Source organism: Camellia sinensis, chromosome 1 (genome assembly GCF_055761805.1).
Source record: "Camellia sinensis isolate YWXY chromosome 1, ASM5576180v1, whole genome shotgun sequence".
Lineage (NCBI taxonomy): Eukaryota > Viridiplantae > Streptophyta > Magnoliopsida > Ericales > Theaceae > Camellia > Camellia sinensis.
Window position 1 is genome coordinate 228,644,774 of NC_138961.1, and position 71,838 is coordinate 228,716,611.

Sequence of the window (71,838 nt, forward strand, 5' to 3'; positions counted from 1 at the left end):
TGATCATGCATGTATGAATGGACTCTCAAATCAACACTTTAAGCTAATTCTTGACTCTAATCATCAATTTTTCCATGAACCATACATGAAACAACTTAAATTCATAATTGAAGGAATGAATTTCCTACCTTAAGTCTAGAATTCCAAGCGTAGAAGCCTAATCTCTCAAGTCTTCTTCAATTTATTCTAAGTTTCAAGCCAATCTCTTGTTGAATCAATTTTTCTTCCAATTCTCTCTATTTCTCACGTTTGTCAAGAAGATGGATGAAGAGTGGTGTGTCAAACATATAAATTAAGCCCCAAACAATGTTTTTGAAGGTGGCCCACTAAATGGCAAAAATGTAATAAACTTAAGTTAATGTGATTTAACATTATTTATTCCAATTTAATTATTCCAAATTGAATTTTAATTAAACCTATCATAAAATCCTATAAATCCTAATTAGCATACAACACTAATCAATTTCTGAATCGGTCGCCGGTAAGGCTTTCAATTTGCAATTCGAAATTAAAACACGAATAGATCATTCAGTAACAAACAGATATAAATGCATTTAAAACAACACACTCATGTAATCAATTTAGGATTTCATCTTAATCAATTACTGATCATGCTTAATCACAATTTAACACTAATCAGAGGTGAGGGTTGTCACAGTGGCTATACCAGACCGTCAGATGTCGTTCGGGCACGACAAACACCAAAGGTATTACATCTTTAGAGGATTTAAAGTCTCCTAGACATAAATAAAGCACATAAAGAATAAAGAAAAATATAATAGAATAGAAGGGAAAGAAAAGAGAACAAGACATCAATCTCTCAATCATAGTAAAAAGGGTCTATCAAAGCAATGGACTCAATCATATCCCTGTTTCCAATCCCCTCTATATATGGCTTCAGTCTTTGGCCATTCACTTTGAAAGTATGACATTCTTTGGATCTTGCACCTCAACGGCGCAATGAATAAATGCCTCTACAACCACAAAAGGACCATCACATCTTGATCTAAGCTTACTCGGAAAGAGTCTCAAATTTTGAGTTAAAAAGCCACACTTTTTGGCCGGGTTCAAAGGATTTTCTATTAATATGCTTGTCATGGAATTCTTTAGTCCGAGCTTTAAAAACTCTTGAACTCTCATATGTATCATTCCGAATTTCCTCCAACTCATTGAGTTGCAATTTATGGTTGAGCCTAGCCGCGGCCATATCGAAGTTAAACTTCTTTATGGCCCACAATGCTCGATGCTAAAGTTCAACCGAGAGACGACAAGCTTTGCCAAACACCGCCCTATATGGTGACATCCCAATGGGTGTCTTATAAGTAGTGCGGTAGGCCCATAATGCATCAATCAGACGTTGTGACCAATCTTTCCTATCTGGCCTCACCGTTTTCTCTATTATGTGCTTTACCTCCCTATTTGAGACTTCCACTTGGCCACTAGTTTGAGGGTGATATGGAGTACCAACTTTATGAGTGATAGAGTATTTCTTAACTACCAACTCAAAGAACCGGTTACAAAAATGTGTACCTTGATCACTTATTATGGCTCTAGGAAACCCAAAACGACTAAAGATGTTTTCATGCAAAAATTTGATTACTACTTTATGATCGTTTGTTCAGGTAGCTATCACCTCCACCCACTTAGACACATAATCCACTACTAAGAGAATATACTCAAATCTGAATGATGACGGGAAAGGTCCTATAAAATCAATCCCCCAAACATCAAAGATCTCGACTACAAGAATAGGGGACATTAGCATCATGTCACACCGAAATATCGAACCCATTTGCTGACAGCGCAAACAAGTTCTACAAAATTAATGGGCATCTTTACAAATTGTGGGCCAATAAAACCCGCATTGTAAAATCTTGGCAGTCGTTTTATTCCCACTAAAATGACCGCCACGTGCAGAAGAATGACAAAAAGTAAGAATGTTATGCACCTCACTCTCCGACACACACCGTCGGATCACTTGGTCGGAGCAATATTTAAACAACTCCGGATCCTCCCAATAATAATACCTGACTTACAAAAAGAATTGGTCTTTGTCTTGCTTAGACCAATTTTGAGGAATTTTTCCAATGGCCAAGTAATTCACAATATGTGCAAACCACGGGGCGCTCGCTTGTGACACCACAAAGAGTTGTTCGTCAGGAAACGAATCATGCAAAATTAGAGGGTCACTAGTATACTCAACAAGGATTCGGGAGGGGTGATCCGCCACTACATTCTCAGATCCTTTCTTATCTCGGATCTCTAGGTCAAATTCCTGAAGCAATAAAATCCATCTAATTAACCTAGGTTTGGTTTATTTATTTGATAGTAAATATCGCAAAGCGGCATGATCAGTGAAGACTATGACCTTGGAGCCTATGAGGTAGGACTGGAATTTATCTAAGTCAAAGACCACAGCTAGCAACTCTTTCTCGGTAGTAGTATAATTCAATTATGCATTCGAGAGAGTGCGACTAGCATAGTATATAGCATAAGGTGCCCTATTGACTTTTTGACCCAACACAGCCCCAACAGTATAATATGAGGCATCACACATGATTTCAAAGGGAAGCGACCAATCCGGTGATTTCATGATTGGGGCGGTGGTGAGGGTCATTCTCAGTGTTTCAAAAGCCTTTAAGCATGCCTCATTAAAGATAAAAGGCGCGTCCTTAACAAGTAAATTACACAAAGGACGTGATATTTTACTAAAGTCTTTGATGAACCTACGGTAAAAACCTGCATGCCCTAGGAAAGACCTAATTTGACGCACGTAATTGGGTAGATGAAGGCCTGCAAAGAGGTCAACCTTAGCCTTGTCTACCTATATACCTCGAGGGGACACAATGTGTCCCAACACTATACCCTCATGAACCATAAAATGGCTCTTTTCCCAATTCAAAATTAGGTTTGCCTCAGTGCATCATTCCAACACTCTAGTCAAGTTCCTAAGGCATTCCTCAAAAAACGGTCCAAACACCAAAAAATCATCCATGAAAACCTCTAAGAATTTCTCCACTATATCGGAGAAAATGGCCATCATACACCGTTTAAAAGTCGCTGGTGCATTATATAGCCCAAAGGGCATGCGCCTGCAAGAAAAAATGCCAAAATGGCAAGTGAATGTGGTCTTTTCCTGGTCAGTGGGGTATACCGGGACTTGATTATACCCCGAGTAGCCATCAAGAAAACAATAGAAACCCTGCCCCGTTAACCGCTCTAGGATTTGGACAATAAAAGGTAAGGGAAAATGATCCTTCCTAGTCGTGAAATTCAGTCTCCTATAATCAATGTACACTCGCCACCCAGTAGTGGTTCGTATGGGGACTAACTCTCCTCTCTCATTCTCAACAACAGTGATGCCCGATTGCTTGGACACCACTTGTGTGGGACTCACCCACTTGCTATCCGAGATGGGGTATATAATACCCGTATCCAATAATTTTAATACCTCATTTTTCACCACCTCTTTCATATTGAGATTAAGCCTCCGTTGCATTTCACGAGAAGGTTTGGTGTCCTCTACTAGGTGTATATAATGCATGCACATGGAGGGATCTATCCCTTTCAAATCGGCTACCGACCACCCTATATCACTCCAATGTGCCACAAGAAAACTCATTAATTGACTTTCCTGCTCTGCAGTTAAGTCAAATGCAATGATGACTGGTAAAGTATCCTGAGGCCCTAAAAATGCATACTTGAGTGTGGTCGGGAGTGGCTTCAACTTACGTGTAGGTGGTGTGACTAAAGATGGTATGGCGGGCTCCCTCGACAGAGGAGGAAATGACTTAAATCGAGCTTTCCACAGAGGAAAATCAGGTGTAAAAAAAGCATTAAGCAGGGCATTCACCTCCTCAACCGACCCGTCAATATCAAAATTTTCAAACCCAAAATGAGCTAGACAAGCCTCTAGAAAGTCCTCTACAAGAATGGAGGGCAAAGCTTCCTCCACAATATCCACAAATAAGCACTCCTCTCTCTCATGGGGTTGTTGGGATGCTTGGAAAACATTAAGTTTCATTTGCATGTTACCAAATGAAACTTTCGTAACCTCGGTACGACAATTTATGCATGCATTGGCCGTAGTAAAGAAATGTCGACCTAAGATCACTGGGATTTGTTTCCTAGAACTAGCTACCGGTTCCATATCTAACACCAAAAAGTCAACAGGAAAGTAAAACCTATCAACCTTTACTAACACATCCTCAATCATGCCACGTGACATTTTGAGGGACCGATCAGCCAACTGGAGAGTAACAGTAGTGGGCTTCAACTCGCCAAGCCCAAATTCCTCGTATACAGAGTACGACAACAAATTGACATTAGCCCCTAAATCTAATAAGGCCCTATCAATAAAATGGTCTCCTATAATGCATGCAATGGTTGGGGCACCCGGGTCTTTAAGCTTAGGGGGTGTGTCATTCAACAAGACAGAGCTTACTTACTTTGTGAGTATGACCTTTTGGGACACGTGTGTCCTAGATTTACGCTTTTGTGTACATAGGTCCTTCAGAAATTTAGCATAGGAGGGTACTTGTTTAATCGCCTTCAATAGGGGGAGGTTGATTTTCACTTGTTTAAAAACCTCCATCATTGCTTCCATGGATGCCGCCTTTTTATTAAAAGAGGACGGTGTATCAAGCCATTGGAGAAAGGGTGTCTTAGGCAAATATGGTGCCTTAGGCTCATGTAAAGTGCTAGAGACGAAGTTATCCCTCCTAGTTGTTTCTCCCTCACCCTTTCTCTCATTGGGTATAACACCGTGGTCACCATTTTTAGCTCTAGTTGCATCAGACGCAACTGGCTGAGACTCTAACTCTCTCCCACTTCTCAAAGTAATCACCGCTTGCACCTGCTCATGGTGCTTTCCGTTCCTACCTGACCCCTCTGCGGCGTATTGACCCTTAGGGTTGGCTACAGTTTGACTCGATAATTTTCCCGCCTCCCTCTTATTCATGTTGTTAGCCATTTGACCTAATTGGGCCTCTAGCTTGGCAATAGAGTGAGTGTGAGAGTAAACTACCGGTGCTAACCCCCTAAGTTCTGAGAGAACTTCCAACACTTGAGTCTCGAAGGCAGAGTTGCCCTAAGGAACAGGCGAGGGTTGTGGTTGCTAGTAAGGTTGTGGTGGTCGGTAGGAAGATTAGTTGGCAAAATTATTAAAATTCTGCCTTGGTGGTGGGGGGTTATAAGAAGTGCCTTGTGAATGAGGTCTCTATGAAAAATTAGGGTGATTTCTCCATCCCAGATTGTATGTATTAGAGTATGGGTCATTACCCGGGTTGGAGAATCCTTGAGCCGCATTCACATGCTCTTGGACTAACTCCGGAAATTGTGATGCCGAAGGGCACTCACTCAAGTCATGTGCAGGGCTCACACAAATAACACATGTCTCGTGAAATTAAGGCTGATCTTGCTGGGTAAGGGCATGTCCCGCAGCTAATAATTGGTTCATTTTGTAGGACAATGCCTCTACTTGTTAGGCTAACTCTAGGTTTTGCCCGATCTCATAAATGCCCCTCTTTTCAGGGCTCCAACTACTGGTTGCCGGACTTGCCGGGCTGCGGAGGCATGGTGAAGGGAATTATCACTTAGGTTATCAAACAATTGCCATGCCTCAGCGTCATTTTTGGACATAAATGTCCCACCACACAAAAAATCCACCATTTGGCGGTGAGGCTCAGTTAAGCCATAGTAAAAAGTCTGAACAAAGTGCCAATCAGGCACTTGGTAGTGGGGACACTGTTGGAGAAGGTCACGAAGTTTCTCCTATGTTTCGTGAAATTGTTTGCCATCAATTTGAGCAAAATTGGTGATGGCTCGCCTAAGTTGGTTAGTTTTACTGATGGGAAAGTACTTCTCCAAGAACCGTTGTTGTAATTGGTCCTAAGTTGTGATTGAATTAGCAGGTAAGGAATTCAGCCAATGTTTGGCTTTGTCTTTTAATGAGAATGGAAACAATCGCAACATTAAAGGCTCATTTGTGAAATTCTGGATCCTCACTGTAGAGCAAATTTCCAGAAATTCATTCAAATATTTATAAGGATCATCATGAGCTAGTCCATGGAATGATGGGAGCATTTGTATGGTGTTGGACTTAATCTCATAATAAGCAACAGTGGTGTCGGGTAATTGGATGCATGATGGTGATGTATGTGCAATGGGTGTGAAATAATCCTTAAAGGTCCAATTGGGCCCATTTGGGACATTTGGATTTTCCATCTCTAATGGTTCAAAGTATGAATATGAATATTCAAGCATAGGAACACTGACAGAGGCTCTAAGTCTCCTAAGAGTCCTTTCTAGTTCAAGGTCCAAACTTCACAATTCAGGGCGACAAGAACGGTGCCCGTGCATACACTACTCACACACACACACACACACACACACATACACACTCTAAGTTCTGACTTTGTGCACTAAGTATGAAAGCTAAATACCAAATGAAGAAATACTCACAGCGATTTAACGAAAACGCTTTACTCGTCTTGCGGGTGCTTGACGTGTAGATGTTGTCTCCAACCTTCAATTGAGCTGTCTTTCTTCTTAGCATTTTGGTGCTTTGCTTGCTAGTATTTGCTTCTATTTTTTTTTAAAGCACTTTGGTGCTACGGTATTTTTGTTTAAAAACTTGGCTGTACTTCGATTGCACTCTAGTGATGGTTCCAATTGCAAATACTCTGCACACTTAGTAGCACGAAAGCATAAATCCTAAACTAAAAATTAAAATAAGAATGTAACTTTAAATTAATTAACTTTGCCAGAAGTCCCCGACAACGACGTCAAAATTTGATGGGTCGTTACACACACCAAAAATAAACACTAAACTAGACCAAATTCTTTTAGAATAATGGGAAGTCTAGGTATCGATCCACAGGAACAATTGTGAAATTAGACTAATTTAATCGCTAAATTCCTAAATTAATTTTGATTAAAAAGATTGAGAGATTTTATGACTAAAAAGGAATTAAATGAAATTAAGAAATTAAATTGACAATTAAAAATTAGGGTTTGAGATATTAATTTTTGGGAAAAATCTTAGGGTAAAGAATTCACCACTAACCATATGAACGAGATTAAACATTGGCTATCAATTGCAATCCGGTTTGAAATACCCAATATTTTACCACTACAAGTTTGAAATATTGATCAAGAGGATTGTTGCATTCAAAGTATAGGCACGAGTCATCCTGAGTAGCACGAGGTGTTTGCTCTAAACTACGGTAGCAACACAACCTGTCTCTCATAGCATCTCATTGAACACAAACACGAAGAAAACTAATGTATGGAAAGCATTTAAACAATCACAGAGAGTAAAATACTTGAAAAGATGAAAAGAATAATTAGTAAAATACTTGAAAAGATGAAAAGAATAATTATTATAAACTTTTAAAACATCCATACATTGATTCAAACCGAATCACAATCAAAGCAAATAAAAAATCCTATTACATGGCTAGAGTTTCATCAAAACCCTAGAAAAGAATAACTTAGCCACTCATGGAGGAGTGGGAAGAGGTGGAGGGAGAAAAGGTGGAGGTGGAAGAGATGAAAGCCCCTATGGAAGTTGTCTTGAAAACTTGAGAATCCTTCTTTTTCTCCTAACCCTAGCCTCTCTCTTCTTGGAATTAATTTCAGAATCCTAATCCAGCCTCCTTCTTGCCTACTTATACTTCTACTGTCTTTCAAACATGTTTAAAACACTGGGCCTGTTTTCCAAGAAAAGTCAACGTACATGCGGAAAAAGTCAACGCACGTATAGGAAGCTGCTTTCTCCCCAAATTCTGTACTTTTGCCCATTTTATGCTCCGACTATGTACAACCTAATTAACATTAAACAGACATAAAATATATAGTTTGACAAGCAAGTAAAGTTAAGAGATCCTAATTAACGGCTTCAATGTTGTACAATTCGGCCTTAACCAAAATCTTAAAAATTTTATTAAAATTTCTATCAAATGTCTCACATAAATATAAGACCCACATGGTATGAATTTTACACTCATAGGAGACATTTATTAAAAATTTTGATAAATTTTTTTGAATTAATTGATCGTCGTATACCTAGTTACTTGCCCAAATGTCAACATGAGTTGCCCATGGTGCTTGGACACTTAATGAGCAATTGAAATTTTCAAACACCATATCACCAAAAGTTGAACCCACATTTTACTTTGGTAAACCATTGTGAATATGCCAAAATCACCAAGTGGTTAATAACTAGAGAGCATAGCACAATGAACCAATCATTTAGAACTTCTAGTCGTCTAACGTGGCCAAAACAGAGTTGAATTGGTGCCAGCTAAACCTGAAAAGCACAATAAAGCAGTCAAATGCATATATATCAGTAAATTACTGAGGTCTGGAAGGAAATTTCCCGAAGTTCAGTAAGTGAATGAAAAGTGTAATTGGCCCACAAAACCACAACATGTGTAGGAAAAAACACAAATGCATCCTGATAATGATTTTTTTAACCTTTTCTGCTGATCCTAGACCCCATAATACTTTGGTACATGACTAGCACATGATCGGAAGTTTCCCCGCATCATCCCCAAAAAGAGACTAGAACCTCAAGACAGAATTTTCATGCAACAAGAAATGCATAATTACTTTCCTATTCTTTAATGACAATCAATGATAATTAGAAATCACTAGAGCATGGTAAGATAATGGATATCAAATTAATAAAAAAAAAATTTTTCTATCGGTAAATGTTAGTTATTAGTTGTTAGATTAGCACTTATAAGATAAAATCTCTCTACCCTTAACAAAAGTACCTAAGTGTTTACACTCTCTTCACTGTCTTTAGAGTTTAGTCCTAAAGAGGTTATGAGTTCAATTTCCGCAAGACATCACTTGAGCCTTATTCCATACTCATGGTAAATGCATTGAGCAATTTTTTAAGTATTTGGTAGAATTATAATTGCTGCTGTGGATCAAAAGTTCACAGTTATGAGTTATTACGTCAGGATTACCGAGTCTATGGCAGCTAAGAATCGCCCTTTTCCTTGTCCAACCAATTCTGAAACCACAGACAATCAGACAACAATTAAGAACCAAAACAACGTCAGAGAGGCAACAAAATGGGAATCTGTTGGAGTAGATAGAAATTAATTTTTGAAACCCACTTTCATATTCATCATGTGATGCAACAAAAAAGTAAACATAACTCCAACAATACTACTATATGTTTGGTTTGGTTTTCAAAATATGTATTCAATTTTTTTTATTTATTTTGAAATATATATATATATATATATAAATTAGTTTGGTATTATGAGAAGAATTTTGTTAATATGTGTTGTCAGTATACAAGTTAACAATCTTAAAAAGATTATACACTCAACATAAAAGTGTGTATAATAAAAAATGTATATAATTTTAAAGTTTGCTTAACATATGCGGCTCTCTATCTGATTCTATTCATCTCATCTCATGAAAATGCGTGTAATAAAAAATGATATTTTCAAATTTTCTTTAACACACACTTTGGTTTCTTTCTATTTCTTCCCTATTCATCCCATTTATTTTATCTTTTCTAATCTAAAAAAGTGACATGTGAACAAAGAAAAAAACGTTTCTTTTTCTTTTCTTTCCATATCAGCCAATCCAAAAGCACTGAAGATACAATTTACGAAATTACGACCATACCTGTCCCCAGTTCAAGAATTGAATAGGACACTAATCTGTCCAAATTGTGTATGAAGCTTCTGGCGAGACATTGGTAATGCTTCCAAACTCCGTCTAACAATCCAAAACCCTAAGCTCTGTAACAACAATTTCCCACACATTCAAAAAAATCACAGCCAAAGTCAACTAAACAGGCATTTAGGTAATTATTAGTCCAATCATTACAATCACATAGTTTAGAACTGACGATCAAAGACCGATTAATCAACTAATGAAATGCTAAATTGGAGGTTAGAAAATTATGTTGGGTGAGGACGAGCTTGAAAACGTAGGGTTCACCATCTAATGCTCTGTCTCGCAAAGCCCTGCAAGTCAATTCCGCCATTGTAAGAGCTTCGACCTGTGATGGCATTCCAACAAAACCCTAGTTCAAAGATGGAGAGTCGGCCAGTTTTTTTTTTTTTTTTTTAACGTGCCCCAAAATTATTGATTATTGCGCAGAAACCACAACTTTTGCCTGTTAGTGGCACCGCCATCCATTCCCTTCTCTCTCTCCCTCCTCGTAATTGTCATTGTTTTGGGCACTAATTTATACACACACACACACACACAATATGTATATATATATATTGCTATCTAAAAAATAATAATTTATATAAAAAAAATTAAAAGTGAATGAAAAAAAAATTTAAAAAAATTGACTTATATTTTGTTTACATTTTTATCATTATATATATATATATATTTTTTTTTTTTTCTAAATATTTACTCAAAAAATTATGATCCAAACACAATCTTAATATTTGAGAATGTTGGGCGAGAAAAATTATGGTTATTTTTTGAAAATGTGAAAAATTGAGGTATTTTTTGTATCTTAAATTTGGTAAGAAAAATAAAAATAAGCAATGAAAATTAGGAGTTTGAAATTAGAAAGTTTTGTATTTTATTTTACCGGATTTTATTTTTTATGTATTTATTTTTTAAAAAAAATTCTTAGTTTAAGAATTTTTTTTATATTAAGGCCTCGTTTGAGGACTAAATATTTTAATCAAAAAATCACTATAAATTGTCATATCACTTTCTCTACTTTTTACATATCTTTTTGTAAAAATCTAAAAATTTAACCACTAATCAAACAAGGCCTAAGACTTCACTTGGGATCTACTAAAAATTTAATTTTTAGTTAAAACTATAAAACTCAATTGTGACATCATTTTTTTCATTCACAAAAAAAAAAAAAAAAAATTACTATTCATTACAACTTTCCAAATACATTAATTTTTTGAATTTTTTTAAGAATTAAAAATCACTAAAAACAGCCAATTTCAAATGAGACTTAATTATACTATATTCTATTTTCATTATAATTATAATTATAATTTGCCCTGCGAAAAATTCAATCCCAAACCAATAAATATGTTTCTTTGCAAAATAAATAACTTCGTATCATTAACAAAGGAACAACTACCAAAATTGAAAATGAAAAATAGTTCAAATAATCTTTCCAAATTCTGAGTTTTAGGTCTAGTTTAGGAAGACTAAATAAGTATATTTTTTGACTTTTTATAAAATATGGATTGGGTTTGGGTTGAGTTTGAAGTGATGTGTTAGAGAGGTGATGTGACTTAAATAAGATGATGTGACTTAAATATGATAGTGACTTTTTGACTTTTTATCTTTTTTCAATGATGCCAAACAAATGATGTTAATGATTGACTTTTGGCTTTCTTGACAGTGCATACATACATGGATTTCACGTGGTTTATTTATTTATTTATTTATTTTTCATTTGCAAGTACTCTCTTCAATTATGCTCTCATTGAATTTTATATGAAATATATAATTGGTTGGTATCATTTCCATTTGTACAATTTTTTATAGATAGAAGAATCTTCAAATTGATTACCATATTTTATTATATTGTATATTAGTAGTATAAATAATAGTACCTAAAAATAATTTTTTATTTGTTTAAGTAGTACCATTTGTTTTTAATGTTCAAGTAGTTGTAGATTGAGTCTCAAATAGCATATCAACAATATTAGAGGCTAAGGAACTAATTATAGAAAAATATATATTTTTTTAAAAATGTATAATTTAAATTTATTGAAAGTCTGAAATCTATTATAAAAATGTCAGATCTAAATTACATAATTTTTTTTGATGGTTTCTATATTTCATTTCTTGGTCTTCAACATTTGTGATAGCATATCATCATGTATTCATGAAATTGCTAGATTTGCCATTATCAAACAAATGGATGATTTCATGGATAAATATAATGCTGAATTTGTTTAATGGGCCCCTTTTATTTTGTAATTCTAGACTACCTTTTGAATTTTTAATTAATATTTAAACGACAATGCCGAAGTCAAAATCATTTATTTATTAATTGAAGCACCTAAAGGGCGATACGTATGCAAATGTCCATCACACAACACGAGAATAAAATGGGCTGCTCAATATCACATATTATAATAGCAGGTGATGGCCTAGTGGACAACACAGAGGTGATTCGGTTTAAATTTTGAGAGTATAAAAAATGATTTAATTTTTTAGTTGGTTCTTTTTGAAATTTTGCATTATACTTTGATTCGATCTTAATTTCTTTTATGATGTGTGATTGAACTCTATTAATACTTTAATAGTGGATTCCTTTTTAAGAATTGGGTTAAATTTAACTAACAACTAATTATCTCGAGGTCAGGATCCACAGATACGGTGACGACACCATAAAACATCTTCTTCTTTTTTTCTATTCAAATATATATATATATATATATATCATATATCATAAATTATTGTGAAAGTTATAAAAAATTTGAGAGTTCAATCATTGTGATAAAATAAAATTTTAATTTTATGAATTTAAATTATAATTTTTGATTTATTTTCATATCTGTTTATTTTTATTATGTAAAGTTGATAAAAAAAATATATTTTTGAATCATTAAACTCAATGTAAATATATATAAAATATCGAAAACATTCATTGTTGTTAAGTTTAATAACTAAAGTAGTATTTTTTTAGTTAATTTTAAAATAAGCAGATGGTTTAAATTAAAAATTTAAGATTTAAATTAATAAAATTAAAATTTTATTTTTTAAAAATGATCAAATTCTAAGATTTTTTTTTTGTATGTAATTACCCTTAAATTCTTTCAAAAATTATGATAAATTCATAAAAAAATATTATGTATTAAATATTTTATTTAAACTGTTTACTTCTTTAAAATAAGTTTTATACAATACACATAAAAATAAAATAAAATAAAAATAAATAATAATTTTCAAAAAATAACCCTCATGTTGTGCATGTGGCAAAAGATTGATGGCGATTGGAGAATGGGCAAACGCCGACCAACGTAATCCAATTGGAGCGGGAGTGGGCCAACTTGTTTGGTTGGGCCCCAAGGAATTGATTCGGGCCCACCCACATTTAACCGCCTTCCGTTAAAAATAGAAAGGCGCACACTCACACACATGGTGGACTCCGACGCAGAGGCCCACTCTCTCTCACTTGGAAATAACCGATGAAGGCGTGGGCGTCATATTGCCGCAACAACGACTCCCCCAAACAAAGCCCCTCTCTCTCTCTCTCTCTCTCTCTACTTTCCCACTCTCAAGTCTCCCACATCTAACGTAACTCCAAATTTCAAACTATTAAATTCACCACCACTCTCTCTCTCCGTCTCTATCAAGTCACTACTATTTTCTCTCTCCACCTTTTTTTTCCTTTCCCTCTCTTCTTTAAATAAATACCGGAGTTTTCTTTGCATGGAGGACGCCCACTCCACTTCTCCAAACAATTCTACTTTGTGTCTCTAGGTTTTTCTTGTATGACGTTGATGGAGGCTAATGGTTCGGCGAGTCAGAGGAGGGTGCAGAGACTGAGATGTTCGATGCAGAACTACGATTGGGGTCGATTCGGCCGCCAATCGCGTGTTGCCAGGCTGTTCTCTCTGAATTCTGGGGTCGACGTCGACGAAGCCAAGCCTTACGCTGAGTTCTGGATGGGCACTCACAACTCTGGACCCTCCTTCGTCCTCCAAAGCTTCAACAATGGGGAGTCGATTGGTACCGAGAGTTTGGGTTTGAGTTTGAACTCGTGGATTGCCAAAGACCCTGGTGTTCTTGGCGATAAGGTTATTCAGAAATGGGGCGTTACTCTTCCTTTCTTGTTCAAGGTAAAAACACTCTGTTTTTTTTGCTTTGATTATAAATTTCATGGTTTGTGTATTAATGTGATTGAATAGATTTTTGATTATTTGGAATGTGTTAGGTACTTTCAGTTTCAAAGGCATTGTCGATACAGGCCCATCCTGATAAGGAATTTGCTGGGTTTCTTCACAAGACTCGGCCTGATGTCTTCAAGGATGATAATCACAAGCCTGAAATGGCTTTGGCACTAACAGAATTCGAGGCCCTCTGTGGGTTTATTAGCCTCGAGGTAACGTTCTTTTCCATTATTTGTAACTTATTTGATTGTGAATCACTATTGATTATTTAATCGAAGTTAAGTTGGAGTTTTGATCTGAATAAATTTTGATTTTTGGTTTAGAGAATTCAAACTAGTTGTTCCAAAATGTTTTGTGATTGGGTTTGCCAGAAATCTGAACAGCTTGTTTAGAAGTATTGGATGCAATTCTTTAGGAATCCGTGATGGATGAATGTAATCTCTTGGTGATTGCTATACTATACTATACATATTACTCTGTTAAATTTGTTTCACTTGGCATCTTCTTGAAATGAATGGGATTTCACCTTTCTTCTCATTGGATACTTGATTCTAAGGTGTGTGTGGTTCACCCAGTCTGTGACTCCGGCGTGGTTATAAGGTTAAGTTATCATTATGATTTGTGTTTTGACTTTTATTTGCACAATTGCTTGTTAGAAATGGGTACTTGTGCATGTTCAAGATATCCTACTGATAGATCACAGAGCAAAGCCCAAAAAAGGCATCACATTGAATTTCTAGCAGATTAGGTATGCTTTATTCCTTTCTTAGACACTTGTTGGACACATCTCATGTCCAATTTTTTATGTATTGCTATGCTATCCGACATGCTATTTCGCATATATTATTTTACATTTATTCAGTATCATTCAATTCTATCCTTGTTTGAATTGATTTCCTGATTTGATAGTTGAGTTCTAACAATGTTGAGATCTGAATCCTGATTGCATTGGTGATCTTGCTTACTATCCTGGTTCTGCTCCTATTTTGTGATCTCTTACATGGGAGTTGTTTGGCATCTAGCTAAAAAGGCCACATATTTTCTCAAATTTGTGTCAATTTTTAAATTTTTTTTTTTTACTTTTCCGGTCCATCTAGTGTAGAAGAATCTAATTGAACCCCCAAAAAAATAAATAAATAAATAAATAAATAAATAAGCCAACTAGTTTTTACTTCTTTTTTTGTTTTGTCTTTAGGGGACATTTTTTTTAAAATTTATTATTATTTTATATATTTTTTACTTTTTTGGTTTGTGTCTACTGAGTAGAACCTAAAAGCCTAAAGTTTTCTGACAATAAAAAAAAAAAAATTACTAAAATAGAAAAAAAGCCACTAAAAAGTCAATCACAAATACCCATTTTCTATTCTGCAAAGCAATATGGCAAACCATGTGCTTGCCACAAAAGAAAGGCAAAGCATCTCTCCTCAATTGCACCACACAAAAAGGCATGTAATAGGATGACACTGATTGTTTTACATAACTCTTCTCATATATCACATATGACAAAGAAAATAGTGACAAGACACTAATAACAACCCCACCTTGTTTAGAGATTGTTACATTAGGTAAGCTTTTTAATGTTTTCATTAACCAAGATAGCCTGTTAATCATTTACAATGGCAACTCATCAGTCGCTCAAATATAAGACAAGTTTGAGAATCAAATTTTCCCTCGTTAGACCAAGATTGCAAAAAGACTAGACCCTGCTACTTATGTATTAACTTATTAAGTCCTACCTTCTCCAGTCAATCATTGCAGCCACGGTTAATGCTAGATATCACGTTTATGCATATAGAAATTACACTAGACAATTAGTGTGACACAATGAGTTTTTCTGAAATGATTCTCTAACCTAATTTTTGTGTGTGTATTCATGTACACCTCGGACACTTGTGAGATCAATGAGATTTACTTGCCATTGATTTCAGGAGCTTAAGGATGTTCTTCAAAATGTTCCTGAGATTGTAGAAGTGGTTGGCAGTGTATATGCAAACCAAGTGTTAACCATCAACCATGAAGATGGGGAGGAAAAAGTAAAATCAGTTCTGCGGTCAATATTCACTCAACTCATGTCTGCTAGCAAGGATGTGATTTCCAAAGCACTATCCAATTTGAAAAGTCGCCTCAACCAGGCAAGTTTGTAATCCTGCCCCTTTTTATATATTCTTAGTTTTTTTGGACAATATATTGTTTTGAATGCTTGATGTTGATGATTTGACTGTTAAGTCTATCTTTTCGAATAGGTCTAACACATTACATTTTTTTTATCTAGGAACGATTTAAGAGATCATGTTCTGACTCATACGAGTGTCAGCATTGGGTTTATATGATACTTGTTTATTCCATTTCTATTGCAACAAATGAGATTATAATAATCAAACCTTTCAGATATTAGAACCAAAATGTCCACTTGTATCATGGGCGGCAAAATGGGCTTTCACTTCACCTTCTCTAAATCCCATTTGCACCAGGCACACCTGGACAAGCTAAGCTCTATGCCCCATACTAAAACTGTGCCAAAACCAAGGTTATGAAAAATTCAACCTAAGCAGCAATCCACATTGATTATTCTTTTCAGTGCATCCTCAGATTCTAGAAAGAATGTCAATTTTATTATTCGCCTCATTGGCTGAAGCCTATAAACTCTGCATATTAGGTTGCTTGACCATGGATCATAATTAACCTAGTGTCCGGAGGCATCTTTCAAGTGTTTAGTAGTTTCTACTCTGATCAGTATTCAATACTTTTGGAAGGGCTTTCCGCATATGAAAGTCACTAAACAGTGTGCTTTCACTTTTTTATTTTTTTAAAATAAAAATAGAAACTTAAACCTTTTCAATTTGCATCAGGTGAGGCAGTTGACAGATAAGGAACAGCTAGTATTGCGCCTAGAAAAGCAATATCCAGCTGATGTCGGTGTCCTAGCAGCTTTCCTCTTTAACTATGTGAAGCTTAAACCAGGTGAAGCATTGTATCTAGGGGCAAATGAACTCCATGCCTACTTACATGGTGAATGTATTGAATGCATGGCAACTTCAGACAATGTTGTGCGTGCTGGCCTAACTCCAAAGAGCCGGGATGTCCAAATTCTTTGTTCCATGCTCACGTACAAACAGGTGAGGATATTTTTCATTGAAAAATGTTCCGTTTGATTGGTGGTTCTTGCTCCTTCTATTTTTACTTTTTCCTTTTTTAATATTAAACACCTAACTAATCCATGAGGCCTATAGTTCATAAAACCTTGTAATATCCAAGTATGCTTTCCTTTATAATATAAGATGCCAGAAATTAGATGCCCTGCCAAATTGACTGTATGGGTGGGCAAAACGATTTTCTTGTTAATAAATTAGAGAATAACTCAAAAGCATAAAGAAGGACAATCTACATCCAAAATAGCTACTTTCATGCCTGCTTATATTCCCCACTTTCCATTCTTTTTGTCGACATGCATTTTGGCATATTCCAATATTGTTGTCCATTTTTAAAAGAAAGGTATTTTATGTTGCATTTTACAATATCATTATTTTTGGATGAGTATGAATGCATTTACCAAACTGAAACAAATTAAGCCTTGTGTCTCAATCAAGTGGGGTTGGCTACATAAATATTTTCTTTTTGTCATTTAGCTCTATCAAAGTTTGTATGTTTTGTTAAATTAAATAAATTCATATTTTTTTTCACTGTGGCGAGTATGCATCACATGTCAGCTCTAGTCTTCCATGTTAAGTTGTTCTCTCTCAACTTATTTTCAATAAATGCTATTCCTACCATTTCATGAATATATTCATTTGTAATCTATCTTTTTTAGTTTTGCCACACATCCATCCAAAGCATTCTCATCTCAGTTGCCCAGCACTCACTTCTATAAAGCAGAATTGCTGGCCTTCTATTGAGTATGAATGCATTTAATAGAGTAAAGTAGAGGAATGGTTATGGAAATTCAGACTATATTAGTTGGTTATGAACACAGCCAATGCATATCCCCTTAAAAACTGTATGTAATCAGTGGCTTAATAAATCCAGCCACATCACCCCATGTTTTTGTGTGCACATGTAGATGCCACTTCTTCTTAAACACATTTTTATACTATTCTGGAGAAGTTAACAGAGACTGGTGGATGACTATGAATGTGCATTGCAACAATTGGGTCATTAATCATTACATTGGATTCCAACCTCAAGCATGCAGTTGTTCCTTACTGAAACAGTGAAATGCAGAAATTGCTCTCTTCATTTTTACATTTTCAAAACTAGACTTTGCAAATGTTGTGCCCTCTTTCTATTGGCTTCTTGTGCGTTGCTAATGTTGTGACTTTTTGGCAATTTACTAGTTTTAAGTTTCACTTCACCAGTGTGAAAGATACTGTTTAATTGTCTTGGTTTAATCTGTTCTCTATTGTCATTGCATGATTTGGTGTTTTGTTGCAGGGTTTTCCTGAAATTCTACAAGGAGTCCCGTTAAATCCATACACCAGAAGGTACCTCCCTCCTTTCGATGAATTTGAAGTTGATCGCTGCATTCTTCCCCAGGGTGCATCAGTTGTTTTTCCAGCAGTCCCTGGCCCCTCTGTTTTTGTGATCATGGAGGGAGAAGGAACAATGCATGCGTCGTCCTTTGAAGATGTAGTTAGGGAGGGTGATGTTCTATTCACTCCTGCAAATACTGATATAAGCGTGAGAACAGCATCTGAATTACATCTATATAGAGCTGGTGTGAACAGTCGGTTCTTTCAGGCGTCTTGAGTTGGAGCATGGCATGGTATTTTGTGGGGATCCTAATTTGGTTTATTGTAGACGCCATTGGTATTATTGGTTTGTGGAATTGTAATTTATGTAATATTATCTCTTTCCATGTACGTGCATGAATAATGATGCATAGCAAAAGTTACAGAAATAGTGAAATAGCAGTTGGAAAAGAAATATGTAGGCAGGCTTGCCAAGACTATCATGTTACTTACTAGTAAATTACAAATTTAATTTGAAGGCATTGATATTGAAGGTGCAAATCATCCCATGGAAGAGACAGGGATTGGGTGGGTTTCTGCATAAGAGGCAATTGACTCATTTTGAAATTAATTGATAATCATAAAGTAACATTTACCATGTAAATATATTACAATTGACACATTTTGATATTGTATATAGCCATGTTTATTTGTCATTATTAGAATTTCATATACACATAAAACACTCCACTTCTGCAAACAATTCTACTTTCTCTCTCTAGGTTTTTGTCTCTTTCCGCAGTGTGACTTTGATGGAGACTGTGAGTCAGAGGAGGGTGCGGAGACTGAGATGTTCAATGCAGAACTACGATTCTGGGGTCAACGTTGATGAAACCAAGCCTTATGCTGAGTTCTGGATGGGCACTCATGAGTCCAGACCCTCCTTCATCCTCCAAAGCTTCAATAATGGAGTGTCGATTGGTTCAGAGAGTGTTGGTTTGAGTTTGAACTCGTGGATTGCCAAAGACCCTAGTGTTCTTGGCGATAAGGTTATTTAGCAATGGGGCGTTACTCTTCCTTTCTTGTTCAAAGTAAAACACTCGCTCTGGTTTTGATTGGATTATAGATTTTATGGTTTGTGTTGTAAAATATGAGAGAGTGATACTGAAAGAGCAAGTAAGCTCTATAATTCAATGTGTATTAAAAGAGTAAGAAGAGGCTCCATTATATAGGAGCTGCTATACAACGTCATCATGAGATACAAAACATATAAAAAGGAAAAGAGACCGAAAGCAGTCGAAAGCAGAAGAATCCTATTCTAATCCTATATCTAGCTATGATTGCATAACTAGCTGTGATTGCATTAATATATTTAATATATACATTATATATTAACAGCCCCCCTCAAACTCAAGGAGGACAAACATCAACCAACTGGAGTTTGGAGACAAGGTCAACGAAGCGGCCAGGAGAATGAGCTTTGGTGAAGATATTAGCAGGTTGATCAACAGAAGAGATCGGATGGAGATGGACAGTATCACGAGTGACGTGTTAACGAATAAAATGGCAGTCAATCTCAATGTGTTTGGTGCGATCATGAAAAACATCATTGTGAGCAATTTGAAGAGCACTGTGATTGTCACAAAAGAGGTCAGTAGCACCAGAGGGGGTAACATCCATGTCAGCAAGAAGCCAACGAAGCCAGAGAAACTCCTGAGTAGTATCAGCCAGAGCACGGTATTCGGCTTTGTTACTGGAACGAGCGGTAAGAGATTGTTTCTTGCTACGCCAAGAAATAAGAGAATCACCCAGGAAAAAGCAAAACCCAGTAGTAGAGCGGCGGTCAGTAGGATCGCTAGCCCAATCAGCATCGGAGAAAGCACGAAGCTGGAGAGATGAGCGGGCGGAATAATGAAGACCATGAAACAGGTTGCCTTTGAGATACCAAAGGATACGAACTAATGTAGTATAATGAGGGGTACGAGGAGTCGACATAAACTGGCTGACAATATGAACGGCATAGGCAATATCAGGACGAGTAACAGTGAGATAGACAAGACTGTCAACCAGCTGACGATATAGGGTAGCATCAGAGAGAAGAGTGCCATCAAGAGGTGTAAGACGACTCTGAGGCTCCAGGGGAGTAGAGGCAGTCTTGCAATCCGTAAGACCAGCACGTGTGAGAAGATCAGAGGTGTACTTAGCCTGAGAGAGAAAAAAACCCGTAGAATCATGAAAGATTTCAAGACCCAAGAAATAACTGAGAGGACCAAGGTCTTTCATCTCGAAATGATGGCTAAGAAACTGTTTAAGGCGAAGAATACCATCGATATCATCACCGGTGATAATCATATCATCCACATAAAGCAGAAGCAGGGTGGTCCCTTGAGCTGTTTGCCGGATAAAAAGAGCAATATCATAAGAGCGGGAGGTGAAACCACATTCATGAATAATAGAGCTGAACTTGGCAAACCAAGCGCGTGGAGCTTGTTTGAGACCATGTAAAGCACGCTGAAGTTTCCAGACTTTATTAGGGGGATAAGTAGATCCAGGGGAGGTTGCATGTAGACCTCCTCGAGAAGAACACCATTAAGAAAAGCATTTTTCACGTCCAGTTGATAAAGATTCCATTGGCGGGTGGTAGCAACAGCAATCAAGCTGCGAACAGAGGTGAGACGAGCAACAAGAACAAAGGTCTCCTCATAGTCAATACCATATTCTTGGTTGAAGCCTTTGGCAACAAGGCGAGCTTTGTAGCGCTCAATAGATCCATCAGAACAAGTCTTGATTTTGCATACCCATTTACAGCCAATGGCAGTCTTGCCAGGAGGAAGATCAACAATGTCCCAAGTATGAGTTTTGTCTAAAGCTTGTAATTCATCAGTCATAGCATGCTGCCAAAGAGGATTAGAGCGAGCCTCACGATAAGAGGTCGGTTCATAAGTAGAAAAAGCAGTAGAACCAACAATAAAGTCACGAAGACGAGTAAAAGATTAGATTACCCGGTGTGGTTGAGCAGAGAGAGGAGGAGCCAAAGGAAGAGACTCAATAGGAGGGGAGGAGCCCAAGGGAGCAGGAGCAGGCCCATCAGAGCGAGCAGGTGCATGGGACAGACCAGTAGGCAAGGCGATCTCGAGAGAGGCTGGCAGGGGCGGTGGAGTAAGGGTATCAGAAATCTCGAGAGAGGCTGGTAGAGGCGGTGGAGTAAGCTCATTAGAAAACAGATCTGTGGAAGGGTCAGTAAAAAACAGAGAAGGTGAAGGAACGGACAAACGGAAGAGAGAGAGAGAGGAAAATATTTTGTGTTCCCAAAAGACCACATGACGAGAGATACGAAGTCGCTGGGAGAGAGGATCCCAACAACGATACCCCTTATGTTCAATGCCATACCCCAAGAAGCAACAAAGGCGGGAACGGGGTTCAAGTTTGGTACGTTCATGAGGTTGGAGAAGAACAAAACAGGCAGAGCCAAAGACCCTAAGGTTGGTGTAAGGGGTACGGGTGCCATGCAGACGCTCATAAGGAGTGTGATTATGAATGACAGGTGTAGGGATACAGTTGATAGTGTAAGCAGCAGTGAGAGCTGCCTCTCCCCAAAAATGTTCCGGACAAGAGAAAGACAAAAGGAGAGCATAAGTAGTGTCGAGAATATGCCGATGTTTCCGTTCAGCACGTCTATTTTGCTGAGACGTACCGGGACAGGAACGATGAGGGTGAGTACCATGACTCTGAAGGAAGGAAAGAAAGTCAAAATCTTTATATTCCATGGCATTGTCGGAGCGAAAAAGCTTAATAATTTTAGAAAATTGTGTTTTAACCATTGCAGTAAAATTGTAATAAAGTTGTTTGAGCTCAGAGCGATTTTTCATAAGAAATAACCATGTAAAATGGGATGTGCACCGCCCATAGTGGAAGTAGGAGAGGGTCCCCAAATATCAGAATGGATGAGATCAAATGGTGCAAGAGAAACAGAGTCACTTTTATTAAATGACAAAGCAGGTTGTTTGGCAAGTTGACAGGACACACAATCTAAAGCATCAGAACTTACAAGACCTAAATGACCACTAGAAATTAAAGATTTTAAACGACCAACAGAAAGATGGCCTAAACGACAGTGCCAAAGCTGAAAAGGAGATAAAGGAGGAGCAGTGGTAGCAGTGGTAGGAGCGGTGATCTAAGAGGAATCCGGAACATGAAGATGGATGAGTTCGTAGAGACGTCCATGCTTACAGCCTATCCCAAGAGTTTGCCCTGTCCGAGGGTCCTGCACCAAACAACCAGTATGAGAAAAGGTAACAGTTAGACCATGCTCATATAATTGACTAATGGAGATAAGATTTAAAGTAAGAGCAGACATAAGATATACATGGGATAAAGATAAGTGAGAGGTGCAAACAGAACCAACATGACTTACAGACAGAAGAGACCCATCGGCAGTATAGATAGAAGGAACATGAGGAGTAGAAGAGAGAGGAGTAAAAACAGTAGGGTCAAAGGTCATGTGATTACAACAAGCGGAGTCAAAGTACCAGGAAATGTTACCTACGGTGACAGACAAAGCAGTAGATGGAGGAGTACCGGAATTCTGCCAAAAATGTTGAAACATGGCTTCGACATCTGTTTGAGAGAAGACTGGAGTGGAAGGGTCTATAGGGACAGAGGAAGGTAAATCCTCTGAGGCAGCAGCAGCAGTGCGTTGAGCAGGCATTGGTTTAAACGGAGTCCCAGAACGGTGAGAGTTGCTGCGGGAAAAATGCCCGGTGGAAGGACCATTGCGAGAGGCACGGGCGGGATTGCGGAAGCAATCTTGCTAGAGATGACCAGGACCAGTCTTGTTGCAAAATCGACAAAGACAAACTGGACAATTAACCAGAAGATGAGTCGACGGAAGACTGCGGTTTTGACAGTAGTTGCAGAGAGTTGACTTCTGCAGTGAAGGTGGTGAAGGAGAACTCCGAATCTGGGGAGTAGCAAGAACAGAGTCCACAGGGTGCGGATGGAGAGTACCAAACCTGGTTTCCTCGGACAGTAGTTCAGAAATTGCTTGCTCAAGAGTGGGTAAAGGAGTGCGATGAAGGAGAGATGCGCGTACTGACTCAAAACGGGGAGTGAGAGCCATGAGAAACTGAACCAAGCGATGTTGGTCACGGTAAGTAGTAAACAAGGCAGCATCCGTAGTACAATCCCATGGAGGTTCAGAAAGAGCGAGCTGATCCCAAACATAATACATTTGGGAGAGGAAATCATTAATGGTCTGAGTTGTATCTTGGCGCATACGGTGAAGATGACTCAGAAGCTGATATTGGTGAGCAAGGCCAGTAGTTTGATAGCGTTCTTGTAAAAAATCCCAGATGGCCTTGGCTGGAGAGGAAGCAGAGTCAAGTTGGAACCGACCAAACTGAAGGCTGATGGATGTAATAGAAGTATTGCGAAGCCAAGTGATGATCTGATAGTTTTTACTATCCCAATCCTCCAGACGGTCGACATATTTAGCAGCGGATTTCATGGTGGCAGCGGATTCCGTGGTTGCTTGGATGGGTTTGCACGCATCCCCAGTGATGATGTGCCAAAGTTTCTTTCCTTTGAGGAACCCAGACATAGCTTGTGCCCATAAGACATAGTTAGTCCCGTCAAGAACAACGGAAATAGGGTGGTTAGAGGAGTCCAGGCGATCCATGAGGGAAAAGCAGTACTATCGAGGTAGAATCTGAAAAATCCGAGGTTACCAGTGAATTCAGAGGGTCGAAATCAGTGGGAAAGGAGTGAACTGACCAAAAAATATGACCAGAAAGGCACTAAATTGGCCGGTCAAAGGGAGTTGACTGTGCTGGTCAACAATGTTGGTCAAACAAGGTCAAACAGGATGATGTCACGACTGCAGAGGCGCGGCGCACGTTAGCAGAGAAGGGCGCGGCGTACGATAGCAGAGGAGAACAAGTGGTGCACGAAAACAGCCAGGGCTGACGTCGGCTGACGTCAGAAACAAGCGGCTCACGTTAGCAGAGGAGGCTGCGGCGCACAATAGCACGGGACAAGTGTAGGAGGTGCGTAGAGCGCGTCTGAGAACGAGGAAGCGCGTGGTTGAAAGTTCTGGCGGTGCGTGGAGGCGCGTGAAAGGTCGGATGAGGATGAATCTGGTGGAGTTGGATTCGTCGTGAGGAGACGAAGGGTCTAGTGTGGTCCAATCTGTAATTGAGAGAAGGACGAGATAGGACAATCTGCCAAACAGAAAATGTGATTTAGCGGAAGAAGAGACTAGGCAAAATACCTGTGCTCTGATACCATGTAAAATATGAGAGTGATACTGAAAGAGCAAGTAAGTTCTATAATTCAATGTGTATTAAAAGAGTAAGAAGAGGCTCCATTATATAGGAGCTGCTATACAACATCATCATGAGATACAAAACATATAAAAAGGAAAAGAGACCGAAAGCAGCCGAAAGCAGAAGAATCCTATTCTAATCCTATATCTAGCTGTGATTGCATAACTAGCTGTGATTGCATTAATATATTTAATATATACATTATATATTAACATGTGTATTGAAGTAATTGAATAGATTTTTGATTATTTGGTATGTGTTAGGTACTTTCAATTGCAAAGGCAGGGTCGATACAGGCCCATCCTGATAAGGAATTGACTGAGTTTCTGCATAAGACAATGCCTGGTGTGTTCAAGGATGATAATCATAAGCCTGAAATGGCTTTGGCACTAGCAGATCTGGAAGCCCTCTGTGGGTTTATCAGCCTCAAGGTAATGTGCTTTTCTGTTAATTGTAACTTATTTTATTGTGAATGATTATTGATTATTTAATTGGGGTTAAGTTGGAGTTTTGATCTTGTATCTGAGATCGAAGAAATTTTGATTTTTGGTTTAGAGAATTCAAACTAGTTGTTCCCAAATGTTTTGTGAGAAATATGAACTGCTTGCTAGAATAATTGGATGTAATTCTTTGGGAATCCCTGATGTATGTAATCTCTTGGTGATTGCTATACTAAACTATACATATTACTTTGTTAAATTTGTTTCACTTGGCATCTTCTTGAAATCGATGGGGTTACACCTTTCTTCTCATTGGATACTTGATTCTCATGTCTTTACTTCTAAGGTATGTGGTTCACCCAGTCTGTGACTTTGGTTACAACATTAAATTATCAGTATTACCATTTGTTTCTTCATCTCTGATATAGTGTTTGACTTTTATGTGCACAATTGCTTCTCAGAAATGGGTACTTGTGCATGTCCAAGATATCCTACTGATAGATCACATAACAAAGCCCAAAAAAGGCATCACGTGGAACTTCTAGTAGAGTAGGCATGCTTTATTCCTTTCTTAGACACTTGTCGGACACATCTCATGTCCAATTTTATATGTATTGCTATGCTGTCTGACGTGCTATTTCACATATGTTGAGTATTTTACATATATTTGGTGTCATTAAATTCTATTCTATCCTTGTTTGAATTGATTTCTGATTTGATAGTTGAGTTCTAACAATGTGGAGATCTGAATCCTAACTGCATTGGTGATCTTACCTAGGAATTGTTTGGCACCTAGCTAAAAAAGGCACATTTTTCCGAACTTCTTCAGTGATTTTTTTTTTTTGAAATTTATGTCAAAATTTTTTACTTTTCCGCCCCCCCCTCCAAAAAAAAAAAAAAAACTAAAAAAGAAATTTTTTTGTCTTTGGTGTTTTTCAAAATTATTATTATTACTATTATTTACTTTTATTGTTCATTTAGTCGACTAGATTCTGAAAGCCTAAAACTCTTTGTAAGAAAATTCACTAAAGACAAAAAAACAGCAACTAAAGAAGTCAATCCCAAACACCCACTCTTACTATCATTCTTGTTCTGGAAAGCAATATGGCAAACCATGTGCTTGCCACATAAGAAAGGGCAAAGCATCTCTCCTCAATTGTACGTGATAAGGCATGTAACAATATGACACTGATTTTTATTCATAACTCTATCATACGTCACATAGGACAAAGAAAATAGCGACACTAATAACATCCCCATCTTGTTTGGAGATTGTTACATTAGGTAAGCTTTTCAATGTTTTCATAAACCAAGATAGCCTGTTAATTATTTACAATGATAACTCAGTTGCTCAAATATAAGACAAGTATGAGAATCAAATTTTCCCTCAGTAGACCAAGATTACAAAAAGACTAAACCCTGCTACTTATGTATTAAGTCCTACCTTCTCTACTGAATCATTTCAGCCCTGGTTGATGCTAGATATCCTGTTTATGCATGTAGAAATTACACAAGACAATTAATATGAAACAAGATGAGACTTTTTTGGGTGAATAAACAAGATGAGACTTGTCAAAACATATATATATGACACAGGATGAGTTTTTCTGAAATGATGCTCTAACCTAATTTTCGTGTGTGCATTCATGTACACCTTGGAAACTCTTGCTAAATTAATGAGATTTGCTTGCCATTGATTTCAGGAGCTTAAGGATGTTCTTCAAAATTTTCCTGAGATTGCAGAAGTCGTTGGCAGTGTATATGCAAATCAAGTGTTAAACATCAACCATGAAGATGGGGAGGAAAAAGTAAATCAATTCTGCGGTCAATATTCACCCAACTGATGTTTGCTTGCTAGGATAGGATGTGATTTCCAAAGCATTATCCAATATGAAAAGTCGCCTCAACCAGGCAAGTTTGCAATCCTGCCTCTGTTTATATATTGTTAGTTTTTTGGACAATATATTGTTTTAAATGCTTGATTATCCTTTCAAATAGATCCCTTATTCGCCCTCCATCAAATAACCCACACATATTGCATTCTTTTTATCTAAAAACGATTTAAGATATCACTGACTCATACTAGTGTCAACGTTGGGTTTATACTTGTTTATTCCATTTCTTACAGCGACAAAGGGGATTATGATAATCAAGCCTTCATAATATTAGAACCAAATGTCCACTTGTAGCAGCAAAACGTTTTTTTTTTTTTTTTTGGGGGGGGGGGGTTACTGTCAAAATGGGCTTTCACTTCGCCTGCTTTAAATCTCATTTGCACCAGACACACCAGGACAAGCTAAGCTCTATGCCCCATGCTAAAACGGGGGCATAACCAAGGTTAAGAATAATTCATCCTAAGCGGCAATCCATAATGATGAGTCAAATCAGTGCATCCTCCGATTCTAGCAAGAATGTCAATTTTATTAGTTGCCCCATTGGCTGAAGCATATAAACTCTGCGTATTAGGCTGCTTGGTCATGGATCGTAATTAGCCTAGTGGGCTCTTGCGCAAGTCTGTTGCTGTCTCCACTTGGTGAATTCCAGGACATGTGAGATGGATTTGATACAAATAGGTTGGCCAAGCTAGAGGCATCTTTCTAGTTTGTGCTCTGATCAGTATTCAACACTTTTGGAAGGGCTTTCTGCATATGAAAGTCACTAAACAATGTGTTTTCAAATTCTATCATTTCTTTGTCCTTGTCCTATTATCATGATCACATTTTTTTGAAGTAAAAAAATTGTCCTTCTCATTTTGCTTCAGGTGAGGCAGTTGACAGATAAGGAACATCTAGTATTGCACCTAGAAAAGCAGTATCCAGCTGATGTGGGTGTCCTAGCAGCCTTCCTCTTTAATTATGTCAAGCTTAAACCAGGTGAAGCGTTGTATCTAGGGGCAAATGAACTCCATGCCTACTTACATGGTGAGTGTATTGAATGCATGGCAACTTCAGACAATGTTGTGCGTGCTGGCCTAACTTCAAAGAACCGGGATGTCCAAATTCTTTGTTCCATGCTCACATACAAACAGGTGAAGATATTTTTCATTGAAAAATTCTGTTTAGTGGTTCTTGTTCTTTTTATTTTTATTTTTTCCTTTTTTAATATTAAACCTAACTAATCCATGAGGCCTGTAGCTCATAAAACCCTGCAATATCCAAGTATGCTTTTCTTTATAAGATGCCAGAAACTAGATGCCCAGCCAAATTGACTATATGGGTGGGCATAACTTTCTTCTTTTTAATAAATCTGAGGATCAAAAGCATAAAGGACAATCTACCTCCAACATAGCTACCTGCATACCTGCTTATATTCCCCACTTTCCATTCTTTTTGTCCACTAATGCATTTTGGGATGTTCCAAATGGTTGTCCGTTTTGAAAAGTCAGTATTTTATCTTGTTTATCATCTTTGTAGATAGCGTGAATGCATTTAATAGAGTAAAATAGAGGTATGGTTTGGAAATTCAGAATATATTAGTTGCGTACGAACACATTTGTCCCCTTAAAAAGGAATTTTTCTTAGTCAACCAAAAAGAATGGGTTGGATATGACTACTAATCCATCGTCCTCCTTTCTATTTTATTTGGTTATTCATTTTGTGTGGAGGATCTTGTGCATAAATAGTTTTTACTATGATAAGTTTCTTTCTTGTTATTCTTCCATACTATAATATCTTGTTTTTGAGTGAGAAATTGATCATACAGAAATTTCTTGGTTCCAATGGAAATTATCCAGTTTGAAGACAAAGGATGTAGTAAACTTGCTTCCCTCGAATTATTTATCCCTCCTAGCAATCAGTCGTGTAACTCCTAGCAATTGTAATCAGTGGGGTAATAAATCCAGCTACATTACCCGCATGTTTTTGTGTGCACATGTAGGTGCAACTCTTTCTTAAACACACTATTATACTATTCTTGAGAAGTAAACAGACTGGTGGACGACTATGAATGTGCACTGCGGATCCTTAATCACTGAATTGGATTTCGATATCAAACGCAGTTGTTCCTTCACTTACTGATACATTGAATTACAGAAATTGCTCTCTTCGTTCTCACATTTTCAAAACTAGAGTTTTGCAAATATTATACCCTTATTCTATTGGCTTCTTGTGTATTGCTGATGTGACTCTTTAGCTATTTACCAGTGTGGAAGATACTGTTAATAGTTCAGGTCAATCTGTTCTCTATTTTCATTGCATCTAACTCGGTGTTTTGTTGCAGGGCTTTCCTGAAATTCTGCAAGGAGTCCCTTTAAATCGATATACCAGAAGGTACCTCCCTCCTTTTCATGAATGTGAAGTTGATTGCTGCATTCTACCCAAGGGAGCATCAGCTGTTTTTCCAGCAGTCCCTGCCCCCCCAATTTTTGTGGTCATGGAGGGAGAAGGAACAATGTATGCGACGTCCTTTGAAGATGTAGTTAGGGAGGGTGATGCTCTATTTGCACCTGCAAATACTGATATAAGCTTGAGAACATTCTTTCAGGCCTCTTGAGTTGGAGCACGGCACGATCTTTCATGTGGCTCGTAATTTGGTTAATTATAAACACCATTGGTATCGGTTTGTAGTATTGTATTTTATGTAATATTATGTGTTGCATGTATGTGCATGAACAATTATGATACATAGCAAGAGTTAGACAAATAGTGAAATAACAGTTGGAAGGGAAATATGTAGGCAGGTTTGCCAAGACTATGAAGTTGTTGGTAAATTTTACAAATTTTATTGCAAGGGATTGATCTTCAAGGTGAAAACCCATTATCTGTAGTAATGGAGGCCAAAAATCAATGTGGTTGTAGTCTTCCCGAAACTCTTACTTAAATGAGCGGCGCACTCTTGCATAAGAGAAATGTTTTCTGGATGGCAAAAGATAAGAGTTGAGCCAGCCAAGTTCTTTTTACTAGATTAAGAGCCGAACAAGGATACGTCCTCAAATTTATTTCCCATGTAAACATATTTTTAATTATTAGATCATATAATTTTGAGACATGAATCTGAAAACATTATCTAATTGCTAGAAATGACAGATTTGAGAACAGAAAATCTCAATACTCAACAAATCTGAAAACATCGTCCAAATTTTTAGGCTTTGAATTTAACACTCCCAAAAACAGTAGGGCATAAACAAACGAAAAAAAAAAAGGGGCAGAAATCAGATACTTTGGGATATTCCAACCACCAACTAGGGCTGAAAAAATCAGCCACTCTTAAATTCATTCATGTTTAACTCATTAAAAAACCAAGTAAACAAAACTAAATTCAAACACATTGGGAATGTTTGGTGAGACTTTTTTGAGCCAACTTATGACTTCTAGCTTATAAAAAATTATTTTAAACTGTTTAGTTAAACTTATTTCAAATAATTTCTAATTCTAACAATTTCAAAAAAACTGATTATGAGATGCTGCTCACCCCTTACTTCTGATTATTAGTTTCTGCTATAGACATGTTAATTCACGGTTATACTCTTAAAATTTTTTATTTTATTTTTTTTAAAAAATAAAAAAAGGCCCACATAGACTATAAAATATTATTATTATTTTTTATGAGAAAATATAGACAAATCGTGAATAATAAAAAATAAAAGTTCATTGAAAAAGTTACTTCACAACTTATTTAACAAACATTACTCAGCAGCTTAAATCTATAATCCAACAACTATACCAAACAGATTAACAGCTTCTGATTAAAGTCATAATCTATAATCTGTTAAGCTATAATCTATAATTTGTTTTAATAGCTATACCAAACAGCACCATTGTCAAGCACATTATATTCTCAAATCAAACTTAAATAATACATACTTAACTCAATAATGAACTTATATACGTAGTTTGATTAAAATTTGTTTGAAAACAACTCAAAATAAAAACAAATCAATTTTTTTTTTTTTTTGGTACAAAGAAAAATAAATCACATTTTGGGTCAGCTAAACTCATTTACAGTCCTATCTCCAGCCCTGAGACCACATTTTCAGCCATAAGACCACACCCCTATACCAACATCAACTACACTAGCAAAGGATCACAACAACATAGCAGTACTGATTCATAATGGCGACTTAATGCACCTATTTCTCCCTTCCAATTAAAAGCCATCACCCCAACTGAGAATAAAGCAAGAAATCATGAATCATACATCACTTGCTCTACAAGATTTATAAATTAAATGCCCTTAAGGTATATGAGCAAACCAAATCCATTTGTTCCTTGCAACTCACCAACATAATAGACATAGCAAACACAGCAGAAAAATCTCAACAAGTTGGGGAGAGAACAAACTTTACTTCTCATAGAAGCATAGGAGTTCCAAAATCACATAATTTTTCAGAAATTTAAATGAACACATAAAATAAAAGAAACATTTAAACCAAGTTTCCAGCTTCCTAACCAAAAGATTATCAATCCATTCTCGAGTCAAAATTTCAAATACTTTGAACTAAATGCAATAATATAGGTCTTACACCAGAACAGGAAAGCTAGTTTAACAGCAGATCCCTTAAGCCTCGGTCATGGGATATTCAAAGACAACATCTTTTCCAGAAAGCTTCCGGTAAACTCCAGCAAATGTCTCCAGCTTGTACTCGGTGTCGTTGCGTGCCTTGGGATCCAAGAATATCTGTCAAAAGTAACACAAATATTGCATTCATTAGCACTGTAAATAATATTTTTTTAAAAATCTAAAAACTTAACAAAACGAACAATTTTATTTCTCTACCCATTGACCATAATGCTTTTCAATTACCTTGATAATCTTTGACCCATCAATTCTATATCTAACACGCTTTCCAACAATCTCAGCAGGATAAACAACATCCTCGAGCATGGCATCATGCACAGATGTAAGAGTGCGGGAGCGGGGTCTCTGAGCAGCAGAACCTTTCTTTGGTGGCCGCATTATTCTTCGGGTTGCAATAAGAACGACATCCTGATAAACATTCATTAAGAGTAAATGATTAAATAATATGCACACTTGCATCGAAGAAACAATCTACCAAACAGGTTAAAAAAACATATAATTGAAATCAAAAGAAGAAATCCAGCAGAGGATTCAAATCCCTCCAGAACATGTTCTAACTTAATTGGTAAACCATACAAAAGACTGTCCATTTGATTATTTTTAAAATTCCATTTCAAGGAATTATTTAAATGATATTGTTGGTAGAAAATTCTTAAAATCAGAAGTAAATTACTTGGTATACTTTCGGAAAAGCAATTAAAATGGGACCAATCAGAGGACCTAATTTATCCTGATGCTCATCATGCATGATTTTGGAGGGAGTAGAAACAAATGTGCACAAAAGAGCTGAAAAGACAATGAAATCATAAAATAAGGCATCTTCATAGTTGACACTCCATCTGCCCAAAGAGAACATAACAATACTAATTATGGTAATTATTCACACATTCTCTTTGCAAATCAGTTTTGCACATCACTCTATAATGCTTTAGAAATGTATGATTTTCAACCTCAATTTAGCAAGTCAGCCACAAACAAAAATACAATTGGTAACTGTGTGATCATAACAAAATATCTCTATGTTACAAACATTATATACCATTATTTTAGATTTGCACTACACAACAGATTTGAATAAATTTCCAATCAAGAATATGCCCATACAGAAATCAAGAATTGCAAAGGTTACCTTCCCACTGAACTTTTTCTCAAGTTCTCTAACTAGCCTAAGATGAATCTTACGAAAAGCTTTCCTCAATCTATAAGGAACATGGATAACAACAGCTTTGCGGTTTCCAGACACATCAATTTGACTGCAAAGAGAAAACATTTTAACTTTATAACCGAGCACACATCACTTGAAAGGGATCAAACAAAGCAAGCATACGTTGAAACACTTACACTGACGCATTGATGTAAAGGTCTTTCAAATCACTCTTAAGCTCCTGGTTTGTGTTTTCCAAATCAAATAATGCCTGCAAAGAAATCAAGAATTGATGTCTTCATTGTAGCTTTCACATCCCTAAAGATTTGAGGAGCAACAAAGTAACAGATAAATTCAATAAAAGTGAAAATGACCTGTGCAACTGTCTCCTCAAATTCAGTGGGTTCCGCATCCTTATCTTTGTGTATCTTCTTCCTTGAAGTGTACATCTTAACAGATCTTGTATTAACAAGTAAGATATGTCAGGAGTAACATTGGAAATAAAATTAGAGGTCAACCTATGAACAAAATACTTAAGAAACAAACCACAGGCACAAAATTGAATAATAGTACTTTGTGATTAATTTGTTATAGTTTTTACATCTCTACAATAATATCCAAACATTAAAGTAACAAAAATAATAATTAAAATCATTTCAACTTTATTTTAAAACTATTAACTTCAGTTTCTGTAAAAGAAATTAACAGATCAGGAAAAAAAAAAAGAATAGTTTGCCAAATGCAACAGCCCAATCATTTATTATTCTGAGATTCATAATCTTTCATTTTCATAGTAGGAATAATGGAGTATAATCCCTAAGCAGAAAAAATAAAGTCACGAAATGAATCAAGGCATTTTCAATAACTGTTATAATGAGCAAGTGTTAACTACAGCACCTGTGAAACGTTTTTCTCGTTGGTGAACTTCATACTCACAATTTCCCATTAGAAGATCTTGCTGAATTAACAGTGAAAAAAATATCTTTTTGGGTGCCTATTTTTGTGATCAAACAATGCAAAATTTTCTAAAGGTGTAATAAATATAATCTAAGAATGTACAATAATCTATAAACCTTTTTTTTTCTTTAAATATTAAACAAAAATGATACAAAAATCAAGTTAATAAGTTGTGGCATAATTCGCAATGAAGATGATACAAAAACATCATAAAGGGTTCCCATCTACACCATGTGGAAGAGTAAATTGTGACTATCTAAGCTTTGACACAAAACAATGTTTACAACCCAAAAACAACCAGGGGATATGTTTGGTACATGTACATTCAATCTAAATTGCATATCAATTTGGAACAGAATACATCTCATTTAATCAAATTGTGCCATAATAACAAGGAACAACAAATACAAAAGAAGAAAAATCATTTACACCCGATCAACTGACCTCAAACACAAAAACCAGAAACATCCATATTAATGCTCATTTTCCACATCATTCAAGAAAATAATCCCATATCCATCCACAATATGAAACAATTCCACAAATTAGACCCATGAAATTCATTTGTTATGACCAAGAACAAAATAAGATCCACTTATGCATACAACATGCAAACACACACACATATATATACACACACACAGAGCATAAACAGCTTAATCTCCAATTGATACAACACAATATTGAAACTAAAAGGGAAAAAAAAAAATAGAACAACCCAAGTCTAAACATCTTGTTGTATACCTAGAAACGTATATTTAAAACAGTAGATGTTTAGATCTCTGAAAAAAACCAAGGGATTCAGTGAGGCTTTCTAGTAATCGATTAGAGAAAGAGAAGTAAGATAAAATAAAGAGAACCCAATTGAAGATGACCCACACAGACCTTGAGAGGTGAAGCGAATATCGTATCTGATCTATCTGTACCGATGAAGGAGGCACTCGGTTCGGCTTCAACTCCAGAGTACACGAGGGAGAGGAGTTTTGCGTTGAGAGGAGGGTTTAAAAGGGGGGAAAGAGAGATACGCGATGTAGCCCTAATTTGGACGGCTAAGATTAAATTTTAGGGTTGGATTATATATGATGTATATGATATATGATGATGATGATTCGCCATAGGCCTTGGCCCAATAGGCAATGCAGTCCGCCCAATATCCTTATTTTATTATTTTTTATTATGGGCCTATTTTTTTGTTTTAATTGGGCCCATGTCAATTGTGTGCTTTTGTATATTATTAGGTTATGCTATTTCAACCACACACAAAAAACCAAAAAAAAAAACAAAAAACAAAACAAAACAAAAACATTGGGTTATGCTATTGTGACCAAAAAATAAATATATAAAAATACTATAGAAATAGAATTTATATCAAGAATCCTAAAATGATGCCTATTCATATTCATTTGTTATAAATTAAAAAAGTTCAACAGTTTGATATCATTTTTTATAAATTTTTTGTATAAACATTAAGTATAATTATAATAAAAAATTATTTATAATTATTTTTTGAAAAAAAATATGAATTGTCATTTTTTGTGTGTGTGTGTGTGTGTTCTAACGAGCACTAACAGCCATGTGAGCTGGGTGGGCATAGAATTGGACCTAACCCATGTCTTGATCTATCATCAAAACATTGATGCCTATAGATTTCACAATTTGACTATAATAAAACCGTCTTATAGCATAATAAATTTATTAATCATGAATTAGAAAAGGGAGGGGGGGGGGGGGGGAATGTAAATTTATATACATATGTGTGTTTTATCTAGTAAATCTTGTGATGTAAAATTGCTTCTCTCTTTTTATTTTTCTTTTTATTTTTCTCCTTTATTTTTATTTATTTTTATTTTTTTTTTTTGGTGTGTGTATAAGATAGGAAAAACTTAACCACTAGGATTTGGTACTTGAAATTAACCGCTAGGAGTTGGTACTTGAAATGAATTGTAGACCTAAACATCTTAAACTTTCGATAAAGTCTTCTGACTTAATTGATACACGTGATTTGTGAGTGATTACAGATATTTAAAATTTACTCTATAAAAATAAGTCCAATGTGACCTTACATTGAGGAGGTTCCTTGTCACGAAAACTTCCTTATATTATACCAAACATTCCTCAACTTTATCTTGTACTACATCCCATAATTCCATAAACAAACATTGCCCATACCATGGATATATATCTTTAGTAATTCCACTTGAAAAGTACTACCACATCATAGAATTACCTCCCATATGTGTCCCCTTGTTTAATTCCTCAACCCCACACTGCAACATCAGATTCCAAGACTCCCAAGTTATATATGTCTTGCACTCTTCAACTTCCCAACAAAATCTGAATACCCCCTTGTTATTGAAACCCCTCATGGATGATTTCAGACAACAACAGTTGGAGAGCTTTAGCCCCTCTTATGCAGCCTCATATACAGATATGAAGTACATGGAAATAATGGACCACCTTACAGAGCCAAATTCGACCATGTTTGAGAATTTCAACATGACAGATATGCTAGAAGAATCTTTCATGGTTGATCACCAACAACCTGAAATCCAAGGGACTAATTTTAAAATTCTTCCGTGTACTTTTGAGTCCAACTGCATGAATACAGTGCCAGTTTTTCTTGATATGGCCACATCATCAAATACTGAAGATGTTTTCCATGAGAAGAAGAAGAGAAAAGTGATGGAACAATCAAGTAGCAACTCCATCAATATGTCTTCTACAGTTCCTGGAAATGGATGGAAAGTAAAAAATGATACAATGAAAAAGAATGTGAGTCTCCATTTCCTTTTCCCTTTCCTTTTTTTACTTTTTGCAATTGTTTTCATTCGAGGTTGATTTTGTGAGTGTGGGGTTTTTTGTTTGATGTTTTTTCAGAGCTCAGGAAAAGGAAAGAAAAGTATGGACTATGAGAAGGAAGCAGATGAATCAGAGGAAGTGATACATGTTAAAGCAAGAAGAGGCAAAGCTACAGATAAGCACAGTTTAGCAGAAAGGGTACAAATAGATGATACCTTTGTCTCAATTTCATTTGCATGATTAAAACGATGGTTAAGTTATTAATTATCGTTTTATTTTTATTATAATTATTATTTCCTTTTTGTAAATAAATGTGAAGATCATTAATTTATGAATTGAACTGTGATACAAATGTCTTGACCCATCTAGGTTAGAAGAGAGAAAATCAACAATAGATTGAAACGCTTGCAAATCATTGTTCCCGGATGCTACAAGGTAACAATTTTGATTCACTCATGCACACATGGACATAGATCCACTTGGTCATATAAATTAGTTTATTGTGAGAAAATAAATTAAATGTGTTAATTCTACAAAACTATGCACAAACACAACTGTATTATGTATGTATGTATTCTTTGATTGGTATGTGGAATGCATAGTCTATGGGAATGGCAGCAATGTTGGATGAGATAATCAACTATGTCCACTCATTGCAGAATCAGGTTGAGGTAAGTCAGAGACAAAAGTACTTCATTCGCCCATTTTTTTTGAAGTACAGAATCTATTCTCAAGTTAATTTAATGTATACCCAACTTTCAGTTTCTTTCCATGGAACTTGCCGCGGCAAGTTCTTTATATGACTTCAACTTGGATGCAGAAGTTATCAGCAATAGTGCAGGTGCTCCTTCAAGAACCTTCAAAAGGTCAAATCATTAATTTCTAAACTTATTAACCAAATAGGACTTGTGTAAAAGTGTTACTGACTCTTAAATTTTGTAGGGGACAAGATACACATGAGGCAGGGGAGCTGGTGAAAATGGCAATGAAAGGACACGAAGGATGGACTTGCTTCCACTCAACACAGTCTCTTTGACAATACTTTTGGCCCCTTATCTCCATTGCTAGAAACACACATGAATGTGCTCCCTTGCCCCACTTTCCCCCTTTCAAACAAATCAAATCTGTTCCCTGTGTACATAGCAGATGCGCTATTGATATTTGCACTGTCCATGTAGTTCCGAGGTTTAAGGTTTATGATGTCGTCTATTTCTCCATCAATGTGTTCTAAATCATATGTTTTTTGCAACTTATTGTACCTGTTTGTGATATATAGTTGAGATAAATTTCTCATTTTTTGTTGTGCATTAAGTTGTTAGTATCTTGTTATTGAAAAGTAGTAAACAAAATGTAGAGAGATTAATTTGAGTTGTTATATCTGGTAGTTCAAAATCAACCAAATGGAGGAGCAGCACTATCTAATCTGTTACTTTGTCATAAAGGTTCAACAAATGTCAAAATTATCCACAAAACCAAGAAAAATAAATTGTAAAATGGAAACAGCCAATTATCTGTACCGTAACGTCTATAAATATCGCTTTGTCGGATAACCAGCTGCCAGTTGCATTTTTCCTTTTCCCACTGCCTATTTTGAGTTCACATCAAGTGAACAGTGTGGGTTGCATTAATGGAAGAAGCCATCTTCTTGTTGAATTATCCATAGGTTCCAATATTCAACAGTGTCTATAAAATGAAAACAAGACAACCAATGATCCCATAAATAAGCATCATAAAAGCATAATAAATAAATAAAAGATATCGATCACATAACACTCATAAAGGATGGGTCCCATGATGGGACCACACCATTGTGAGTGTTATGTCCATATATGTGCACACAGAACTCCAAAAGCATAATCTAGTGGATGTTCCCAATTCATACATAGTGGATGAAAGCAGCAGATACATTGCATGCCACAAGATATCAGATCAAGAGAAGACTGCTTGAATGGGCCATATCATGCTCACAAGAGGATGAGACAATGTGGGTTCTCAAATTTTCCCAAGTGAAAAGGGCATATGAATCTTTAAAGCATCTACAGACTCTACACAGTGCTTTTCTTTGATTCCTCTCTTTACCATTTTTTCCTTGGCTTTTTGAGAGTGAATGCACAACACTAGCGTTGGGTCCTCTCTTATTGGATAGACACAATCCCAAAACAGTGAGGTTTAAAGGTGATAAATCCCATCAAAGAATTTCACTTCACATACACTGTGTGAAGGCACGAAATCCGTTATCTTTAATTTCTCTGTCCCTTTGTCTCCAAAGCTCTCTGAGCCACACGATATCAGTGAAACGGGAATTTTGAAGACATTATTCGGTCCTTTGAAAACATCTATTCCCCTAACAACCCTATTGGAGTGATTAACCTAATAAATCTATCTTTATATAATCTGTTTTTGCACCCATTTTGAATGGGGAGTGAACCAATAATTTTGGCATTGCATTTAAGCAAAAAATTAATTGACTACCACATAGAAGAATAAAAATATCTCATATTTATTAATTTTCGCTGCATTTTCCACATATGCATCCTCTTAAATGCTATTATTCCAAATACATTAGTTTGGTTATTGATGATACTATTTGAGAGGGTAATTTATATGAAAATTGGCCGAGCTGGGTAATGGGCCGTCATGGGCCACAATACGAAGGGCTGAGTAAAAAGGCTTTGAAGTTACTCTGGTCCTAGAGCCCCGAAGCTAGTCCGGTCCGGAGGAGACTTGAAGATTAGTCCGGTTTAAAGACGCTTTGAAGTTAGTCCGGTCTCAGAGTTAGCCTGGTTATGGCGTATTGTGGTTAGAACGGTCAAAACCTTACTATTCGGTAGCTCGGTCTAATCACACCATGGTTTGTACATGAGAGAACCGAGATAAGGTGTAGTGAAAGGAAGAACCGAACTAAGGATAGTTCGGGGAGGCTCAACATAGCCATGATTACCTCGGTCCTATTAGAAACCTACCATGGTAGAACCATCTCACTTGGTTTAAGCAGTGAGGGGGGTGTTGAAGGATAAGCATTATCTTTCAGAAGTATGAATCCTAGGAGGACTCTACATGGAGGAGGAAAAGTCCTACTAAGATTGTGCCACACGAAACCTATAAAAACTCACAAACATCACCTTTGGAGAGGTAACACAACTTTGTTTTCTGAATACACAGAGCTTTTGTCTATTTGTCAAGCTTACTGACTTAGGCATCAGAGAGATTTCCGGCACACACCCGACGGCTAGCTCACGTTTGTGTTTTCAGGTGATAAAGCGATGACGTACGGAGGAGCGCAGACTTGATCAACAGGATTATACGAGAAGGTTTATTTCTTTCCCGTACAATTGGCGCCGTCTGTGGGAAAAACAGACAGGACAAAACCTCTTGATCAAGCTTTGCCTCTTTGGGAACAATGGCGCACAATGAAGATTTACCACAGTCCGTCATCGACGAGCAAACACCAGATGGGGGTGCAAGGCGTGAAGGACTACCTTCTATCCCTCCCATGGCGGACTTGGAGCCCCAATGACATAACTCCAGGAGGGATACTAGGGGGAGACGGACTCACAGCCCCCGTCACTCTCATTCACCGAGTCCTGACAGACAAAGGTGGAGGATTGATCCTTAAGTCCTGGAGGACCGCGTAAAGGAGCAAGACGAATTAATAAGGAAGATGGCGGCGGACATGGAGGCCTTAAAGTGCCAGATGAAGGGAAAAGGAGTGGCAACAGGAGAGGGGCGCAAAAACAAGACGCCCCCTCGCCGCTCAGAAGACCATGGAAGGCATTCCACACCATCACAAGCAGAGAGTAGAAGCCTCAGGACAGGCGATACTCAATCTAGAACCTCCAGAACTCGTTACTCCAGATCTGAGAGAACGAGATCATTGAGGTCTTACATAGAGGGAAGTACCTACCGACCCTCACACTCACACCAAACATCATCCAAACAGACGGAGTTGCCCAGATCATTCGATTTGCGGATCATGCTGGAAGAAAAGGCACGATGGAAGGAGGACACCAGGGCGCGCCACCCTCGCAGAGTTTCTGCCCTTCAACGATTGGCTCCTCGATCGCATGAAAGTATCGAGGTTGGAATGCCATTACCACGCCCTGCCTACGAACCGACGGACAAAGCATTAGCGAGGCTGCAGACCTCGCCGTTCGTTCCGGCAATTGAAAACGCGCCCCTACCTACAGGCTTCCTTCAGCCCAAATTCACTACGTACGAGGGGAAAACAGACCCCTACATTCACCTAAGCCACTTCCGCCAGGTTATGGCGGTATATCGGCGAAACGAGGCTCTAATGTGCATCCTCTTCCCGTCAAGCCTTGGCGATCTAATCTTGACTTGGTTTGAAAAACTTTCAGAAGGCAGCATAGCCTCCTGGGCGCAATTGGCAGAGGCATTTGTCACAAGATTCAGAACAAACACTAAAACCCCGGTGGAGATTGACCAGTTACTCTCCATCGACATGGGTGAAAAAGAGACGCTAAGGTCCTACAATAGTCGCTACTGGGAGACATTCAACCAGATTGGCGACTGCCCCACCAATCTCGCCATTGCACAATACAAAAGAGGCCTTCCAGTCGGGAATAGACTAAGGGACTCAATCACCATGACACCACCACTCACCATGGAAGCCTTGATGGAAAGAGTGCATCAGCACATCAGGGTAGAAGAGGATGGCGCACGTGCCAAAACAAAACCTGGCACGACCACAGTACCAGAAAAGAAGACCTCAGCAAAGGTCAATGCGGTAGATCGTCAGAACAGAAACGGACGTGGCAGGCGAGACAGCGGAGAGGACCCGGATAAAAGATGGTTGAGGGTCCGCACGGCCACAACCACGGTATTCAAGAAACCGATCTACCAAATTCTAAGTGAAATAAGAGATGAGCCTTTCGTCAGATGGCCAGCCAAACTAGGGGAAGCGCAGAAGGACTATGACGAAAGATCACGGTGCACCTTCCATAAAGAAAAGGGGTACCGCACTGAGAATTGCACGCCATTGAGACAACACCTGGAGGAGTTGGTAGCAGCAGGACACTTGGATAAATATATTGAAGGAGGGACGCAACCAGCCTCCCAGGACCATAATAACCCCAACGGGATGCCAGTCGACACCCCACCTCAAGGCATTATCATTGTGATACATGGAGTCTTTGAACCTGAGCGTGTATGCGAGCTCAGGGGATCAATCAAAAAGGCTGAACACTTTAGAGAGGTGCTAAGTGCCCAACCTGCCATCAAGAAGGGAAAGACAGAGGCCACAAACGTCATGTCTTTTTCGGATAAAGACTTGGAACGGATATATTGCCCTCACAATGATGCCCTGGTCGTCACTCTCCGAGTCAAGGATTTTGACGTCAAGCGGATTCTGATTGACCAGGGTAGTTCATGTGAAATCATGTACTACGAAACATTTAAACAATTGAAGCTGCAAGACAAAGACTTGGCGCCTGCCGTATCTCCCCTAATTGGATTCAACTCCATGCCAGAATGGCCCGTCGGCAAAATAATCCTTCCAATCAGAGCAGGAAGCGTGACGAAACAAGTGGAGTTCTGGGTATTGAAGGTCCCTTCATCTTGGGCAGAACATGGCTGTATGCCATGCGATCGGTGGCGTCATCCTACCACTAAGTAATGCTGTTCCCCAACGATACCGGGGTAATTGAAGAAGTCTATGGAGATCAGATCATGTCGAAGCAATGCTTCGTCACGGTGAATGGTAGCCGCGCTGCCAAAGGATACGTTCATTCGGTGGAAGAACCTGAGAACAATGATCTGTTCGCAGATGTCGACAAAGCAACTGATCAGAAAGCGGTAGAGGACTTGGTGGAGGTGAGAATAGATGAAAAGAACCCGGATAAGTTCTTTTTGCTCGGTTCATCGTTGTCCAGCACTGAGAGATTAGAGGTCTTGGAATTTTTAACCTCTAATATCGAAGTATTTGCCTGGACACCATACGACATGCCAGGCATTGATCCCAACTTCATCTGTCACCAACTCAACGTCCACCCATCCGCCAGACCAATCATTCAACGCACCCGTAGATCGGCACTCCACCATGCCGAGATAGTGGCGGAAGAAGTAGGAAACCTGCTGGAGGCAGGAGCAATCAAAGAGGTGCACTACCCAAGATAGATCTCCAACACAGTTGTGGTGCCAAAGAAGAATGGCAAGTGGCGTGTCTGTGTCGACTACAAAACAGTCAACAAGGGTCAACAAGGCATGTCCGAAAGACAGCTTTCCTCTACCACGGATAGATCAACTGGTAGACCTAATGGCGGGGCACAACCGACTTAGCTTTCTGGATGCATACAGAGGCTACCACCAAATCGCCATGTATGAACCAGACCAGGAGGTCACATCCTTTACAACTCCAAGAGGACTGTACTGTTACAAAGTCATGCCCTTTGGCCTAAAGAACGCAGGGGCAACATTCCAACGGATGGTCATCAAGATGTTTGAACCATTGTTAGGCAGAACAATGGAAACTTACATCGACGACATGGTGGTCAAGAGCAAGGATGAGAATGACCATCTCAAGGACCTAGGCGAGATGTTTGAGATCTTGAAGAAGCACAAGTTACGCCTCAATGCGTCAAAGTGTGCATTCGGAGTAGGATCAGGCAAATTCCTGGGATTCCTCGTGACCAACCGGGGTATAGAAGTAGACGCGTCCCAGATCAAAGCAATCCAGGATTTGGAGAGACCAAACTCAGTGAAAGAAGTGCAGCATCTCACCGGCATGGCAGCCGCGCTCAATCGGTTCATAAGCCGGTCATCAGATAGACTACGACCATTCTTTCAAGCTTTAAAAGTCAAGTTCGAGTGGGACGAAGAATGCGACCGAGCTCTGGAAAGCTTGAAGGAATATATGTCTTCCCTACCACTACTTGTTACCCCAGTACCTGGAGAAGAACTTTTCTTGTACCTGGCAGTCTCTCAGCACGCAATTAGCGCAGTGTTGGTTCATGCAGAAGGGATCCAACATCTGCCCATCTTTTATGTCAGCAAGACATTGCTGGGAGCCGAAACAAGGTACTTGCCACTAGAAAAATTAGCATTAGCCTTAATGATGGACTCCAGGAAATTGGCACACTACTTTCACGCCCACACCATAGTCGTCCTCACAGCTTTCCCACTAAAAGCTTTGTTTGAGAGGGCGAACTTTTCTGGGCGAATCTTGAAATGGGCAGTAGAGTTGGGACAATTCGACATCAAGTTCCAACCCAGAACCGCAGTAAAGGCCCAATCTTTGGCAAACTTCGTCGCAGAGTTTACTCCTAGAAGTCATCATATCTGCCCAGTCGACCTAACTGACACAACCGAACTAGGGATGGAAGTTGACGCCGGAATAGCGCAACCCCTAGCAGAAGGTGCTCAGTCAGACTCCATGGCAGACCAGAATAAAGACAGCAAGGAAGAAGCGAACCAAACTACACCAAACCAAGACTCACCAACAAATAAAGACTTGGTACAATCAGATAGCGAGGGGCAGATAGCAAGCATGGACCTTGAAGAAAACACCAGCAACATTCTTGACCCCACGACATCATCCGACCCCTCCACTTGCTGGAAGTTGTTCGTTGGTGAGATGTGGAAGCTCTTTGTGGATGGAGCATCCAATCGGCATGGTGCAGGACTTGGCATAGTCCTCATCTCACCAGACGGCCTGGTTGTGGAGCAAGCAATCAACCTTGGCTTCCCAGCATCAAACAACGAAGCAGAGTATGAAGCACTTCTTGCAGGACTCAAATCAGCATACTACATGAAGGCCACCGAATTAATGGTCTACAGCGACTCACAGCTGGTGGTAAACCAAATTTCTGGCGACTATGAAGCAAAGGATGATAGAATGGCCAAGTACCAAGAATTGGTCAGAATAGAGATTAAGAAATTTGAAGTAGTGAGGATTGAACAGATAGGCAGGGAAGAGAACGGCAGAGCAGACGAACTAGCAGGCTTTGCTTCAATGGCAGATACATCCATCCCTCATCCATTGCTCATCGACTACTTCCCAAGACCAAGCATCGAAGACCCCGAAGCAGAAAAAGTATGCTGCGCCGATCTAGGCCCCTCATGGATGGATCCCATCATACTATTCTTGAAAGATAGCGTCCTACCGGAAGAAAAGAAAGAAGCCAACAAAATTAGAGCAAAGTCACATCGATTTTGGCTCTCCCCATCTTTGGCATTATACAAAAAATCGTTCTCAGGACCCTATCTAAAGTGTGTCCACCCCAGCAAAGTGGAAGCATTCTTATACGAGATACACGAAGGGGTGTGCGGAAGCCATCAAGGAGGAAGCTCGCTAGCTTACAGGGCCATTTCGCAAGGATACTGGTGGCCATACATGAAGGCAAACTCAGAGAAATATGTGAAAAAGTGCGAGAAATGCCAAAAATTCGCACACCAAATACATCAACCAGCTAGAGAACTCCTACCATTGACTAGCCCATGGCCTTTCGCAATGTGGGGCTTGGACATAGTAGGACCACTTCCAACAGCACCCGACAACAGGAAGTTCTTTCTCGCAGCAACAGACTACTTCACAACGTGGGTGGAAGCAGAAGCATTGGCATCAATCAAGGAAAAAGATGTGAAGAAGTTTGTATGGCAAAATATCATTACTCGATTCGGCATACCTAAAGCCCTCATATCAGACAACGGCACCCAATTTGATGGCAAAATCTTTAGAAGCTTTTGTGAAGAATACAAGATAGAGTTCTACAATTCTACACCGGCATATCCCCAAGCAAATGGACAGGCAGAAGCTTCAAACAAGGTAGTCTTGGATGGGTTGAAGAAAAGGTTGGAGAAAGCCAAAGGCAAATGGGCAGAAGAGCTTCCTCATGTTTTATGGGCTTAGCGCACCACACCTCGGCGGTCAACAGGAGAAACACCATTTTCCTTAGCCTACAGTATGGAAGCAGTAATCCCACTAGAAGTTGGCCTCCCCACAATTCAAAGCGAAAATTTTGATCCAGACTTGAATGGAGAAGCCATAGCATTGGAGCTCGACCTCGCCGAAGAAAGAAGAGAAAGAACACTAGTCCACATTGCCTCATATCAACAAGAGTTATCCAGGAAATACAACAAAACAGTACATCCAAGGCAATTCAAGATCGGAGATTGGGTACTGCGCAAAGTGATAGGAAACACCCTGGTGTTAGGAGATGGCAAGATAGGGCCTAATTGGAAAGGTCCTTACAAAGTGGTTGGATTAGCAGGCAAAGGGGCATACCACCTAGAAGACAAGGACGGCAAAGCAATCTCTAGGCCATGGAACACCGCCAATCTCAAGTTATTTTATTTTTAGCTTTCCTTTTTTAAACATATGTAATTTTTTCTTTCCTCAATAAAACAAGTTGATTCTTTTCAGCATAGTTGTTCTCTGTAAAAGTTAAGTTTTAGTGAAGTTAGGAACATTGCAAACATTTTATTCTAAGCTGGCTGGAAAAACCAACTTAGAAGTTGGCTGGATTAAACCAACACCCCTCCTAAGCCCAGGATAAGGATCCAGGCTGCAGGACGTTTGGTCGGAATAACCAAACATTTTATTCTAAGTTGGCTGGAAAAACTAACTTAGAGGTTGGCTGGATTAAACCAACACCCCTCCTAAGCCCAGGATAAGGATCCAGGCTGCAGGCGTTTGGTCGAAATAACCAAACATTTTACTTTAGGTTGGCTGGAAAAACCAATCTATAAGTTGGCTGGATTAAACCAACTCTTAGTACTCTTTAGCCGACGTAAAGACATTGGCTAAAAGAGTGGTTGGCTGGATTAAACCAACTCTTAGTACTCTTTAGCCGAAGTAAGGACATCGGCTAAAGAGTAGTTGGCTGGATTAAACCAATTCTTAGTACTCTTTAGCCGACGTAAAGACATCGGCTAAAAGAGTGGTTGGCTGGATTAAACTAACTCTTAGTACTCTTTAGCCGAAGTAAGGACATTGGCTAAAGAGTGGTTGGTTGGATCAAACCAACTCTTAGTACTCTTTAGTCGAAGTAAGGACATCGGCTAAAAGAGTGGTTGGCTGGATTAAACCAACTCTTAGTACTCTTTAGCCGAAGTGAGGACATCGGCTAAAGAGTGGTTGGCTGGATCAAACCAACTCTTAGTACTCTTTAGCCGAAGTAAGGACATCGGCTAAAAGAGTGGTTGGCTGGAGTAAACCAACTCTTAGTACTTTTCAGCCGAAGTAAGGACATCGGCTAAAGAATGGTTGGCTAGTAAGCTCAGTCAGATTGCTCAGCTGAGACCAGAATAAAGTATCTCGGCCACACTACTATTAGAAAGCAAGCTCAAACAGGAATTTAAACCGAGATAACAGTTGGAATTGAAAAGATCATGGAAAAGTCATTACAGGTATAAGCATACGGTTCAAACCGAAAAAAGTGTTGTAACAGAAAAGATGATTTTTCATTAATCAAGATCAAAGCAATTACAAAGGGGGGGCCATAGCCCGATCACAAGTCAAAGCAAAAAGAAGAAAAAGGAAAAAATACAAATTAATTAAAAAGGTCTTCAAGATCGGCTTCAATATCAACCTGAACACCAGTTGTAGATGGAAGATCAGTCTCAGTAGCAACTGGCAGCACGATGTTAGTCGGCGGCTCAACAGTTAGGTCTTCAAACGTTGGCTCCAACCGAGCTGATTGATCATTGCCTTGCTCGTTGACTACCGGAGTGTCAGTTGGCTCATTCTCGTCATCGTCGTTGTCAGACGCTTCAAGGAATTGCTTCTGTAGATCGGCTGCATACTCCGCCAGTGAGGCCGGAATAAAATACTGAGGAGCATTGTGGACCTCGGGTGTCAGGACCGCAACCGAGCTGCTCCACGGCATCGCTCCAGCCGCACTTGAAGAACAAGTCCTTCGCAGCTTCACACTGCTGGATGTATGCAGCTTCGCCTTCCTTGAAGCCCTTCACCTCGGCATCTTCAGCTTTCTTCTTCAAAAGATTTATTTCGGCGTCTTTAACACCCTCAAGTTTTGCAAGCTCCTGCAAATACTTATCTTTCATCTCGGTTAGGGCTCTCTGTCTGTCAGCATCGGCCGAAGCAACTAGGCCGGTCAGACGAGTCACCTTGGCCTCCAGCTCAACCGTCCTCACTTGTTCTTGTTTGAGCTTGGCGGTTTTGGTTTCGGCCTCTGCCATGGCCTCCCTTGACGTTCTCCTGAGCTCCAACACCTGCTTGTGTGCAATGTGGTTCTTCTGAATGGCCTGCAATAGAATAGAAACTTTCCTTTTTAGCCGAGCTGAAAGTAAGAAGAATTTGAAAGATACAAAAGCAAAAGAGAGTGCTACCTACCAGGATCATGGATTTTGTTGAAGACCGGATGGCCTTCAACTCGGTGTTTAGCTGATTGTGGTGCTCCATGTCCTTTGGAAGGCACACACTTTTGGCAAGGTTGAAGGCCAGTATGTGATCCTTCTCAGCAACCACCGAATCAGTTTCTTCAATATCTCGGTTCTAATAAGTGAGCTTCGGTGCCCACTTGGAGGTAGCTCGGTCAGATGGCTCTGGTTGCGGACTCGGTGGGTGGTTCGGTGGTAGGGTGGTTTCGTCTTCATCAACTAACCGTTGTTCGGTCTGCGTAGTCCGGGCGCGTTTAGTTTGGCGTGATGAAGAAGGTTGTTGAGAAGGAAGGGCCACCACGGTCTCTTGAGTTTGGTTTGGTGGTGGTACCTCGGGCCTGTTTGTCTCGGTCAAGAGGGCCCTGACTCTGTTTCTCTTGGCCATTTCTTCTTCAGCAGTCAGTGGGATTAGTCTGATTTGTAGCAAGGTTGGGTCCGGTTCGGGGGCCTCTTCTAGCGGAAAGTCGGTCACTCTCGCTTTTCGGCGGCCGCTGTATCTGTATGTCGGTTCAAAATTTAACAGCTTGGCCCAACTCCGTTCTGAATACCGTAGTGCGGCGGAGAGAGTGCCTAGATTGGGGTAACTGTAAAGTGATTGAAGATGGGCTGAATCTGCATAAAGAAGACAAACTGTTAGTTCGGTTCAGGAGCAGGTAACCGAAATAAAGTAAAGCATACCAAAACCGAAGTAATTATACCAGGTTCTCCTTTATTCCAGTTTATACTTTGGCCAGGGATCTGGGCTTGCTGGTCTTCAAAATTGCCAGACACCCAGAAAAAGTCATTATCGTTTAAGTCCTTATCCGGCGTATCTTTTATTATTTTTTCTCTACGACGGCGTATCCTAAGGTAGTAGACCCAGCCGTCATCTTTGGAGCCAATGGAGTATTGGTGGAATATTTCAGCTAGAAAGAGGTTAAGACCGGCTCGGCGGTTTAGTTCGGCTATACCCATTATTATACGGTAAGAATTAGTGGAAAGCTGAGTTGGGCATATTCTGGTTTGTCTTAGAAATTCACAAATCAAGGGTTGAACAGGGAATCTTAGTCCGGTTTCTATTATTGATAGGAGGGTGAAAGGTACATAGCCCTGTTTTTCCCATGGAAGGGTATCTTGTTCGGCCAGAATAAGCTGGGCATCGTCAGGGATGTTGTAATCCCTTCGGAATTTGGCCAGGCCACCAGGGGTTTCTACCAAAAACCTATACTTCCCCATTTATTTTTTAAATTATGGATAAATTAGTTCGGTCGCAAAATTGTGCTCAGTAGCTCGGCTGGGCGTGCAGTGGAGTGTCTGGGCAACCTAAGTCTGCAAAGTGGAAAACAAAGGGGTTAAGCACAGGTCATTGGACCGTGCTACAAAATGAAAGCAAGAATAGGAGTCCCACTTTGGGTGTGTGGGATGCTATAGGTTCTATCTTGGTTTCAACAAGATGCTTAGTAGCTTGGATTAAGCAGGCGGTTCGATAGCTCGGTCTTGGCAAAGCGATTCGTTATCTCGGTTAAAGAGAAGGCTCAGTCATATCGGTTATGCCTCTAGAGGCAGCTTTCTGAGTTCGGTCTAAAAACTTAGAAAGCTGGCTTAGCCCCAAAGACCTAGCTCGGCCGAACGATAAGATTTCATTATGCTACGTTCGGACTTAGTTCGGGTCGTTTACCTCGGCTAAAAGTGGTTTGACTTATTCAAACTACTGGTACCAACATGGAGTGCTAGTTCGGTTAAAGTCTCTGATAGAAGGACATCGACTATAAACTACTCTTTAGTTCAGTTATATGGTAATTGTGGATCAAACACTATTTTATAGATTACTTCATGAAGTTCATAAGGTTCTTATGAAGTTTTTCCTAGAAAACGCAAGGTGGAGCAAGAATATATGTTTTGCAAAAACAGAAACAGTGTGCCAAGAATGAGAGAAAGCAAATGCAAAAACCACAAAACAAGGTATGAAAACAAGGAAAGCAAGATAGAGGTGCAGTACTTACCTGATGAAGATCAAAGAGCTTAGAGGATGGAAGCAAAAGGCAGCAGCAAAACACGAGCTCTTTCAGAAGACGAAGAATAGTGAGAACTCAGAGAGAAGGAAGAGGATGAATAGTAGAAGTGGGGGATTTTTGCCTTAGGATTTGTTTTTGTTAGAAAGCCCAAAATTTGGGCGGGACTGTTCAAAAAACACGGAGTATGAAGACGGCGTGATAGCTGTATTGAGCCAATCAGTGGCTGCCACGTGTCATTGGAATAAGAAGCGATTCAGTTACTGTGATTGAAGAGACGTTTTGACCGGACAGCTAGAGCCCGGCGTGAATTTAGCTCGGTTGGATAGGCTAAAGGGTTTTAGCTCGATTGGAAAAGCTAAAGGGTTTTAGCTCGGCTGGAAAAGCTAAAGGATTTTAGCTCGGCTGGAAAGGCTTAAAGACCTTAACTCGGCTGATAAAACAGGTAATCCCTATCATGCTACGCAGATGGAATTAAGGGGCAATTGAGAGGGTAATTTATATGAAAATTGGGCCGAGCTGGGTAATGGGCCGTCATGGGCCACAATACGAAGGGCTGAGTAAAAAGACTTTGAAGTTAGTCCGGTCCTAGAGCCCCGAAGCTAGTCCGGTCCGGAGGAGACTTGAAGATTAGTCCGGTTTAAAGACGCTTTGAAGTTAGTCCGGTCTCAGAGTTAGCCCGGTCATGGCGTATTGTGGTTAGAATGGTCAGAACCTTACTATTCGGTAGCTCGGTCTAATCACACCATGGTTTGTACATGAGAGAACCGAGATAAGGTGTAGTGAAAGGAAGAACCGAACTAAGGATAGTTCAGGGCGGCTCAACATAGCCATGATTACCTCGGTCCTATTAGAAACCTACCATGGTAGAACCATCTCACTTGGTTTAAGCAGTGAGGGGGTGTTGAAGGATAAACATTATCTTTCAGAAGTATGAATCCTAGGAGGACTCTACATGGAGGAGTAAAAGTCCTACTAGGATTGTGCCACACGAAACCTATAAAAACTCACAAACATCACCTTTGGAGAGGTAACACAACTTTGTTTTCTGAATACACAGAGCTTTTGTCTATTTGTCAAGCTTACTGACTTAGGCATCGGAGAGGTTTCCGGCACACACCCGCCGGCTAGCTCACGTTTGTGTTTTCAGGTGATAAAGCGACGACGTACGGAGGAGCGCAGACTTGATCAACAGGATTATACGAGAAGGTTTATTTCTTTCCCGTACATTTTCCACATATGCATCCTCTTAAATGCTATTATTCCAAATACATTACTTTGGTTATTGATGATACTATTTATCTTTGAATAACAGGTCAAGCTGATCCAGGCCTCCCACACAGTTGTCCGATCGCTAGTCTGCTGAGAAACTTGTACGAGAGTTCAACGAGGAACAGGAGTCCCCCAACGAACCCTCCGACGAACAAGTTAGAAAGGAGAGATCAACGGAGTATAGAGATAGGATGGTGATAAAGAACTTAACCTTCTCATTGTCTTAGAAGCTTGCTTATATCATTTGCTCATCATTTCCTTATCCACTTCGGCCTGTCATGTTTGCCAAAAGTCTATGTTCTAGCTTGCCTTGTTCATGATGAGGCTGTCCTGTTCCGTCGTGACAGGGCTATCGTAATAAATGCTGCAGGGAACCTCATTAATGGCTGATGTGTGGTACAATAACTCTGCAAGATCTTTGTCTGCTTATGTGGCTGGTTCTTCTCTTGACAAGTGTCTGGATGTCATTGGCCCTTGATGCAACGCTGGGTTCCAAGAACGTTGGGCTTTAGTATTTGAATCATGGATTGGGCCTTAAGTGGTGGGTCAAAGACCCCTATGGGCCCACCTATGTCAGTAGTCCCACATTCCCAAGTGCAGCTTCAGTCTAACGAAGGGAATAAGGAAGAAGACGGGGGTAGGAGGTGGTTGTGTGAGAGAAAACCGGGTTAGTAGAGCCGACTGCGAAGGGTGACCGAGTGGAAGGATTGATCGGAAGGCGGGCTGACCGCGAAGGGTGACCGAGTGGAAGGGGAAAGGGCGGTGCACGGGGCTCGAGGAGCGGCGGGGCACGTGATAATGTGAAGTGGAATAGATAGGGAAGGGGAAGAGAGTGGTGGATTGTGATCGTACACGTGGCATAATCCTTTAATGGGGGAGGTGACGCGTTAGTAAGAAGTGAAGGGACAGGGGTGATATAGGGCAGTGAAAAGGCAGGGGCAGGAGTTTTCTAAATTTTTCAAACTGGGGAAGTTTAATCTTGACTTGAAGTTATTCGCTTTACCTACCTCATCGCAAAAAACCAACACATCCCTGAGGTGAACTCATTTGTCTCGTGTGACACGCCTCTGCAACACTTTGTGAACTTCCTTGTGCCAGCATCCGAAACAATACGTAGACACGAAGAAGAAATGGCCCGAGATGAAGTGCCAGCCGCAAGGCTTGACTCGTTAGGAGATGACGACGCGGTGGAGTTGGCGGAACAATATCGAGTGAAGCGAAGGGAGGAGAGGGGACCTGCTCAAGCGGTGCGGGCTCATCCGACGACGATGATCGTAGCTGCTAAGCCCATTAGCCAAGTGGAGCCAGACCACTGGCATACCATGGCCGACAAATCCACGTTTACGGCGGTGAAGTTGGAGGAGGTATGAAAGAAGTACCAAATCCCCATGGAGATAGAGCTGATGCTGCCCACATCAAAGGAGAGGGTGTTGGATGCGCGGCCGATGGGGTTTACGCTATACGAGGAGGCACTGCGGGGTGGTGTGAGGCTACCGCTCCCCTAAGTAGTGGTGGACCCATCCACCTTGCTGGGTGACAGGTGGGGATTATCGGGAATGGGTCTTCGGCGACAATGAGCACAGTTGACACACGGAGCGAAAGGTTTCCCACAGACGGCGCCAACTAATGATACTATTTATCTTTGAATAACGGGTCAGGCTGATCCAGGCCTCCCACACAGTTGTCCGATCGCTAGTACGCTGAGAAACTTGCACGAGAGTTCAACGGGGAACGGGAGTCCTCCAACGAACCCTTCGATGAACAAGTTAGAGAGGAGAGATCAACGGAGTATAGAGATAGGATGGTGATAAAGAACTTAACCTTCTCCTTGTCTTAAAAGCCTGCTTATATCATTTGCTCATCATTTCCTTGTCCACTTCGACCTGTCATGTTTGCCGAAAGCCTATGTTCTAGCTTGCCTTGTTCATGGTGAGACTATTATGTTCCGTCGTGAAGAGGTTATCGTAATAAATGCTGCAGGGAACCTCATTAATGGCTAATGTGTGGTGCAATAACTCTACAGGATCATTGTCTGCTTATGTGGCTGGTTCTTCTCTTGACAAGTGTCTGGATGTTATTAGTCCTTGGTGCAACGCTGGGTTCCAAGAACGTTGAGCTTTAGTATTTGAATCATGGATTGGGCCTTAAGTGGCGGGTCAAAGACCCCTATGGGCCCACCTATGTCAGTTATGAACAAACACATTTAAAAAGAGGAATATTAAATGTAGCATGAAAGTAAAAGAATTTTATTAGGGCATCCATGAATTATGTGTAAAATGCTAAAATATGACTCCTTTTTCTCTCTCTCTCCAAGTTCCATATATAGCCTGAATTCACCGCTAATTATCTATCTATCTATCTGTCTATCTATATATTTATTTATGTCTATTCAAATAATATGAATCTATTAAATTTAACTAATATAGTAATTAATAAATTAGAATGATGAAAAATAAGAACCAATTCCACATGATTAGAGCACAAAATTTGATTTAGGTTGATCTATTCATAAGCACTACTATATATTACTGTTTTTTACTATTTTATATCACCAGATTATATGACAAGATATTATTTGTTTTCATTAATTACTTAATAATTATTTCTAAATAATAAAAAAACCAACAATGAGTATTTATGAATAGAAAATAATATAAACAATGATAAAAAAATCAATAACATATGCATTTATCATTAAAAAAATATATTATTAATCCACTATTATCAAGATAATAAAGCCACCCACCTACTCATTTCCTTTTTTCTTTTTCTTTTTTTAATAATTTTGATCTGGTATGGGCCTAATCCTTTATGGGAGGAGTATAGGCCTAATCCAGGAATGCGTTATTTGAAGTGCGGCCTAAGAAAGCCCAGCCCACAACGACCTCAACCTTGCACAGGAGCCAAAGAGAGAGAGAGAGAGAGAGAGAGAGTTCCTTTGTCTCTGCTTGCTAAAGTAGAAAAAGCAATGAATTACCTGTAATAATAGTTGGATGATAGACATGTATGTATAGCTTCTTGAAGCAACATTTCGTAGTAGAGATCGAGAAAGTGACACAACTTCTACTGCAAAGATGATTTACCCAAAGCAGAATTCAGAAGATCAAGGTTCTGCTAATCCCGTTACGTTCAGGTAAACCTAGTCCCCTTTTTTTATGATTTGATTTGCTTTGCTACATTACCCACAATCCACATTCTAGCCCTAACCCCTTCTGTTTGGTTCCCGAGAAAAGCCAATTAATTGCTGCAGATTCCGTTAACTATGGCTTTTGTATTTACATGGAGTTTGAACAATTAAAATTTAAAGATTCATATTATTGTTTTGTTATAATTCTCTTGGACACTGTATGGTCTTGCTGCAAATTTCACAGTTGGGTTGCCTTCTTTTTCGGGGCATTTTGTTTGGTGCCAAATTGGGGGAGAATGTTGTTGGGTGTTTCCATAAGGCATTAGTTTAGACTTTCATGGTTTTGGTTGTTTTCTTAGGCCTTCATTGTAGTAAGGAAATATAAAGTTATGTATTGAATACTAATGTTGTATTGAGTTTTTGGTTGTTCATCGGATTTTGAAACTAAATACATATAGCGATTTGTGGTCCTCTCATATCATATGTAATATCTTGATAGTTTGCAAACTAACTGATGCCTTTACATATTTGCCTTTGAGTCGGTGAAGATGTTAATATTGGGTTAGACGCTCATCAATGTGATGGCATATTGTGGTTATTTGATGATAATATTAATTGGTATATTGGAACGACATATCACAAGACTAGTGAGCTTTGTCATAATTATATGCTAAATCATAGCTTTTTCTTCTCCTCAATCTCTTTCACATATTTTATACCTGTCTTTTCTTGGTAGCCTCAAGTGGTTTTCACTGAATGCCTTGTTTACTTGTAGTCCATTGCCAATAATCCACATAATATGGTCAGTTTACTCCATGTACCACTACTTGTCTCAGACAGGAGCTTCAATTGTACCTTTTATCTTCACTTGTCTCGCTCCACCAGCCATCATATTTCTAGTTTTGCAACAGCCTTGGAAAGGAAGACCACTTTCTAATACACAGGTAAAATGAAAATATACTTTTTATATGATAATTATGAAAGGCAAAAAGAAATTACAAGATCTCATATTTCTTATGCTACTCTCTTTGTTTTTCAGGTAGTACCTTCTATAATAAAAGGTGGTTGTTGGCTACATATTTTGTATAAGCTAATTACAATTCGATGGGTGGCAAAATAAGGACAATATGGGAAGACTATTCAAGTCTTCGATCCTGATCGTACACGTGGCAATTAGTATTGGTTATTACGAGATCTGAGTAGCAGTGGATCAACAAAGAGATGCAAGGTGATGTGGCTTTAACAGTTACTCACATTTCAAATTCAAATTGAGGAGGGAAGCCTAACTGCAAGTAATGGCGTAATGGAGCTAATCTTGAGGCAACATGATCAGCGATCATAGAGGAGCAGTTCGACGGTTAGAAATGCAATTCGATGGTCATCCTTGAGCAGTATAAATAACTGAGAAGTCCCCAGAAAAAGCCCTCTGACTCAGATGCAAAAAACCAGTCTTATTATACTTATTTCAGTTTTACATTTCCAGTCTTACATTTTCTGTACTTTAAATTCCTGCACTGCACTTCGTTCATAGGAGTAGTTTCAAGTAAATTGTTGCTGTAAACCTCTACGAGGCTGAGTTTGAATCATTGTAAGTTTTTTCATGTTAATGAAATACTTCAACTGTTCTTCATTTAATTGTTATTTTGCTTAATTCTCCTAAATCAAGCCACCAATAAAAGTCCTCGTCATTGAGGTTGAAAGAACTAAAACGCAATCGTCTGATAATTGGTTGGCAATTAATTTTCTGTAAGGACTGATTGATCCTTGCTGGCACGCTCGCAATTACAATAATACCCTTCGAAAGCCAAAAAGCCAGCATATATTTTTGGCACGCCCGGTGGGACTAATTGAAATAGTTAGACGTAGGAGACAAGGAGAAAATGAACGCTTGGAAAAAGGCGTGGAAGGAGAGGTAGAGATACCTAATCTAGAGTATAATGTGATAACACATCCTGTGAAAATTCCTATTTTATCAAAACCTATGGTCGAACAGACCAGTACTTCAGAACAAGTACCACATGTTCGTAATGTTGGACGAGATCAAGGAATTGGACCATCCACTGTCCCATCTACTCAGCCAAGAAATCCATGGGGTGGCTTAATAGATGCAATGGAACAGTAATTAATGAACACAATGGAAAGGTGGGCAACATCCTTTACGGATCGAATGAATAACCACCAATTAACAAACGTAAGACACATGGAGGAAGTTTCGAATGTCCCGCAGCAAAGATTGGCTAGAGATAAACAGCCTATGCAAGTTAATGGACATTCCAATGGTCAAACTAGTAATCAGAACTGTGAAAGACCATTACCTCAATCTTGGTACGAGCCTATTCCGAGGCCTATAGCAGGTCAAAATGCCTCAGTACTTAACAGTGAAGCCATGTAATTTGGTAGATCTGGCCCAGTATAAGAAAATGGCATAAGAATGGTTCCAAATCCCATGTTCGAAGCCATACCTAGCACAAGGAGTTTCACTAATCCCTTATTCGAATTTATACCTGGGGGTTGGAAGGTTTTCCTACAAATGGAAGAGACACAACACCAGTTCCAGCACCTTTCGCAGGTCCTTTCGTAGGACAGGCTCAAAGGGGTTACTCACACCCCCAACAGCAACCTGTACCGCAGGGATAACCAGTCCCAAATATACAACCTTATGGACCAAGAGGACCACAGACACAAGTTTACCCACCAAATCCTGTGTTTGCCTCTCTAGTAGTGGTTCAACAGGCACAAAATATGGTCCCTAGGGACCAAATTGCTGACATTGTTAAAGAGATGTGTGGACCAATGGTTCGGGGGGTCCAGACTCCAGTGTACAGGAAACCGTACCCAGAATGGGTGGACAGGGTACATGAATACCCAAGAGGTTTCAGGATACCAGATTATGCCCTTTTTTATGGGAATGGAAACCAATCAACAGTGGAACATATTGCTAGGTTTGCTGCTCAATGCGGTGAATTTACTAATAATGACTATATAAAGTTAAGGTTATCCCCAAATTCCCTAACTGGGGGAGCATTTGTATGGTATATTAGCCTTACACCTGGCTCTATCCAAACTTGGCAACAAATGGAAGAGGCATTTCATGCCCAATTCTTCCAATCAGAGCCAAAGGTTTCCATGGCAGACTTGGCAAGATTGAGTCAAAGGCCTGATGAAAAGGTCACTCAGTGTATTACCAGATTTAAAAGGGCTCGAAATAAATGTAGAGTCATCCTACTAGAGCCAGAATTCGTGAGATTGGCTCAAAATGGCTTAGAGTTTAGGCTTCGAAAGAAGTTTGACTTAACTGAGTTCAGCGACTTAGTGGAACTCACTTATAAGGTGTCTAAATACAAAGCATTACTAGAGGAGGAACAAGATCGAAATAATGCATCGTACAAGACATATTATAGAAATCCTAATTATGAGATCGATGCAGCAGAGATTGTGGGGAAGGAACCTGTGATCTATGAAGCATTAATTCATAAGGATACAACAATTGACCAGCAATTTAAAAAGAAAGACCTTCACAGGAAATACTCTTTCGATTTAACTAAGACCGATGACATTTTTGATCATTTGTTTGCAGTCAATTTCCTTAAGTTACCAAAAGGAGTTAAAATTTCATCTCTTGATGAACTTAAAAGAAAAGTATATTGCAAATGGCATAACTCTTGGTCTCACTCGACTAAGAACTGTATTGTTTTTTGAGACAGGATCCAAGAACAAATTCGAAAAGGAAGTTTGAAATTCCCAGCCAAAGCTGAAAAAGCCACGGGGATCGACAGTAATCCATTTCCAGAAATTGGAGAGGTGGCAGCCAATGTCATTACGCCAGATTTTCAGAACTTGTCTTTGAAAGAATTGGAAGAAGTCAATGTGCTGATGCATGCGGCCAACCAGGCAACTATCAAGAAAGACACTGGAAATCTACCAGCTATTGGACAAGGTTTCTCACACCAGAGGGAAGACTCTGATGAAGAAGCACTGGATGACGATTCCTTAGAGGCAGCTGTAATGCAAAGGATGTGTCCTAGGTGCAGACTAAGCTACAAGTGGTTGAAAGGACTTCCAATTGATGGGAAGCAATATTACAAGGATGTGCAGAGACGTCATAAACCAACCAATGCTTAATATAAAAGGCCATATCCATCTGGTGTTAGGCAGCAGCCATTGAGGGTTGAACCAACAGTTGATATAATGCATTCCAAGGGCAAGAGGCCTTTACATGAGTCCAGGCCACCTAACTATTACAGAGTGGAGAACAATCATTCTGAAAGGAGGTCAGAGAGGGGCTCAATTGGTGGGATCAGAGCCAGAGATTGGCCCCCTAGACTAGTATTGCGCAGAACAGAAAGTGGCTACCTTCATCAAAGGCCTGAGTTAGGCCCAAAACAAGAAGCTAGGGCCAAGCAGTGGCCTTCGCAGCCAGCTTCGAAGATGGCTTCGAAGGAGGAAAGAAGCAGTTCAACGGCAGGGTCAGTAGGTTCGTGGATACCTGGGGTCCCAGATTGGTTTGTGATTTAGAATATCTTAATTTCATTGTATTTTGCTGCAATGAAATTAAGATATTATCTTTTGTCTACAACTGTCTTGGTAATTGCAACCACAGATTTGGTTAAGTATATGTTATCTAGACCTATGTTAAGGGGAAGAATTGGCAAATGGATATTAGCCTTGTTAGAATTTCATTTAGAATATGTTCCCCAAAAGGCAGTGAAAGGACAAGTTTTAGCCAATTTTTTGGCAGACCATCCATCTCAAACAGAGAGCCAAGAGATAATGGAACTTGGTATGGCTAGTGTTGAGCCATGGCAAATGTGGTTCGATGGATTGAAAGCCAATGGCCTAACTGGAATTGGTATAGTGATTAAGTCACCACAAGGAATAGAAACCACACATGGTTTCAGAGTGGATGAAATTACTTGTTCTAATAATCAAGCTGAATATGAAGCCTTAATAATGGGATTGGAAATTCTTATTGGATTACAAGTTCATGCAGTTGAAATAGCAAATGTAAATGTAACTCATGTCCCAAGATTCTTGAATAATAGAGCTAATGATGTGGCTCAGAAAGTTTCAAATTTCAAGAGAAGGGATAATACTCAAAGGGACATAAGCCAAACAACATACCAGAAATCTACACCACCCTTAAATAAAAGGAATGTGGTCCTGGAAGTCAAAATTGAGTCAAAGGCTTGACGAATTCTTCTAATTCTTCCAATTAGAGCCAGAGGTTTTCATGGCAGACTTGGCAAGATTGAGTCAAAGGCCTGACGAGAAGGCCACTCATTTTATTGCCAGATTTAAAAGGACTCGAAATAAATGTAGAGTCATCCTGCCAGAGCCAGAATTCGTGAGATTGGCTCAAAATGGCTTAGAGTTTAAGCTTCGAAATAAGTTTGACTCAACTGAATTCAGAGACTTAGTGGAACTCACTTATAAGGTGTCTAGATACAAAGCATTACTAGAGAAGGAACAAGATCGAAATAATGCATCGTACAAGATATATTATAGAGATCTTAATTATGAGATCGATGCAGCAGAGATTGTGGGGAAGGAACCTGTGATCTGTGAAGCATTAATTCATAAGGATACAACAATTGACCAGCAATTTAAAAAGAAAGACCTTCACAGGAAATACTCTTTCGATTTAACTAAGGCAGATGACATTTTTGATCATTTGTTTGCGGTCAATTTCCTTAAGTTACCAAAAGGAGTTAAAATTTCATCTCTTGATGAACTTAAAGGAAAAGTATATTGTAAATGGCATAACTCTTGGTCTCACTCGATTAAGAACTGTATTGTTTTTTGAGACAGGATCCAAGAACAAATTCGGAAAGAAAGTTTGAAATTCCCAGCCAAAGCTGAAAAAGCCACGGGGATCGACAGTAATCCATTTCCAGAAATTGGAGAGGTGGCAGTCAATGTCATTACTCTAGATTTTCAGAACCTGTCTTTGAAAGAATTGGAAGAAGTCAATGTGCAGATGCATGTGGCCAACCAAACAACTATCAAGAAAGACACTGGAAATCTACCAGCTATTGGACAAGGTTCTCACACCAGAGGGAAGACTCTGATGAAGAAGCACTGGATGACGATTCCTTAGAGGCAGCTGTAATGCAAAGGATGTGTCCTAGGTGCAGACTAAGCTACAAGTGGTTGAAAGGACTTCCAATTGATGGGAAGCAATATTACAAGGATGTGCAGAGACGTCCTAAACCAACCAATGCTTAATATAAAAGGCCATATCCATCTGGTGTTAGGCAGCAGCCATTGAGGGTTGAACCAACAGCTGATATAATGCATTCCAAGGGCAAGAGGCCTTTACATGAGTCCAGGCCACCTAACTATTACAGAGTGGAGAACAATCATTCTGAAAGGAGGTCAGAGAGGGGCTCAGTTGGTGGGATCAGAGCCAGAGATTGGCCCCCTAAACTAGTATCGCGCGGAACAGAAAGTGGCTACCTTCATCAAAGGCCTGAGTTAGGCCCAAAACAAGAAGCCAGGGCTAAGCAGTGGCCTTCGCAGCCAGCTTCGAAGATGGTTTCGAAGGAGGAAAGAAACAGTTCAACGGCAGGGTCAGTAGGTTCGTGGGTACCTGGGGTCCCAGATTGGTTTGTGATTCAGAATAAACCTAGGGAAGTGTTTACCCAAAGAGATGTAATTGGAAATCAAGGCAGGATGGTTAAGCAGAGAGCCAAGAAATAATGGAAAGAATTGGCAAGTTTTAGCCAGGATGGTCTAGACCTATGTTGAGGGAAAGAATTGCCAAATGGATATTAGCCTTGTCAGAATTTCATTTGGAATATGTTCCCCAAAAGGCAGTGAAAGGACAAGTTTTAGCCAATTTTTTGGCAGACCATCCATCTCAAACAGAGAGCCAAGAGCTAATGGAACTTGGTATGGCTAGTGTTGAGCCATGGCAAATGTGGTTCGATGGATCAAAAGCCAATGGCCTAACTGGAATTGATATAGTGATTAAGTCACCACAAGGAATAGAAACCACACATGGTTTCAGAGTGGACGAAATTACTTGTTCTAATAATCAAGTTGAATATGAAGCTTTAATAGTGGGATTGGAAATTCTTATTGGATTACAAGTTCATGCAGTTGACATATTTGGAGATTCTCAATTGGTGGTTAACCAAGTGAAAGGGATTTTCAAATGTCAAAGTATAAGCATGTTGCCATACTATGTTGTTGCATTACATATGCTTTCTCAATTTCAAATAGCAAATGTAACTCATGTCCCAAGATTCTTGAATAATAGAGCTAATGATGTGGCCTAGAAAGCTTCGAATTTCAAGAGAAGGGATAATACTCAAAGGGACATAAGCCAAACAACATACCGGATATCTATACCACCCTTAAATAAAAGGAATGTGGTCCTGGAAGTCAATCATAATGACTTACAGGAACAAGATTGGAGGCATCTAATAATGCAGTACTTGGCTGGCCCATCCTCGAAGGCCAGCAGAAAAATTAAATTGCAATCTCTGCAATACATCATATATAGCAATGCTCTCTACAAAAGGGGGGGAGATGGTTTATTGTTGGAATGTTTAGGCCCAAAAGAAGCATTAACAGCTATGGCTGAGGTTCATGAAGGCATCTGTGGTGCTCATCAGCCTGGTATAAAAATGAGATGGTTGCTTCGAAGGCATTCCTACTATTGGCCAACTATTCTTAAAGACTGCATAGAATATGCAAAGGGTTGCCAGGCATGTCAAAAGCATGGCACAATAAGGCATGTGCCCATAACTAACCTGCATGCAGTAGTAAAGCCTTGGCCATTCAGAGGATGGACCATGGATATGATGGGGAAAATACACCCACCCTCTTCGAAGCATCATTGTTTCATTTTAATGGCTACTGATTACTTCACCAAGTGGGTCGAAGCTAAGCCATACAAGGCTGTAGACCAGACTGAGGTCATTGGATTCATCAAGGATTTAGTCCATAGGTTTGGCATCCCACAAACTATAACTGTTAATAATGGGACTGTGTTCGATGGGAAAATGGTGAAGTCTTTTGTGGCAGAGTTTGGAATTAGCCTTGTTAATTCCATCCCCTATTATACACAAGCCAACGGCCAGGCTAAATCATCCAATAAGTTCTTGAAGAAAGGAATATAAAAGGTTATGGAAGACAATCCTAGGGATTGGTATAACTTATTGTTGGATGTATTGTGAGCTTATAGAACTTCCCAAGGTCAAGCACAGAAGTTACTCCTTATGCCTTGGTGTATGGGCATGATACTGTGTTGCCTGTAGAAATTAATGTTAAGTCTTTGAGGGTAAGATGCCAAGACCAGCTAGATCCTGAGCAATACTATCAGAGTATGTGCTTAGAATTAGAAGGAATAGATGAAGCCAGAATTCTAGCATTAAATAGCATTCTCTTTCAAAAGAAGAAAGCAGCCAAAAATTACAATAAGAAAGTCAAACACATTGGCTTCGATGAAGGTGATTTGGCATGGAAGACAATACTCCCAATAGGAATTAAAAGCCATAAGTTTGGTAAATGGTCACCTAACTGGGAAGAACCATATCAAATTCATAGAGTCCTGCCTTTCGGAGCATACCATTTGAGAAATTTGAATGGATACATACATCCCAAAAAGATTAATGGCAGATATTTGAAGCCTTATTTTCCAACTATTTGGGAAACACAAGGAATAGAATAAATGTCAAGCAAAAGAACACAAGAGTACTCAAATGATAAATCAGAATTTATTTTTTCATAAAGAGTTGAGTACATTTTGCCATAAATTGGCCCAAAAATCATTACAATGTCTTAATTGTTCTTTTACAACAGATTTCCTATTGTTAAATGATGAAAACAACTGAATAGCTGCAGTCATTTCCTCCTTTCGATCGGCCAATCCTTGGTTGGTGATTTGCAGTTTTGGTGTCAGTTCAAATTAAGGCCTGGTTTACTGCAGATAGCTCCTCCTCAAGTTGAGCTTTCCTCTCCAATAGTTAAGTTCGAAAATGGGAGACAGAGGAATATTGTTCCTTTAGCCTTGAGTCTTCAGCATGTACTGTGGAAACAAAGCTCTGGTCTCTCACTAATTTCTCCTCTGTAGCCTTGGCAGCATGGCAAATGTTGATGTAGAAGTCGATGGTAGCTGCTGCCTGAGATAGATGATTTGAGACATTCATGTCGGACTGCTCAGCAACTTTGCAGCACTGAAGGAACCCATTTCTTATTATAGGCCTTTGTAAAGCCTCAAAAGGGATCCTCGAAAAAAAGATTAATAATTCCAAGCAGGTGTCTAAGTCCATTAGGGGTTCAGAAGGCTTGCTACTGGAGGAAGAGGAGCTTTCAAGAATTTCTAGCAAGGAGTTAGCCAAGACTAATGGCTCAACTTCATCATTGCTATTGGAGAGGTAGAGGGTATGTCGAATAGACTGGCTAGTCTTGCTTCAAAGATATCAACCTTATCCGTAGACATGAGGGGCGCAGAGAGAGTTGTGGTGGAACGCACAGAGAACTGCATAGGGATAGGAGAAATGGGTGAAGCATCTTTAGCAGTCTCTATAGTCCTAGCCACCAATAAGTCAAGGGAAGAGGGGCTGGAACAAGGCAGAGGTAATAAACCATGGGTTGGAGAGCTGCCAGTACCCTTTATAGGAGAATCAACTGCCATCAGAGATGGAGTAGCAGTTGGAATTTCCTTGGAAGAAGGAGGAAGAGCAAGGTTCAAAAGAAAACCGAATTGAGGTGGGTCAAAGGTCAGATGGGGAAGATATGGAGTCAAACCAAAAGAAAGGAATTTAGGAATGCTTGGTCTCAAGGAGGGTACATCAAATGCAGGCTTGGGAAGTGGAAGGATGATTTGAATAGTCCTCATGTTCTGCAGCTGATCAACTTCAACTGAAACTGAAGGAGTCCTCATTGGAAGAATATGCTCAGTAGTTGTTGCTGCAAAAGGAAGAAATGTAAAGTAATGTCAATTTTCAATACCAAAATTTGACAAGGAAAAACAGCATAAGCATAAAAGAAATTACTTGTTTCAGAAGTGTTGGCAATAATAGGAGAGCTACGAAGGGAGTAATGTTCGGTAATTTGTTGCCTTCTTGCAGTTTCCCTTTGTAATGCATCAGTAGCAGCAGCTTCATCTCTCAGAAATTGTTGCTGCCGTCTCTTCTCAGCTCTCTCGAAAACGATTATGGCCTTAGAGTGTTCCTACTCTACTGTCTTGGCAGCTGCCTCATATACAGGATCTTCGACAAAATCAGAAGGAGAGACAGTCATCTTTCTTTTATTTTTTCTCGATATTGTTATCTCACCTTGAACCAAGTCAGAAGAAGGGACGGTCACTCTTTTCCTTCTTTTCAGGGGTGACTCTTGCTCTTGAGTTTCTTCTTCTTCTTCTTCTTCTTCTGCTTGAACCTCAGGTACTTCCTTTTCAGGCTCAAGTAAAAGTCTCATTTTCTTTTGTTGTCGTTTGCTTTTGAGAAGATTTAGAGCCTGGGTCTTCTGAGGAGAATCTCCCTATGAGGCATCCGCACCACCTTCGCAAAAGAAGAACTAAAGATAAGGCTAAAAACATTATAAATAAGGCAAAAGGAGAAGAGACAAGGGTATATACCTTTCTTCGAGGCGGCTCGAGTAACTCTAGGAGTAGTTGAGGCAGCAGGAGCAGACTGTGTAGTAGCAGGCACAGGAACTGAAGTGGTAAGGACAGTGGAAGGAATAGCAACTCCAGCTCCTTTAGGCTTGGGCACATCCAACACCATCAGTAAGTCTTGAGGAGAAATGGCCAGATATACTTCCATATTGGACACCCACCAATTGTGGTACCTTTTCAACATGTTACCTTGAGGAAGAAAAGGGGTATACTCAAAATCGATCAAGTCCTGTATAAACTTAGAAGTTGCCTCTTCTAGTCTGGACCGACGAACTTTCAAATCCCTGGTGGTAAGACTTAGATTGGTGTTACTATAGAGAGGTATTGGGAACCCTTGTGAGAAGCCAAATTGTCTAGCAAATTGAGCAGGACAGTAGGGCTCAACAATGCATTTGTAAGCTCTGGGGTTCATGGTCCCAATGAATAATTCTCTAGGGATTAAAATAGAGGCCCATATGTCTTTGTGAGCAGGTAAAGCACAGATCCTATCACTCAGGAAATTCTTCAACCAAGATGGGCCAATGGTCATGGGTTCGAAGGGACGAAAGTAATAGGAAGGAGGAGAAACTGGAAGTCGGTGGAAGAAAGAGAAGTAAAAAGCAAAAGTAGAAGGATAAAGGGAAGCATTGGCTAGCCTCATGCCATGAGTAGGAGGGTTTGGCTCAAAAAATTTAAAGCATTTGGATTGTAACTCAGTGAAATAAGCAAAAAGCCAAAGCTGAAGAATCCAAAATGGCCCCCCTTGATTGGCATCTAAGGGTTTCTCACAGAAAAGAGAACAGGCTCTATATATGTGACCCAGAACGTATGAAGCTAAAGCCACCCTCTTCTGTAAAACAAGGGCTTTGGCGAGAGGGGCAAATTCAAGCATGATTCTTTGAGAGGAGTTGCAGAAAAGTAATTTGCAAAGCCAATATAGTAAGAAAGAAAAGAATTCCCTATCGGTCACAGAACTCTCTCTTCTATTCTCAGCCTTGACAAAGTCACTATAGGATGAGTTAAGAAAGGGGAGGGAAAAAGGGACTGCTAGGTCAGGATAATCTAGTCCAATGGGGGTTCCAATGAGAGATAATCCTAATAGATGGCAAATGTCAAAAACAGTAGGGGCCATCATCCCACATCTGAATTGGAAGAAATTAAAAACAGGATTCCAAAAGCACAGGGTAGCAGGAATTAAGAAGGGGTCCTCTAAGATAGTTGACCTAGATAATCGGAGGGCATCGAGAAGGCAAAGTTCTTGAAGGTCCAGAGTCCTACCAGGGACATCCTAATCATACCATTCTTGCCATTCCGGTCTCACTGTGGGCCAGCATCGGTAGGGGCGATTCGTCCTCTAGTTCCTCCAGTCAAGGCCACCCTCGTAAAGGAGACAATGGTCTTCTAGACGAGGATATGGAGCTAGAAGCTCAGCAAGAATCTCCTTGAATATAGGCCCAAGCACATAGTCTTGTTGCTCATGACGACGAGAGATGAAGATGCGTCCGTCGATGGCGCTTTTCTCCCCAGCCTTATACTTTTCACATTCTGCATCAATGATTTTTTTCAGGACTACAGACGGGCTCACACGTTCTACGACTGGTACTTTCAATGAAAAAGAAGCCATTGATCGAACGCTTCCTCAAAAGACGAAGCTGGGAAAGGGAGTAGAGATAAGTGGAAGATCGGTAGAGATAAAGGGTTTCTGTATTGAGCGAGCAAGTGATTTCAGAGCACGAAATAAAAGGGTTTTAAAAGCTTTTATGTCTGGAAGATATATCGTGTGATTCGTTAAGTACTAAAAGTACAAATACGAAGAGTTTCTTTCAATATTGATACTTTTGGAGGGAAAAACACATCCCAGACGTTGAAGCCAGCTTCGAAGTATAGTATTTGGCTTCGAAACCAGATTTTGGCGCCAAAAGTCAAATAATAAACGGCTTCGAAACTAAGAAGCCAGCTTCGAAGTATATTTCATACTTATAGATGTAAGAATGCTCAAGTATTCGTTTACTTCGAAGGGATTAAAGACTTGTTTTAGGTCTCTTAATAAAAGTAATGTCCTTCGAAGCAAAATTTGAGATCCTTTAAGGATTTGAATTGCTGTTCGAAACATCAAAACCATTAATTGGTTTATATATATATTTAAGAAAGATTCTCTTTCTAGACTAAAAATAGCATGGACTGTTCTTCGAAGCAAAAAAGGTCAATTTAAAATGGTTGATCATACTAACCATGACCATATGTTGGTTATGATCGAAACAAGCTTTAAGGGGTAAGATTGTTAAATTCGAAGCACCAATTTTAAATGAAAATCAACAAAAGTTGTTAACTATATTCCATAAATTAGAAAGGTTCATTGTTGGTTCTTTTAGTGTTTCATTTAAAACGATCGAGTCCAAATTCGAAGGATAAGCTTGTTCAGTTCGAAGCTCTGAATTTACTTTAAAGACAAATAAGGACAAGATCAAACCATACCTGTAGACGCGCCCGCGTGAGGCCCTCGTGCTACAGTTCGGACTCGATTTGTGTCACGGTCCTTAATCTGAACCAAAGAGTCCAAATCCGGCAAATCGTTTTGAGAAAACAGATTTTTAGAAAAGAAGTGCCAAACATGGACTGCTTTGCCAGATACAGAGTCGCTACCTAAATATTTTATTTTGGGGGAATTTAGGAAACCCTGACTCGGTGCCAAAGGCTACGTGTCCGTCATCACCAAAGTTGCCTCGGCTCGGGAGCTTGGGTACGATTGGGGAAGGTCAGCTATGAGCACCCCCTCTCGCCTATCCGAAGATCGGCCTCTACTAACCGTTCCGAAGATCGGTCTCTACTAGCCGTGATATCCGTTTTTGAAAACGTTATGTGTTCTTATTCCGGTTATTAGCCTAGAATTACTATGTTGTGCGCACAGCAAACAAGTATAGACCAAATCGCCTAGATTGGAACGAAACATTGCATATCCGTTTGTTTGGAAAACGATTTGAAATTTGCTACTCGTAAGTAGGCTAAAAAAAAACACGGATTTCAATGAGTTGTTCCAACTCAAACAATCCAACCTTCACCCACAGGCATTCAAGCAGTAATATCATGTAAACATATAGCCGCATGGCAAGCATACTGTCATGTTAACATTCACACTCATGCGAGATGCTAAAGCATAAATACTTGCATAGTACTCCAAGCAAAAACAGGGAACTCGTTAGCAATCAATGCATGATCCAAATCCATGTTTAAATGCCTAATGCAACGCATACGGAATGTCACTAGAGTAGGCTCGGCTAGTCTATGAATGACATGTGAAATGCACAAGTAGCATGTATTCAAGTTAGATTTGAAGTACTAATGCAGTTAGCATGATAAGCCGAGCCCGGTGCATGCAATACTGATGAATGATGCACGCATGCATAGCATAAGGTATGCTAAATTAAACATGACCTATTACTAACCATCAAAGCAGGTACGTAAAAGGGAGAAAGAAGTGGGGGTTGGAAGACATGCACACACTCACCCACACTTATTACAAATTCACCCTCGCTCGGAGGGACCAAAAGAATAATACAATTCGAATAATGAATTAACTATCCTAGCTAATTAATTATTACAGACCAACTAAATTAATTAAACAAATTAATTAATTTAAGAAAGCAAGAAAAAGGGCCTCGGGAAGAGGGCTTAATGCACGCGTGCTCGGGTCTTACTCGGAAGTCCACTGCCATGCGTAGGCTGCCTCTGTTTTCCCTGCTCTGCCCCTCTGAAAATTGCCAAAGTCTCAGAATTGCTTCCCTGGACATTGGGAGACACCACCGGCGGAGGAGAATGGCCACCGGCAGTAAGATGTGATCATCAGCTGTTGATGAAGCTATCGGCCACGGATTTATGGTCGGTCGGCACTGAACACTGCCAGTCGGCCAATAATGTCTGCAGAACCTGTAATTGACAGCAGCAGAGGGCAAGGCACAGCATGGCAATGCATTTCAAGCAATATATGCACCGACCATATCCCTTATCATGTTTATGATTCAAAGGGACATGGTCCTTGGTTCTCGGACCATCAAGCGCACATTTCAATGCGTGATAGCCCAAGAGACCAAGTCGTGCATTTTTCATTTCAAATGTAATGCAATGCACATAGTCACACCAAGGGGCTTCTACCTCTATCATGACTCACTTCAATAGGTGAGGCAATGCATGCACAATGCAATGCAACCTAGGCATGCGAGCTAAGGATGCGACATGGCAATGCAATGTGTACATGCAAGTATGCAAGCAACCATGCGAGGTGAGCATGCAAACAAGCAAAGAGATGGATTTAAACATGATTAGGCAATTCTTAAACAAGCCTAAATCAGTGGCCAAAGTGCTCAAACATGGAGGCCAACACACGCACACACATGCACATGTTAAAGGGCTAATACTTAAGCACAAAAGGGCAACTCTCAAGCACACTTGAAAGAGGCATAACATGGACAATTAGCATGTAAATTAAGCTTTGAAAATCATGCAAGAACATGGTGCCAAACCAACCCAAACAATGCAATCAAGGTATGCAAGCAAAGTCCAAGATTCAAAGCAAGCTAAAGGGGTATTGAACCACACTTAACAAGACCAAACATGGCATGAATTCAATGACCCAAAACAAAGTTTTAGCACATAAAACAATGCCCAAAAGATTACTTAGATGACATCTAAATGACTTAAATTCAAAAGCATGCACAATAACCAAAACATGGAGCATGCAACACAAGCCTTTGACACATCAAAGGGACCATGAAATGCAAGCATACAAGCATACTAAGTGGACTGAAATGACATGAAAAATGGTCCCAACCCACTAAATCAAAGCAAGTAATGCATGCTATACACTCACACCCTTAAGGCCAACAAGCCAAAATGCAAAGGGGCTATACAATGCATGCCAAAGTCGACCCAAACAACTAAGGACAAACCTTAATCATGGCAAAATAAACATGAAAGCTTCACAAAGCCAAGCCTAAAACATGCTAGAACAATGGTTTACAACCTAAGGCATGTTAAGGCAACAAAATGGCATTACAAGGCATGTATTCTAAGCAAGCATGGTGTACCAAAACCAACTTAAAACAATGCTATTTCATGGCAAAATAAGCATAAATAATAGCTAAGGCATGGCCAACAAGAGCCTAAGCTAGGTGCTCCCTCAAGAGGCAAAAATGGTCCTTTTCAAGGACAACAAGGAGAGGGGGTGGCCCTCTCCTTCTTGGGACCTCAAGGCACCATCCTTACCACTGAAATCCCTCAAGATTTCGGTGGTGAGGAGGCCCAAACACCAAAGTCCCGGAGCTCACACAAAATAGCACAAAACAAGGGCCAAACAAGGCTTAAGAGGGGTCAAACAACCCCAAAGCTTAAAACACTCTTAACAAACTATTTAGAGGCCTTAAAAACAGAAATTTTATGTATTATATGCAAAGCCAAAAAATAGTTGCAAGATAGGTAAAATTAGTGTGCAAAAATGGGGTAAAAAGGGACTAGTTTCTTACCCTTGAAGTCCTCCTTCACAAATGATGATCTTGTTGCCTCCTTGAGCTTAAATCCAGTCAAGAACACCAAGAACAACCCTCTGGTCCCTCAACAACCAAGAGAAGGTGTAACACTATGTGTTTGTGTGCAATAGTATGGACAAACACACACTAGACACACACAAGAGAGAGATATAGAGATAAGAAATATGTATCAACCCTAACCCTAATCCAGAGCTCCCTCTGAAATTTTTGTAACCCTGATGCCAAGGGAGGAAGCCTCTTCTTATAGGCAACTCCTTCTTGTAAGGCTTTCAAAACAAGCCATCCAAGAGGGAAATCCCTCCATACACGTGTATGGAGGGGAACAGAGTGGGTGCCAGCTATCACAGCTGGCACAAAATATTTACTAAAAGTAGATGAACAGTGATCGGCCATTCAAAATTGCCATTTTGGCAAAATAAATAGCCGACCGGCAACAAAGAGTGCCGACCGGCAATATACATTGCCGATGGCATAAAATCACTAGCCGGTGGCCTCAAGCCATGGCCGGTGATGTGTGGGGATGCCTCACAAGGCATTCCCTACCCCTCCAAGGCAAAACACAAGTGTTTGGTGCAAAACCAGACACAAAACAGTCGAGTCGAGAGATCCTGAGGCAAGGCGCGCAACCGAGACCTCCGGGAACTCAAGACGAACACAAACATGGATGATCACCGAGTGTTCAAGCGGTGACGTCCAAGTCTTGAGGACGGTCAAAAATGGGGTGTCTACAATACCAAACAAAGAAAAAGTCTTGGTGGTATTAAAACAAGAGCAATTACATCGAATGGCCCTATTTGGGTACAAGCTCAAGCTCATAAAAATAGGGAATGAAATAAATAACAAGATCATGAAATTTAGTCCAACTATGATCAATGAATTTCTGTTCTTTCTTTATTCTATCCTCTATTTCTTCTAACATTGGTTGCATGAGTTGATGTGCTCTCACTTCGTAAAAGAGCTCTTCAGCCTTTATTTCGAATGCTGTTTCTCTCAATCCTTGTTCCAATTCGTCTATATCCAAGTCATCCCAGTACGCAGAATCTTTATTCTTGAAATCATTAAATTCTTCAATGATGTTCTCTGCTTCATACTGGGCATGAACTCGAAGAGACGAGAGTTGGTCTAAAGATTGTGTGGTAGCCATGGAGGTCCGATGCCAGTGGAGAAGCAATAGAAGTTGGTCTAAAAACATGTGAAGCTCTGCTTGGGCAAGGGGATTGAGGACGTGACCCCGAGTTAGAATATCACAAGCCCATCGAAGGTTCTTGAGAGAGAATTCGTCCTCAAGAACATTGAAAGGCAAGTGAGATAAAGCCGCGAGCAGAAGTTGAGCTTGCTTCTGCTCAGCTGGAGTAGAGGAAGGTGGAGGCTTGTAAGGTGGAAAGATCTTATCTACGGAGAGGGCAAGCCTCAATTTCTCTGTCCAGTAAGGATTTGGCAGAGGGGAAG

The 71,838-nt window shown here is 39.5% G+C and overlaps 3 protein-coding genes and 1 pseudogene across 6 annotated transcripts; 3 read left to right on the plus strand and 1 right to left on the minus strand.

The window, feature by feature from the left end:
• Window positions 1-13,118: 13,118 nt before the first annotated feature.
• On the plus strand, window positions 13,119-18,877 carry LOC114322407 (mannose-6-phosphate isomerase 1). Its single transcript, XM_028269708.2, has 5 exons — window positions 13,119-13,820; window positions 13,916-14,083; window positions 15,800-16,003; window positions 16,721-16,987; window positions 18,300-18,877. The coding sequence occupies exons 1-5, from the start codon at window positions 13,473-13,475 to the stop codon at window positions 18,612-18,614; spliced, it is 1,302 nt and encodes a 433-aa protein (XP_028125509.2). The 5' UTR covers window positions 13,119-13,472; the 3' UTR covers window positions 18,615-18,877.
• A 114-nt stretch (window positions 18,878-18,991) lies between these two features.
• On the plus strand, window positions 18,992-29,830 carry LOC114322408 (mannose-6-phosphate isomerase 1-like; annotated as a pseudogene). Its single transcript, XR_014345595.1, has 5 exons — window positions 18,992-19,407; window positions 24,903-25,070; window positions 26,783-26,990; window positions 27,841-28,107; window positions 29,298-29,830. The product of XR_014345595.1 is annotated as a mannose-6-phosphate isomerase 1-like (transcript).
• Window positions 29,831-31,340: 1,510 nt separating this feature from the next.
• Window positions 31,341-34,761, minus strand: LOC114322409 (small ribosomal subunit protein eS7). Of its 2 annotated transcripts, XM_082897364.1 has the most exons (7): window positions 34,582-34,681; window positions 34,441-34,478; window positions 33,114-33,198; window positions 32,937-33,010; window positions 32,725-32,848; window positions 31,821-32,003; window positions 31,341-31,694 (listed from the first exon to the last, which is right to left on the minus strand). In XM_082897364.1, the coding sequence occupies exons 3-7, from the start codon at window positions 33,186-33,188 to the stop codon at window positions 31,575-31,577; spliced, it is 576 nt and encodes a 191-aa protein (XP_082753490.1). In that variant the 5' UTR covers window positions 33,189-33,198; window positions 34,441-34,478; window positions 34,582-34,681; the 3' UTR covers window positions 31,341-31,574. The 2 variants fall into 2 exon arrangements, with proteins under 2 accessions (XP_082753490.1, XP_028125510.1); XM_028269709.2 differs by lacking the exon at window positions 34,441-34,478 and having other exon boundaries at window positions 34,582-34,761.
• Window positions 34,762-35,829: 1,068 nt separating this feature from the next.
• Window positions 35,830-37,788, plus strand: LOC114322416 (transcription factor BEE 3). 2 transcript variants are annotated; one of them, XM_028269716.2, is made up of 6 exons: window positions 35,830-36,468; window positions 36,574-36,693; window positions 36,865-36,930; window positions 37,098-37,166; window positions 37,258-37,361; window positions 37,438-37,788. In XM_028269716.2, exons 1-6 carry the CDS (start codon window positions 36,061-36,063, stop codon window positions 37,529-37,531), a joined length of 861 nt encoding a protein of 286 aa, XP_028125517.2. In that variant the 5' UTR covers window positions 35,830-36,060; the 3' UTR covers window positions 37,532-37,788. The 2 variants fall into 2 exon arrangements, with proteins under 2 accessions (XP_028125517.2, XP_028125519.1); XM_028269718.2 differs by having other exon boundaries at window positions 35,831-36,468; window positions 37,258-37,336.
• Window positions 37,789-71,838: the final 34,050 nt, after the last annotated feature.

What these genes read in the sequence shown, in the direction of transcription:
- LOC114322407 (XM_028269708.2), top strand. Translation starts at nt 13,473, where the DNA reads ATGACGTTGATGGAGGCTAATGGTTCGGCGAGTCAGAGGAGGGTGCAG. An exon ending in CTCTTCCTTTCTTGTTCAAG is followed by an intron (nt 13,821 to 13,915) that starts GTAAAAACACTC and finishes GGAATGTGTTAG; the next exon opens with GTACTTTCAGTTTCAAAGGC. An exon ending in GTGGGTTTATTAGCCTCGAG is followed by an intron (nt 14,084 to 15,799) that starts GTAACGTTCTTT and finishes CATTGATTTCAG; the next exon opens with GAGCTTAAGGATGTTCTTCA.
- LOC114322416 (XM_028269716.2), top strand. Translation starts at nt 36,061, where the DNA reads ATGGATGATTTCAGACAACAACAGTTGGAGAGCTTTAGCCCCTCTTAT. An exon ending in ATGATACAATGAAAAAGAAT is followed by an intron (nt 36,469 to 36,573) that starts GTGAGTCTCCAT and finishes ATGTTTTTTCAG; the next exon opens with AGCTCAGGAAAAGGAAAGAA. An exon ending in TTGTTCCCGGATGCTACAAG is followed by an intron (nt 36,931 to 37,097) that starts GTAACAATTTTG and finishes TGGAATGCATAG; the next exon opens with TCTATGGGAATGGCAGCAAT.
- LOC114322409 (XM_028269709.2), bottom strand. Translation starts at nt 33,188, where the DNA reads ATGTACACTTCAAGGAAGAAGATACACAAAGATAAGGATGCGGAACCC. An exon ending in AGAAAAAGTTCAGTGGGAAG is followed by an intron (nt 32,004 to 32,724) that starts GTAACCTTTGCA and finishes AATGTTTATCAG; the next exon opens with GATGTCGTTCTTATTGCAAC. An exon ending in ATGGGTCAAAGATTATCAAG is followed by an intron (nt 31,695 to 31,820) that starts GTAATTGAAAAG and finishes TACTTTTGACAG; the next exon opens with ATATTCTTGGATCCCAAGGC.